The 72089-nt window shown below is 43.9% G+C and overlaps 1 protein-coding gene across 1 annotated transcript; it reads left to right on the top strand.

Moving 5' to 3' along the window:
* Window positions 1-21306: 21306 nt before the first annotated feature.
* Window positions 21307-63238, top strand: STX6 (syntaxin 6). Its single transcript, XM_073593340.1, has 8 exons — window positions 21307-21471; window positions 35404-35573; window positions 39687-39781; window positions 44326-44388; window positions 47014-47136; window positions 55997-56103; window positions 56970-57064; window positions 61236-63238. Exons 1-8 carry the CDS (start codon window positions 21437-21439, stop codon window positions 61310-61312), a joined length of 765 nt encoding a protein of 254 aa, XP_073449441.1. The 5' UTR covers window positions 21307-21436; the 3' UTR covers window positions 61313-63238.
* The last annotated feature ends 8851 nt before the right edge of the window (window positions 63239-72089 follow it).

The following is a 72089-nucleotide window of genomic DNA, read 5'->3' as shown; positions in this document are numbered from 1 at the left end:
AAGGAAGCTAAACTGCAACCATCAGATATAAAGGTGCAGGTCTGGCTGCCCGATCATGCCCACTGATTTGGATAGGTCCAGTCCGCCCCTTGCCACTGTCAGTATTTGGGGACCTTCACTCATTATTTCTGTGTTTGTGGATCTATGCAATGGCCAATATGTAGGAACAATGGAATGTTGTACATCTACAAACCCCAAAGAAGTTGTTTTTCTTATGTGTGTAAATTAATCTATAGTGTTTTTTTAATATACTGTTTATGAAAATATGACAAGCCTAATGTTAAAGAGGAGCTCCAGACTCCCCCCAAATACTGTATTATTATTAATATTATTATACAGGATTTATATAGCGCCAACAGTTTACGCAGCGCTTTACAATATAAAAGGAGACAATACAGTTAAAATACAATAAAATACAAGAGGATTAAGAGGGCCCTGCTCAGAAGAGCTTACAATCTAATAGGGTAGGGTAGGTGGTACAAAAGGTTGTAACTGTGGGGAATGAGCTGATGGAAGTGGTAGGAGATTAGTTGGAGACATGATAGGCTTCCCTGAAGAGATGAGTTTTCAGGGGTCGCCTGAAGGTAGCAAGAGTAGGGGATAGCCGGACCAGTGGAGGTAGCGAGTTCCAGAGGATGGGAGAGGCTCTGGAGAAATCCTGGAGATGAGAATGGGAGGAGGAGAGGACAATTTGGGTGATATTTGGAGATATTTGGTGATATTTGGAGTTTTCAGGGGTCGCCTGAAGGTAGCAAGAGTAGGGGATTGGTGATGTAGGTCGGGGCAGAGTTGTGAATGACTTTGTATGTTATGGTTAGTATTTTGAATTTAATTTGCTGGGTGACTGGGAGCCAGTGTAGGGATTGGAGGAGAGGGTTGGCAGACACTGAGTGGTTGGTAAGGTGTATAAGTCTGGCAGCAGCATTCAAGATAGACTGAGGAGGGGATAGCCTATGGAGAGGCAGGCCAATGAGAAGGGAGTTGCAATAGTCAAGGCGAGAGATAACAAGGGAGTGAATGAGGAGCTTGGTGGTTTCATTTGTTAAAAAGGGGCAAATTTTAGAGATGTTACGGAGGTGAATTCTACAAACTTTTGACAACAATTGGACTTGGGGCTGAAATGACAAGTCAGAGTCTAGGATTACACCTAGTACCCTGGCGTGAGGGGAGGGACTGATGGTTGCATTGTTGATTTTGATGGAAAAGTCAGGGACAGGGGCACATGCAGTGGGGAATATTAATAGCTCAGTCGGAGAAATTGATTTAGTTTAAGGAAGTGGTGCGACATCGATGCTGATATGTCAGTTAGTAAGTTAGTAATGCGAGAGGAGACTGAAGGAGTGAGGTAAGGAGTAGACAGATAGATTTGGGTGTCATCAGCGTATAAGTGGTATTGGAAGCCGTGGGCGGTTATTAAGTGACCAAGAGAGGAGGTGTAGATAGAGAAGGGAAGGGGTCCAACAACAGAGCCTTGGGGGACCCCCACAGAAAGGGGCAATGGAGAGGAGGAGACAGAGTTGTAGGTGACACTGAAGAAGCGCTGTGATAAATAGGCAGAGAACCAGGATAGAGCAGAATCTCGGAGGCCAAGGGAATGTAGTTTATTGAGAAGGAGCGGGTGGTCAGTATCAAAGGCCACAGAGAGGTCAAGTAATAGGAGTATGGAGTATTGGCTGTTGGTTTTAGCAGTTAGTAAATTGTTAGTGAGTTTTAGTAAGGCAGTTTCCGTGGAGTGCTGCGAGCGAAAGCCAGACTGTAATGGGTCAAGAAGGTTATTTTCACTGAGGTAGGAGCTAAGACGGTTGTAGACTAAGCGTTCTAGAAGTTTAGAGGTGAATGGGAGCAATGAGATGGGTCTTAAGTTGTTTAGATTGGTGGGGTCCAGTGAAGGCTTTTTAAGTATGGGAGTGATCTGCGCATGTTTTAGAGTGGAGGGGAAGGTGCCACTAGAGATGGAGAAATTGAAGATGTGAGTGAGGGAGCATAGGATAGAAGAAGAGGGTGACCGTAGTAGTTGTGAGGGAACAGGATCCAAGGGACAATTGGTTAGGTGGGCATCTGAGAATGTTTTGTAACCTCTTCAGTAGTAGCCAGTTCAAAAGAGGAGAGTGTTGAATGTGCTGTTACGTAAGGTATGTTGGGTGGGGAAGATGTAGGCACAGTGGAGGTGTCCTCACGAATTACATCAATCTTGTCTTTGAAGTGACTGGCAATCTCTTGGGCAGTGAGTGAGTTAGTGGGTAGAGGGGGTGGGGGACGAAGCAGAGAGTTAAAGGTTGAGAAAAGCCGACGGGGACTGGATGACAAAGTATTAATAAGAGAAACAAAGTAGGCTTGTTTGGCAGCATGGAGGCAGGAATTGTATTTTAGAAGGGCAGATTTATATAGGGTGAAGTCTTGCAGGCATTTGGTTTTACGCCACAGTCGTTCAAGAGCATGACAATGTCTCTTGAGATTTCTGAGATTTCTAGTGTTGTCAGTTTGCCAGGGTTGTAACGGTCGGGGCCTGATTCTGCGTGTGGTTAGAGGAGCAATTGCATCTAGTGATGATGAGAGCGAACTGCTGTAGACAGAGGTGGCCAGGTCAGGTCAGGACAGGGCAGCGGAGAGATAGGTGGTCAGTAGCAGAATAGAGGAGAGAAGGGTTAAGGTGGCGAAGATTCCTACAAGTAATTGTTTGCTGCTTGGAGGGATGGGTGGTTGGAGGCAAGGATATAGTGAAACTAATGATGTTGTGATCAGAGAGGAAAGGGGGTGTTTGTGAGGTTTCCAGGGTTGCAGAGATGGGAGAATACAAGGTCAAGGTATTACCATTGGAGTGAGTGGAAGTATGTGTCCAATGTGTTAGGTCAAAAGAAGAGGTTAAGTCGAGAAGTTTAGCTGTAGTTGGGCTGTTAACATTGATAGGAATGTTGAAGTCACCAAGAATGATCATGGGTATTTAAGAGGAGAGAAAGTAGGTTAGCCAGGCAGCAAAGTCATCAAGAAAGCACGATACCGGTCCAGGAGGCCGATAAATTGCTGCAATCCCCAGAGAAATAGGAGAAAACAGATGAATACAGTGCATCTCGAAAGAAGAGAGGGATCGAGAGGGAGGGATAGGAAGGACTTGGAAGGTGCTTTGTGGGGATAGAAGGAATCCAACTCCACCTCCTTTCTGTCTGTTGGGTCTGGAGGAGTGAGTCCAATGGAGGCCACCATGGGAGAGGGCAGCAGGAAAAGCGGAGTCCAAATTTTGAAGCCAGGTTTCGGTTATGGCAAGTATGTTAAAGCCATGAGAGATGAAGAGGTCATGTACAGATGTTAGCTTGTTACAGATGGAGCAGGCGTTCCACAGGGCGCATGAGATAGGTGGGCTGCTTTGAGGAAGCAGGGGGATAGAAATTAAACTGAGTGTATTGTGGTGGTTGCCAGAGGAGGAGGGGTATTGGATATGTGGCTTGCAGTTGGAAAAAGGCGGACCAGAATTAGGAGAAATGTCACCTGAGACTAGAGAAGGAGGAGGGCAAGGAAGGCAAGATGGGGGTGGGATGCAGTGGCGTTGTTAGGTGGGTGCGGGGGGTGCGGGCCGCACCGGGTGACACCCGCCAGAGGGGTGACACCCGTAGGTAGCGGCACGCACCGCTTACACTGCCCGCTGCCCTGATCTGCTCCTCCGTCCGGACTTGCGCTGTGTCCCTCAGCGCAGCGGACTGAAGCCGCCTCCCCCTCCTCTCTGTTTACATTTCCACAAGAGGAGGGGGAGCCCGAGGGACACACACGGCTGTGTGTATCATCCGCGCTGTTCTGAGGTCTGTAAACTTTATGTATGTGTGGGTGCAGGGGGTGTCTATGCTAATAGGGGCTCTGCACTGAGGGGGGGTGTCTATGCTAATGGGGGGCTCTGCACTGAGGGGGGGTGTCTATGCTAATGGGGGCTCTGCACTGTGGGGGGGTGTCTATGCTAATGGGGGGGCTCTGCACTGAGGGGGGGTGTCTATGCTAATGGGGGCTCTGCACTGAGGGGGATTCTATACTAATGGGGGGCTCTGCACTGAGGGGGGGTGTCTATGCTAATGGGGGCTCTCTATACTAATGGGGGCTCTGCACTGAGGGGGGATGTCTATACTAATGGGGGCTCTGCATTGAGGGGGGTGTCTATACTAATGGGGGCTCTGCACTGAGGGGGGGTGTCTATACTAATGGGGGCTCTGCACTGAGGGGGGGTGTCTATACTAATGGGGGCTCTGCACTGGGGGGGGTGTCTATACTAATGGGGGCTCTGCACTGAGGGGGGGTGTCTATACTAATGGGGGCTCTGCCTTGAGGGGGGATTCTATACTAATGGGGGGCTCTGCACTGAGGGGGGGATTCTATACTAATGGGGGGCTCTGCACTGAGGGGGGGATTCTATACTAATGGGGGCTCTGCACTGAGGGTGGATTCTATACTAATGGGGGCTCTGCACTGAGGGGGGATTCTATACTAATGGGCAGGGGTCTACACTGAGAGGGGGATTCCATACTGATGGGGGTCAGCACTGAGGGGGGAGTATGTACTGATGGGGGGGTCTGCACTGAGGTGGGAGGTTGATACTGATGGAGGGGGGTCTGCAGACTCTGCACTGAGGGTGTCTGAACTGATGGGGGGTCTGCAATAAGGGAGGGGGTCAGTACTTAGTGGGGGGTCTATACTGAGGAAAGGGGGTCTGCACTGAGCGGGGGTCTATATTAATGGAAGGGGGTCTGTACTGAGGGAGGGGGGCTATATTGATGGAGTGGGGTCTGTAGTTAGTGGGGGGGTCTGTACTGAGGTAGTTGGTGGAGGAGGGGGTGACACCAATTTTTTCGGCACCGGGTGACACCAACCCTAGTGACGCCACTGGTGGGATGTGCATGAGCGCACATGTCTAGTGGCCCTGGTGTTTATGCCAGCATGTGGGTGCAGCAAATGCAGGAATGAGGGTGCACTAGTAGGGAGCTGCTGCTGACTTTTAATATAAGGACCCTTACCTGTCTAGGGATCCAGTGCTGTCCTCACCCGAACCAATTCTTGTCGTCATCTTTTCCCCACTGCACATGCGTGAGCCGCACTGTGCTTTGTGAATGGTCCTGCAGTCTTCTGGGACACGTGACAGGTTCCAGAAGACTGCGGGGGAAGGGGGGGGGGCTGAACTTACGCTCGGATTAATAAATGCAATGTAATAAATGCAGCCTGGACAGGGTTTTGAAACTCTACATATGTGGTCCTGGGGAGCCAGGGGAGGAGAAAGACCTACCTGTTTCTGGCCAGCTCAGCTCCGATCACCATATGCGCGCAGGCTCACACCAGTGCTGTAGCCTAGCACTCTAAAAACGGCTCCACTACGCGGTCCTACCCGAGGCCTCCAGTGTACAGGCAGCACGCATAGTGAGGGGCGGGGCCAGAGCGCCAGTGGAGTTCAAGGCCCCGCCCACCCGTTCTTTACTCAAGAATATGCAGCAGCACTGCACACTGATGCCGATGTTGGGGGTTCTCATTTGCTGGCAGCATGGGCTTAAGGGGCAGCTCTGCTTTGGGCACCAAAACAATGACAGGGCCCCGAGCAGCTGCCCCTTTTGCCTTGCGGTAAAGACTGCCCTGATAATAATATCTCGACGCAGGGATTGTAAGCTATTTTTGACGCCAATAAGGTGTTTATCAAAGTTCAGGCAGTTTTTGGACCTAAAATAGAACTAAAAGCAAAACTTTTTTTTTTTTTCATTTTGGATAGAATAAAGGAAGGTTATAACCCCATCAATTTTTTTGTCATCTGTGTCCTATTAGGGAGATTCCCCTTCACTTCCTGTAGCCATACCAAGACCCAGGAAGTGGGAGGAGATCCCCTCAAAGTAAGGGAATCTGTGGTTGTCACCAGTGTCACCAGAACTAGTGTCCCTATTGGAAGGTTTCCTTTCTATTCCTGTTTTGGTGACAATACAAAATGTGGGATTTTCCAAGCCAATCCTTTCCGCAATTAGGTCTTTAATGCAACAGTGTTCATCAGAGCAGGCAGTGGGACAGGTACGTTTTAGTTGCTTTTGATCAGTTTCACTGCCTTAGTAATTACCATAGCCGTTTCATCTGAGGGAAATCCTAAAAACATGACCTGTTGGGGCACCTTGAGGACTGGAATTGAGAAGCACTGAGGTGTCCAATTTGAAAGATCAGTTTGGCTAACATAAAGCAAATCAGAGTAGTGTACTTGTAGGTTTCAGTTGGTTTTAGCTGCAAAAAGTTTTTATGGTGCTTGGTATCGTTGTGTGTACAATGGTCACCTGCCAGCTGTACAAATGAAGCTTCAATGTCCAACCATTTGGCCTCCATCTTCAATTTTTGGACCGCAGCAGTTTTATGACACATATGGTTAGTGTGCATAAAATCTGGCCCATGCTCAATAATGCTGGCTCATGTTCAATTCCATGACCAATTCTTACATATTGTTCTGAAAACATTGTACATCAAAATCAGAAGGTATTCTATAGGAACCAAATTTCTTTTATGACCCCAACATTTAGGATCTTGCATTCTTATAAGACATTTTGTCAAATAAAGCATTCTTTTGTTCACAACACAGGTCCCTTAAACAAGACACTTTTCTCTGATATTATATACCATATATTATAGGTCTGTCTAAAGCCTAGTACACGCGGGCCAAAAGTCGGACGGCATCAGCCGGTTCAATAGAAACCAGCCAACATTCGGCCCATGTGTACTGCAGTCGGTCAATGACCGAAAAAGGTCTGCCGATTAGCTCCCTATCCATATTGAGCGCTCTCAAACAATGGCTGAAAGCGCTGACCAGAATGTTCTGGCAGGGGGGAATAGAACAGCGGGGGAGATCGCTGTACTAACGTTGAATAGTTAGTACAGTGGCTCCTCCAGAGCTGTCAGTTTTTTTTGTTCAGCCCTGCTGAACAACAACTACTAGTGTTTACTAGGCTTAAGATTTAGGCCTTTATGAGAATGTTTAAAGACCATGTCCTGCTTGGGCATAATCCGAAAAAAATGCTGACACCAGCAGCTGTCCCCTGCAGACTCGCCCAGTCACTGATCTAGCAACGAAGAAATAAAAAAAGAGCTGCACTGATAATAAGTGAAATATGTAAATGAGTGGGATCTGATAGGCAGGTAATGATATTAACTAGATAGACACATAAACCAAACAAGACCTGTAAAAATGGACTAATAAAAAGCGATCAAAGAACAAATAAAATTGAATAAAATCCAATGAAGTGACACACACACATACCTATTAAATGAAACAAGGCAATCAAAAAATGGGTGACATAAATTGTACAAAGAAGATGAGTGAACCAATGTAAATGGCATAAAGTAAGAACACGTAAAGCTTAAAATAAAATGTAAAAAATATAAATTATAAAAACTAAAAACAGTAAATAAATATGAAAGTCTCTTCCACAGTACTTCCCAACAGGGAGTGAATGTTGAAAACACCCTTTGAGGGATCTTCTATATTCAAAGAACACTGAAAAATTAGAAGCCAAATATTTCAGCCAAACACTAACCATGAGTGAATGAAAAGTTTTTGTGTTATCATTCATATTCTCTGAAAAATGGCCAAGAAATCATAAATTCTGCCAGGGTATGTAAACTTAAGAGCACAGCTGTATTTCCAGTACCTTTTTATTTCATAGGAGTCCTGACATTCAGTCCACACAGCAATTAAAGTGACACTAAACAATATCCTTATTCTTTAAAAATAAGCCATATACATCTACTACTTAAAGTAGATCTAATGCCGCGTACACACGATCGGACTTTGCGGCATACTTGGTCCGGCGTACCGGATTTCGTCGGACAATTCGATCGTGTGTGGGCTCCAGCGGACTTTGTTTTATCAAAAGTTTGACGGACTTAGATTTGAAACATGTTTCAAATCTATCCGGCGGACTCGAGTCCGGTTGAAAAGTCCGCTCGTCTGTATGCTAGTCCGACGGACAAAAACCGAGGCTAGGGCAGCTATTGGCTACTGGCTATGAACTTTCTTGTTTTAGTCTGGTCGTACGTCATCACGTACGAATCCGTCGGACTTTGGTTGATCGTGTGTAGGAAAGTCCGTTCATTCGGAAAGTCCGTCGTAAAGTCCGTCGAAAAGTCCGCCGGGCAAAGTCTGCCGTAAAGTCCGGTCGTGTGTACGCGGCATTAGGGATGAGGTTTTGTACCTTAATGCATTATGCATTAAGGTAAAAAAAAACTTCTGGGTGCAGCCCCCCCCTCCCACCGAGCCCCCCTTTTACTTACCTGAGCCAGATCTCGATCCAGTGATGTGAATGAGAGCAGCTTTTGTCTCGGGTCTCTCTCTCCTCATTGGTTCACACAGCAGCGGGAGCCATTGGCTTCCACTGCTGTCAATCACAGCCAGTGATCCAGTGAGGAGAGAGCGGGGACGGGGCTTAGCTGCACTCTGTGTGTGAATGGATGCACAGAGAACGGCTCGAGAGCGAGCCTGCTCGAGTGCCCCCATAGCAAGAGGCTATGAAGAAATAGAAAAGGATCGAGAAAACCAAAACATTGCACAGAGCAGGTAACTATAACATGTTTGTTATTTTGTTTTTGTTTTTTTACCTTTCCTTTAGAATCAATTTAAAGAGGAGGGCCAGTCAAAAAAAAAAATTAAAAGTCAGCAACTACAAATACTGCAGCTGCTGACTTTTAATTGGACACTTACCTGTCCCAGGGTCCAGCGATGCGAGGGATCGAAGCCTCGCTCGTCTCCCCCTCCGTTCAGCTGCGCCAGCATTGCAACTGTGGGCGCCGGGCTGTGGATTCACAGCCTGGCACCCACTGCACATGCACGAGCAGCGTCGTGCGCCGTGATTGGCCGCTCAGTCACCTGGGACCTGTAATGGGTCCCAGATGATTGACAGGAGGGAGGGAGCAGAGCTTAGCCCTTCTTGTGCCGAGGGGGAAGTGATGTCACCAGCCCAGGCACTGGAAGAGACAGACTACGAGGGACCCCCTAGCAAAAGGCATTTAGAGGTGAGTAAAAAAAAATATATATATCCAAATGTTTTTTTAGGATTTTTCATGCAATTTTTTTTTTTTTTGGGTGGAACCCCACTTTAATGGTTTAGAACACATTTCAGGTTTTTACTGCTATTTATGTCCCTGGGAGATAAACCCTCTCTATTTGTCATGTTTACCATTATCACCGAAAGTAAAAGAAAGTCACAAATTTTGGGAGTCTTCTAATGAGGACACTAGTTCTGGTCACCCTGATGACAACCATGGATTTCTCTTTCAATGTTTTTTTATTGAAATCAAGTTTTAACAGGAGAACAAGGGTTCACATTGATACAAGTTTTGTGTCAACAGTAATGTTACAATAGTGAATCTCAAATTAGCACGAATGGCTCATTGTATAACTGCACTCGAAGTAAGGTCCCCACCCTGTCCATTCCTATCCATAAACAAACTGATGGTTGATGAGACGCCTAACACATATGGAAGATAATACAGTGAAATTCCCTGTAGAGGGACTATCATGTGATGTAATTCAATTTCCCAACTTGGAGTTATAACAGAAAACCTAGGTATTGAGTATACGCTAGGCTTAATATACTGTAGAGCCCGCTGTCAAGCATGTGTGAACCCAACTATGGGGACAAAGTAAAAGTTTGTATGAAGAAATAAAAGAAAAGGAAAGGAGGAAAGAAAGGAAAGAAAGAAAAGGAAGAAAAGAAAAAGAGAGGGAGAATGTGCAAACGATCTCCACGCTCCAGGCCACTGACCCCCGCCCCTCACAGTGACTGAAGATATTTAATCCAAGGGTTCCAAACCCTTTCAAATCTATTTTGTTGGTCGCGAAGAATACTAGTTAATTTTTCATTTATCGTGATCCAAGAATTTTTGTTTTTAACTAATGCCAAATTTATCAGGGGGGGTTTTCCATGCTTGCGCTATGGTTATCTTACTTTGGAGGGATTTTCTTCCACTTCCCATTTTGGCTATGTGACTGGAAGTGAAAGGAAGTTTCCTCAGTGACACACAGATGGCAAAAATAAACCTGACAGGGTTAGAACACTCTCTTACTCAATCAAAAAAAGTTTGGGCTTCATTTCTTCTTTAACCACTTGGCCTTCGGAAGATTAACCCTCCCCTCGTCATGACCAGGCCATTTTTTGTGATATGGCACTGTGTTAATTTAACTGACAATTGCTTGTGCAACACTGTACCCAAATAAATTTTTTGTCCTTTTTTTCCCACCCTTTGTATTTGATCACCTCTGCGGTTTTTATTTTGTTGCACTAAAAAAACAAAGACTGACAATTTTGGAAAAAAAAAAAAAACAATGTTTCTTTTACTTTCTGCTAGAACATATACCCAATAAAAAAATGTAAAAAAATGAATTTCTTCATAAATTTAGGCCAATATGTATTCTGCTACATATTTTTGGTTAAAAAAAATCCCAATAGGGGTATATTGATTGGTTTGCGCAAAAGTTATAGTGTCTCTAAACTATGGACTATTTTTATTTATTTATTTATTTTTACTAGTAATGGCGGTAATCAGCCACTTATAGTGGGACTGCGATATTGCAGGGTTAACATCAGGGGCAATCAAAGGGTTAACAGTGTGTCTAGCCTGTGCTTTCTTATGCCCTGTACACACGGTCGGATTTTCCGACGGAAAATGTGTGATAGGACCTTGTTGTCGGAAATTCCGACCGTGTGTAGGCTCCATCACACATTTTCCATCGGAATTTCCGACACACAAAGTTTGAGAGCTTGCTATAAAATTTTCCGACAACAAAATCCGTTGTCGGAAATTCCGATCGTGTGTACACAAATCCAACGGACAAAGTGCCACGCATGCTCAGAATAAATAAAGAGATGAAAGCTATTGGCCACTGCCCCGTTTATAGTCCCGACGTACGCGTTTTACGTTACCGCGTTTAGAACGATCGGATTTTCCGACAACTTTGTGTGACCATGTGTATACAAGACAAGTTTGAGCCAACCTCCGTCGGAAAAAATCCTAGGATTTTCTTGTCGGAATGTCCGAACAAAGTCCGACCGTGTGTACGGGGCATTACTGTGTGGGAGGTACTTTGACTGGGGGAAAGCATTGATCCATGTTCCTGCTTTGCAGGAACACAGGATCAATACCTTCCCTTCTGACAGAACGACAATCTGCCTTGTTTACATAGGCAGATTGCCGTTCTGCCTCTGCGCTGTCTAATCGTCACGTGCCGGCAGACATCGAGTCCACAGTACCCCCCGCTGGGCTCCCACTGTGTGTGTTTACAGTGGGAGCGGGTCACCGGCAGTGCATGCGTGCGCCCCAGACCCGGAAGTGTTAGATCACATACTAGGCACATGATCTGGCACAGAGCGGCCGCCCTGCCACAGTATATGTACGGTGGGCAGTCTGCAAGTGGTTAAGTTGGCCATACACTGTGTAGCAGGTGCAGTCTGCTGTCTCCACTGCCTGTAGGTGGTGCTCAACCTCAGTGGCAACACAGAGGGAGAGGAGGTCACGGGCCCCTGGATTTGGCGTGCTTTATGGCGTGCTTATATGCGAGTGGGTAGAGTAGGGAAAAGTACCCCTTCTGTTAGGGACAGTGCTAGTAATAGGGAAAGGTTCCTGACAAGAAGGGAAAGCATAGGGTCGAATCTCTCTGGATACCTTCCTGATTGGGCATGAGACATCCAGGCCGCATTTTGTCCCCTCTCAATGAACGCTGACGGTTCGGCTATAACCTGCTTCTTCACATCATCGGCTGGGTAGCTGTCCCACCGGGTTTGTTGTCAACTGTTGCTGCATTACTTCAATACAAGTTTTATATTGCACCTGACTGTGAATTATTGGGGGTTATTTACTAAAGGCAAATCCACTTTGCACTTGTAGTGCAAAGTGCACTTGAAATTGCACTGAAAGTGCACTTGGAAGTGCAGTCGCTGTAAATCTGAAGCGTAGATCTGAAATGAGGGGAAGCTCTGCTGATTTTATTATCTAATCATGTGCAAGCTAAAATGCTGTTTTTTATTTTCCTTGCATGTCCCCCTCAGATCTACAGCGACTGCACTTCTAAGTGTACTTGGAGTGCAAAGTGGATTTGCCTTTAGTAAATAACCCCCATTGTCTCCCCACCACGCTGCACCCCACCTACAACTGTACAAAGTGTGGCTAGTACCTGATGGTGGACCTGTCAGCATCTTTCAGTCTGACATCCTTCAATCGTAGAATCAAATGCGTAGGTTGGAAAATGATTAGTATAACAGCAGCTTTATCCAATCTGATGCAGGTGATGTGTGAATATTCTGACAGCCGGCAATGCAATGCAAAAACCACAGCAGGATATTTTTCTATCTGTGCTGTATAGCATAGATTGAGTAATCTGTATTTTTTTTTCCGTTCAGTCTGTAGGCTGCAGGACAAAAAAAATAAATCTATGTCTAGTGGGTGGGGGCCCTGTCTGCCCCCACCCACCTGACATCCTTTGTTTAAAAAAAAATCAATCAGCTGGACAGAAACTTGTTTGACAAACAGCTGCTGCATCCAATCAGAAGCTGCTTGGGTACTCTGACAATCGCTAATGCCAGCTGTTTGAATACCAAAGTCATAGCTCACAACTCTTCCTGATTTCAAGGGACTGTCCCTTATTCAGAACAAAGTCCCTTGTTCCCTCTTTCCTCCTCATTTGTCCCTCATTTTGGTCTGATCTATATAGTTGTATATAACATGCACTTTTTATCTTTCAAAAAGTGTTTCCCAGTGCCAAACCTTTCATCCATTTTCTAAATTGCTGCCTTTGTAAATTTCAAAAGCCAATAAAGGAATAGTACTGGTGAAAAAAAAGAACTCGTGGGTTTAACCAATCTTTTTTTTTGCATATTTCTCCTTTAAGGGGTTGTGGCAGGGGTGTGTGCCCTATGCCTACATACTGCACTGGTAATAGGTGTCCCTTGTTCTAATCTCAAAAAGTTGGGAGGTATGCCAAGGTTCAGCCTTGGGGATTCGTCCATCTGCGTTGTTAGTATGGATGGAGGAATCTGTTAGACAGCCTATAGACGGTGTGAATTTCTTTCCTGCAACCACGATTTCTCCATCAACGCTGACAATTCTAACAGGGGCATCCCTCCTGCTGAGCAATTGTCTTCTCCCGGGTCGGGGGGAAGCCGTTCCTGCCAGGAGAAGACAGTGATTATCGCTAGTGGCTATAGCAGCTTCTTGCGATAATCGGAAGCAAATCCACCAGGCTGTTTGTACCCAAATTGATCGATCGATCAACATGGTACATTTAGCCTGCCCATTAATGGTCTGAATCTCGGCTGGTTCCTGCTGAACCTGCCAAGATTCAAACCATGTATGGTCGGCCTTAGTCTGAAAGAAAAAAAGCTAATAGCATATGACCAACTTTAAAGGGGTTGTAAAGGCTCTTGTTTTTTCACCTTAATGCATCCTATGCATTAAGGTGAAAAAACACCTTGCAGTCACCGGCCCCCTAGCCCCCCCGTTTTACTTACCTGAGCCCTGCCGCCCCTCTCTCCACGGGTTCCCGGCTCTTGATTGCATAGATTGATGGCAACGCAGCCATTGGCTCCCACTGCTCTCAATCAAATCCAATGACACGGGCACTGGGGGCGGGGCGGGCGCAAATGTTGGACTCGGGAGCGCGCCAAAAAGGTAACCCCCTCAGGAGAGCACTTTTCCAAGGGGGTTATCTAATGCGGGGAGGAGCCGCAAGAGCCACCGTGGGACCCCAGAAATGGATGTTCGGGGCCACTCTGTGCAAAACGAGCTACACAGTAGAGGTAAGTATGATATATTTATTATTTTAAAAAAATTAAAAACAATCCTTTAGTGTCACTTCATTTTACCTAAACACCATCAACAAATTGGAATGAAGGGTTACAAAATGTGTACTACCCTCAGTTTATGTTCCTAATGTTGATGACAGGAGTCATCTTTATTTTTATTTTTAGTGTGACACTTGCTGTTCCTGGTCAACATAGTGAAACAAGATAAGAGGAGATGTCGGGAAAGCCGTGTACACACATAAGTCAACTATAAAAAGAGTAGACCATGCCTAAAATGACCAGCATCTGTAGGTAGCTGTTATGTTCTGAATGCAAAACTTGTGTTATGTTCTGCATCATATCCATGGCTGTCTACAGGAATCCATCATTAGCTGAGAGACAAAGTACAGCCAAATCTAGCTGGGCCCCGGATTCTACAATCAGTGTCAATAAGCTTCAGCTCCCGAGGCCCCCCCCCTTCATTATCAGGTGTAAAATTGCGTGGTCGTGCGACACTGTACCCAAATAAAATATGTCCTTTTTTCACACGAATAGAGCTCTCTTTTGGTTATGTTTAATCACCTCTTTTTTATTTTTTGCGCTATAAACAATAAAAGACTGACAATTTTGAAAAAAATAAATACAAATTTTTTACTTTCTGCTATAAAACATATCCAATAAAAAAAAATTTAAAAATCTAATTTCTTCATCAATTTAGGCCAATAGGTATTCTGCCACATATTTTTTAGTAAAAAAAATCCCAATAAGTGTATATTGATTGGTTTGCGCAAAAGTTTTAGCGTCTACAAACTATGGGATATATTTATGGAATTTTTATTTATTTATTTATTTTTACAAGTAATGGTGGCGATCAGCAACTTATATCAGCACTGTGATATTTTCATGGACAAATCGGACAGTAACTGACAATTTTTTGGGAACCAGTGACACTAATACGGTCATCAGTGCTAAAAATATGCACTGTCACTGTACTAATGACACTGGCTGGGAAGGGGTTAATATCAGGGGCGGGCAAAGGGTTAACTGTGTGCCTAGCCAGTGTTTTTGTACAGTGTGGGACTGCCATTCTGCCTCTGTACCAAATGATCAGTGGGTGCCGGTGGACATCGAGTCCGCGTTACCCACTGATCAGCTTCCACTGTGTATATTCACAGCGGGAGCGAGCCGGCGGCAGCGTGCATTCGCGCCCGCTACCCGGAAGTCCGGGATCATGTATGTATACATGATCCTGCACACAGCGGCCGCCTGTAGCAGTATATCTGCTATAGAGCGGTCAGCAAGTGGTTGAAGAGACTGTCAGCAATTTACAACATTGCAGGTAAAAGCACAAAATGGAAAGAATGTTACATCTTTGCAGTATTTTTCCTTTCCATAAAATATTTTTTTTTTTTGCTTGCAATGTGCCTCTGAACTTGCCAGAGAACTGACACACTAGAAAGTACCACAGCCTCCTTCTTCCTTGCAAGTCATAGGCCTCTCCTCTTCTGGGAATGTCTAATTACCATCTGTACTGGCCCAGCTCCTCTACCCCACCCCCTGGCTTCATACATAACGGCACTGTCCTGTGCTTCTGCTGGCTCCTAGAGTGGATGTGGAGCTGCTGGGGTCCTTATGGCCAGCTCACCTGACAGCTTCTCAAATTGATGGACACTTGGCTCTAGCTTCCCTACTAGTACAAAGCAGCAGCTGGAGCGGGGAGCCTTGCAACTTTGCTCTTGTTTCCGAGGATCAGCCAGATCTTGGTGTCAAGGAGGACCTTGGCATAAATGCTGCTGATTATTTTCTGTGAAAGCCTGAGCTTGTGACACTGCAGTAGTCCCTTCTGGAGCTGGAGGGGGAACAAGGAGCTTTTTGATCAGCACAGAACTGTGCCGAAAATAAACAGAAGCCTTTGGTGGCTACTGGGTTCAGCTGAACTGCCAGCTGGAAGGTTGGCAGGGACGCATGCAATCTACTGAACGGCTGTCATGTGTGCAAATGCAGCTCTGGGAGTGACTAGCTTGGTGTGTGCCCTCACGTTCACATTCTCCTCCTGGGCTCTTAAGAGGAACTGCAGTCTCATAGTTGCCAACATTGTAAAAAAATTTATGGGGACACTTTTTTTGGCTGTAGGCGGGGTCTTGTTATAATTAGGGGGCGGGCCATGTGTTTGTAGATGTGACATAGCAAAAAAAAGAAAAAAGTGGTTTACATGAAACAGTGGGCATGGGATATATGGGCGTGGTTCAAATGAGGGTGTGGTTAGAGTCTGAGATGAATGAGAGATGGAGAAAGAAAGGGGAAAAGAGGGAGGGAGGGAGGGAGAGCGAAGGAAAGAAGGAGGGAAGGAGAGAGAAGGAAGGAAAGAGGGATGGAAGGACAGCAGGCCCAGATCCTACACCACAATAGAAATGTGTATTCCAGAGTTTAATAAATCAGCAGATAAAGATTCTCCAAACACCTGGTGTTAGCGCTTCAATCATCCCGACACCATGGTTGTGGTGTCAGGATGATTGAAACGCATTATTACTATTATTACATTGTAATATAGAATGAAATCATTCAACTCACCATAATGCAGAATCAGTGGGACCCCTGAGTGTGTCACCTGCCACACCGCCTGCCACCAGATGCCATCAGGTGCCCCCAGCAGAGTCTGTCCTTACATCAGGTGCCCCCAGCAGAGTCTGTCCTTACATCAAGTGCCCCCAGCAGAGTCCGTCCTTACATCAGGTGCCCCCAGCAGAGTCCGTCCTTACATCAGGTGCCCCTAACAGAGTCCTTTCTTACATCAGGTGCCCCCAGAAGCAGAGGCCCTCCTTACAGATCTGTGTCCCTGGCAGCGGAGCCCATCCTTACATCTGGTGTCCCCAGCGGAGCCCCTCCTTACATCGGGTGTCCCCAGCGGAGCCCCCTCCTTACATCAGGTGTCCCCAGCGGAGCCCGCTCCTTACATCAGGTGTCCCCAGCGGAGCCCCTACTTACATCGACTGTTCCCAAAGGAGCCCCTCCTTACATCTGCTGTCCCCAGCGGAGTCCCTCCATACATCAGGTGTCCCCAGTGGAGCCCCTCCTTACATCAGGTGTCCCCAGCGGAGCCCCTCCATAAATCTGGTGTCCCCAACGGAGCCCCTCCATACATCAGGTGTCCCCAGCGGAGCCCCTCCTTACATCTAGTGTCCCCAGTGGAGCCCCTCCTTACATCCAGTGTGCCTGCAGCGGAGTTTCCACCGCCATTACCGTACATTATTAGTAATAGGCCGAGGTAATCAAAATAGAGGCGGAGCCAGCCGAGTTGCTTCAATAGAAATTGAGCTGCGGTGCCGCCCACCCCCTGTCCCTTTCCACAACAGGTCATAAACAGACCGGCGGGGGGTGGGCGGTGCCGCAGCTCAATTTTTATTGTCAGCCAACCCGGCCGGCTCAGTGTCTTGTTCTTGGTCTTCGGTAAAATGCCGTGGACCTCTAGCGGAGGCAGCGGGGAGCCGCGAAAAATTGGGAAAGAAAGAATTTCCCGGGACATTCCCCAGGAAACGCTAAAATCAGGAGAAAGGTCCAAATGCCGGGAATGTCCGGGAAATTCGGGACAGTTGGTAAGTATGCAGTCTGCTTACATAATTTGTAATAAAAATATCTTTGCCCAGTCTGAAGCTTCCCTCCAGCCACTTTGCATATTATTTTATATATACTGTGATTCTGTACTTGCCAAATATGCTGCAAAAATCTCCCTCCACTGAGTCTGTCTGCAACCATTTTAACTGTGGGCAGCTGAAGCTGCTGCCTGTTCACTTCCTGGATTTCCACAGAGACACACCTCCAGCTCTGCAGTCCTGCAGCTCTCATTGGCCCTCTTATGACTCATCCCTCCACCCTTCCTGGCAAACTCTTATGAGAGTGAGAGAGAGAGCTGTGCATGATGCCATAAGCCTAGGCTAATGACCAGACAAGAAACAGGAATTAGGCTGTATAAGGTATTTAGTGGCAGAAAAAAATGTTTAACTATTCAAGGTTAAAACAACAAGGGCAGAAGATTTAATAGATGAAAAAATGACTGAAGGTCCGCCTTAATATCTGTTACTGGAGTCACACACCACCCTCAGCCTGAAAAATGTTCTATGCTGTCTGCCAGGTTCAGTGCTGTCATCATCTGGGACCTGTGATGTGTCCCAGATGATTGCCAAGAGGAAGGGGGATAGGTGATCTCCCTTCCGGCGAAGGGAGAGGGTTTCCACTTCCTCCCCCCAAAAAAAATAACATGCCAAATGTGGCATGTTAGGGGGTCACCTTGCCTTAAAGCGGAAGTTTCATTTTTGGGTGGAACTCTGCTTTAAAGCGGTAGTAAACAGCACTTAAAAAAAAAAAAAACCTGCCTGTAAGACAATAGCATAATGTGCTAGTATGCATTGCATACTAGCACATTATGAAATACTTACCTTAGAACAAAGCCCTCCAGTGGCATGCTATCACAGCTGACAAGGCTTCCATCTTCACCCAGTCATCCTTCTGGGTTTGCGTGCTCTGGCCGTCTGATTAGCCGAACCACGATGACGTCACTCCCGTGCATGCATAGAATGCATGAAGGTAAAAAGCCTACAGCCTTTAGAACCACTTTCATTTATCTATTTCTATATATGCTCCAGTATGGATATTCTCATTGGCGAGAGTCAGGATCACACTTTACAGAGGAGCCTTGATGAGACGGCTTCCACATATATTTGCAAATGTTCTGCAACTAAAACCTCTATTTTAATGCAAATTCTTGGACAGTGAAATTTGTTTGTTATATTTCTGCAAGCTTTCTAGTGGACTTGCATATGTGGGGTTCAGACTGGGATCTGAACCAAGTTGTTAACCTATGAGCTAAAGCCCAGATAGCAATGATAACTTGCCACAAATGTGTGGTAGTTTTGAATTGTAAGTCTTGTTAACTTGCTGCACATTTTTACTGGCAAGTTGTACACTTGCAGAGCACTTGAAGCACAAGTTCTAGTTGACACTTTTCCAATTTGAAGCAAATGTAGCAAGAGCAAAGTTGCAGTGGTGAGTCTACAGCAAGAGCCCTACAAGTCTACAGCATGCAAATTCAGCCACAGTGACCCCTGTGGTGGGATGACTATTACACAACATAACTGAACCAGAACTTGCAGCCAATTTGCAGAATGTTTGCAAAAAAAGTTGATCTGAAGTCATTCAATGTGGACTTGCTGCAATTGTGCAACAAACTTGTGCTTAGCAAGTCATTTTCAAACATGCAGCTTAATTGCTCGCTATCTTGGAGGGAGCCTCAAATGTGACCTCTGACCTCACCAATGGGGCACACATAATGTATATATGTAATGCTTGAGAGGACTGTCAGAAACTGCAGACCTACATTGTTGGCTGGGGATATGCTGGAGAAGACAATACGAAACTGGGAACACGTTACATGCGTTTAATACAGATTAAGACTATTATCTAAATCAGTGTTCCCACTACAGACTACTGAGGTTCGAGGGCCACATATCACATATATCACACATGCTGTAGACTGGGCACCACTGAACACACACAAGCTCATCTCTAATCAGGTCTCGTTCACACAGGGTGTACTAAAGCGTACGCCCATGGAGGGCCAGATATGTTCAAAACTGATCCGACAGGAAAGTGGTACGACTTCCGATCAGACTTTGCCCTGCGACTTCATGTCCAACTTCCATGCGACTTCAATGATCGGGATCCGACCATACCAGGCCCTTTGAGTCTGGTATGAATCTTGAGAAGGGAACCCAACACCCCCCCACCAAGACCATGCCAGACCCTTATCCGAGCATGCAGCCCGGCAGGTCAGGAAAGGGGGAGGATGAGTGAGCACCCCCCTCCATCCTGGACCATACCAGGCCACATGCCCTCAACATGGGGGGGGGTGCTTTGGGTCAAGGAAGGGCTCTACTCCCACCACCCCAAAGCACCTTGTGACCCAAAGCACCTTGAGAAGAGGCCCTTGTCCCACCTTGATGGGGACAAGGGCCTATTCCTGACAACTGTGGGTGGCGGTTGTGAGGGTCTGCAGGGGGGGGGGGCTCATTCGTCCTCCCCTTTTCTGACCTGGAAGGCTGCATGCTCCGGTAAGGGTCTGGTATGGATTTGTTTTTTTTGGGGGGGGGCGCTCCATTTAAAAAAAACATTTGGCGTGGGGTTTTCCCCTCGTAATCCATACCAGCTGGTATGGTCTTGGTGTGGAGTTCCCCCTGAAGATCCTCAGAGCACAAGTCGCATGCCACAAGTCGGATGATGATCCCGACTTCCATTCAAATCAATGGGCTGAAATTGAGCCCAACTCGGACCAAAGTAGTGCAGGAAGCATTTTTTTAAGTCGGGACCGACACAAGTCAGACCAGTTAAGGTGGCTCTCATAGGAAACCATTGATTTTGACATTTCATGTGACTTGAGTTCTGGAAGTCGGAGCACATGTCGGACAGGTGTGAACCTGCCCTATACCTGCGTGGGAATCCACAGGTGTTCTGTAAATCCCTGTGCAGGCAGTCCCATTAAAGCTGAGCTCCACCCAAAAATGGAACTTCCGCTTTAAGGCAAGGCGACCCCCTAACATGCCACATTTGGCGTGTCATTTTTTGGGGGGGGAGGGAGTGGAAACCCTCTTTTTAGAGGGTTCCAGCTCCCACTTCCTCCCGGGACACTGCGGCACTGGAAGGAAGTTCACCTCTCCCCCTTCCCTCTTGGCAATCATCTGGGACACGTCACAGGTCCCAGATGATTGCCTGGCCAGTTACAGCGCGCGGCTCGCGCATGCACAGTGCATGCCAGTGAAGCCACAACCGGGCACCCACAGTGACAATGCCGGCGCCTCAGAGAGGAGAGAGAGAGACGAGAGGGGCTTTGTTCCCCCGCATCACTGGACCCTGGGACAGGTAAGTGTCCGATTATTAAAAGTCATCAGCTGCAGTATTTGTAGCTGCTGACTTTTATTTTATTTTGGCGGAACTCCACTTTAATGTCAATTAGGATGCAGCCCGTGCTCCTGATTTGTCATCCATGTGGGTGTAGGTGCATGACCCCAAACGCACAAATTGCTTCCAAAATAGCTAACTTTTTGGTCAATTTTTTGATAAGGGGGGGCTGATGACGGGTTAGCCCCCCCAGCAAATAACTGTTAATATCGCTTCTTCTGTGTGAGATCTAACGCAAACAACGGTTGAACTAACCTGATCTAACAAACTGCGTTCGATTTTTTCAAAAATGGGGGGGCTAACCCGGCAGAGGTCCTTAGGAGAGTATTTCCGGAGGTGTGGGGAGATTTTCTCTCACTTCCTGTAACGGATGTGTTCTCAATGGGACAAAGATGCATTTTATTATATATATATATATAGATTCATTTTATTCTTCACTGGGTACAAGCTGGTTATAGTATATCACTTTTCCCCTCACATCCTTGTCCTGTGTGCCATGACACAACGTGTGGAGGGGAATGTATCAGTCACACAGGGACAGGCTGTATGAGGGGGAGCTCAGCACACAGGCCGGAGGGGGAGGCCGGATGCTCGGTGTCAGGCCGGCCTGGAAGTGACGTCAGTCCGAGGCGGCCCGAGCTGTGTGTTGTGTGCGGGTGTGGGACCTGCTCGGGGAATCCCATTGAAGAGGAGGACGCCCGGTACCCGAGAGGGGAGAGACAGCCATGTCTATGGAGGATCCGTTCTTCGTGGTGAAGGGGTGAGAAATGGCGGGGAATGGGGGTGGGCTATACAATGTATGGGGTGATCTATACAGGGGCCCTGATATCTTGTATGGTGCTGCTTATCTATAACAATGGTGTTATTACCAGGTATGCTCCGATTGGCTAGGCATACATAGAGGGGCTCATTCACACGGGCAGGAAAACGCTGCGTTTGAATGCGTCCATCAGATAGCGTTCTACTCATCAATTAGCCTGTACACACCGCTACGCTGCGCTTAGTCGCACACTAAAAAATAGGACACGGCTGCAGATTTTACACACAAGTACTTCAGGAACATATTTTCCGCAGGATCTTTTGTTCTCGCAGAAAATCCACTTCTAAACGCAGCGGGTTTTTTTCCTCCGTGTGAATGAGCCCTACGTTCACACCACTGACTATCTGCAGATTGCTGCGTTCGGTGTCGGCTAAACATCGCCTCTGGACGCAGAACTGCTCCGCGTTATAGACACATACAAACTGGCTGAGAGCCCACGGCCGAAACGCCAACGCTGAGCGCACACTGGCTGCATCCACGGACAGTACTTGTATGTTACGGCTCGGGTGATCGGTTACACCGAGTACAGGTCTGATAACCATCACCAGTTGTGCACATTGAGGGGGGGGGGGTTTAATTAAACTGCTGAACGGCTTTATAGGTCCGGTTTACGCCAGAATCGAACAAGAAGGCAATCCACATTCCCCTGTGCAGTGCAGTTTCATTTGAATGGGCTGCAAATCGCACCAGACTGCACAAAAAGTACTTTCGAAGAATGAGTCGCACCAAATCACGTGGTACTGCACTACCGTGCCATCCTGTGCCCACAAATGCGCTGCGTTTGCGATGCCGTTAACAATGTATTTGCAGCAGATGGCAAAGGCAGTGCGTTTTTGAGCGCTGTGCAGGAAAAGTGCATAGAACATGTCTTTTCAGGCACTGCATTCTAGTGTGGACCTGCCCTTAGGCTGGGTGCACATAGATGCAAATTGGATGCGTTTTTATCTGCATCCAATTCGTATAACGTGAGACAATGGATCCGGTTCACATATGTCCGGAGCAGCTGCGGTGCGCCTTTGAAAAGGGTCCTGGGCGTTTTTGGGTCCAGTTCATGTGCAAATTCAGGCAAAAATTTCCACCTGAACCGGTGAACAGAAACGCTCCGGACTGCAAACCGCAGCCAGACATATGTGAACCCGGCCTTACAGTGGTTCTAAAGCCTTGGTGTTTTGTACCTTTAAAGCAGAACTTTACCCGTAACAACTTAAAGCGGAGTTCCACCCAAAAACGGAACTTCCATTTTTTGGAATCCCCCCCCCCCCCCCCCCCCCTCTGGTGTCACATTTGGCACCTTTCGGGGGGAGGGGAGAGCAAATACCTGTATAATCCAGGTATTTGCTCCCACTTCCGGGCATAGATATCCGCAGATATCTACGCCAAGTCCGGCGCCTCCTCCACCCCCCCCCCTGCTGTCTTCTGGGAAACACACAGGTCCCAGAAGACAGCAGGGACCTGTGGGATCACGCAGCGCCACTCGCACATGTGCAGTAGGGAACCAGGCTGTGAAAGCCACAAGGCTTCACTTCCTGATTCCCTTTCCGAAGATGGCGGCGCCTCCACCCGAGAGCCGAGGGACAGATCAGCTTCGGGTGCCGACATCGTGGGCACCCTGGACAGATAAGTGTCCATATTTTTTAAGTCAGCAGCTGCAGTATTTTTGTAGCTGCTGACTTAAAAAAAAAAAAAAATTTGGCAAGACCACCGCTTTAATAAAAAATAATGTTCTTTAAAGGGTAAATTCACCTTTGCAGAAAGCTCTGTAAGGTGAACTTGCACAGGTCCCCCTTCTCACCACTGACCTGGACCGCCAATATCTCCAGTTCTAAGCCCCGGTATATCCACGCCAGGAGTCCAGGGCTTAGCAATTCTCTCAGCTAGAATGTCCAAAATGTCCCTCTCGGGAGGGACGTTTGGAGCATTCTAATTGGTCAGCGCTGTCACATGGGCGGTGCCATCCTGTCAGCTATGGAGACAAGATGAGGAAGGAGAGAGGATTTCTAAGCCCCGGGCTCCTGGCACGGATATACCGGTGCTTAGAACCAGAGAGAACGGCGGTCCAGGTTAGCGGGACTGGGGGGGGGGTGAGGAGGGGCGCCTGTGTAAATTCACCGTACAGATTTTTCTTTAAAGGTGAACTTACACTTTAACAAGAAACATACATCCCACATTAATAATTGTGCTACCAAAATTAGTGTGTGCTGTAAACTGCCTCCAGCATTGCTCCTGTTTCCTCCTGCTGGAGGCTGCTATTTTGCTGAAGCCCAGAGCCCCTGAACAGCAGTAAATCATAAAGCAGAACTAAACCCATAGGTTTAATGGTTTCAAAAAAGTTACATTCCCTTCAATGCTGGAATTGCTAACTGTCACATTTGCTTGTTTCTTTAACCAAACTGTCAAACGGCTGGTGTCATAACTGATCACATGTGCAGCACCATGGCAGTTGCAGATCAGACAGAAGCAGCTTCCTTGGCTGTAAAGGACAGGAGGGTTTAACTCTGCTTTGAGGCTGTGAGCAGATCAACCTCTTCAAACTCGGCAGTGCATAATAATTGAGAGCATCTGAGCATGTGCAGAGCAGGGTGAGACGTTGTATTGCTGGATTTTAAACAGTATAGGCACTTATTATTAATGTTTTTCATAGCTATACCTGCAAAAGGGGCCAGCCTGAAGTGAACTAGCAGGACTTAAATTTCTGACTGAAGTTCCACTTTAACTAATTGCTGACCGCCGCATGTACACATGCGTCGGCAGGATGGCACGGCTGTGCAAATGAGCGTACCTGTACGTGCCTTTGAATTTGCCCCCGTGTGGTCGCGTGTGCTGCCTAATGACAGGACACTGATCACCGCTCCCTGTAATCGGGAGCGGTGATCAGTGTCGTGTCACACGTAGCCCCCCCCCTACAGTTAGAATCACTCCCTAGGACACACTCAACCCCTGCAGCGCCCCCTCCTGGTCACATTTACACAGTAATCAGTGCATTTTTAATCACACTGATCGCTGTATGAATGTGAATGGTCCCAAAATAGCCCCCAAAGTGTCCGATCTGTCCGCCATAATGTCACAGTCATGATAAAAATCGCTGGTCGCCACCATTACTAGTAAAAAAAATTATTAATAAAAATGCCATAAAACTATCCCCTATTTTGTAGATGCTATAACTATTGCCCAAACCGATCAATAAACGCTTATAGCGATTTTATTTTTTTACCAAAAATATGTAGAAGAATACGTATAGGCCTAAACTGAGGGGAAAAAAATTCTTTATATATTTTTTGGGGATATTTATTATAGCAAAAAGTAAAAAATATTGCTTTTTTTTTTTTTCAAAATTGTCGCTCTTTTTTTGTTTATGGCGCAAAAAATAAAAACCACAGAGGTGATCAAATACCAGCAATAGAAAGCTCTATTTGTGGGGAAAAAAGGACTCAATTTTGGGAGCAACGTCGCACGTCCGCGCAATTGTCAGTTAAAGCAATGCAGTGCCGAATCGCAAAAAGTGCTCGGGTCTTTGGCCAGCCAAATCGTCCGGGGCTTAAGTGGTTAAAGAGGTTATAAACCCTAGAAAAAAAAACAAACTGTGAGACAAAGGCATAATGAGCTAGTATGCATCGTAGACTAGCTCATCGTGAAATACTTGCCTTAGAACGAAGCCCTGCAGCGGCACCCGCACACCGCTGACATCCTTCCTGGTGTTTCTTCCTTGTTCGCGGCCGCTGTGAGTGGCCGGAGCCGCGATTACGTCACTCCCGCGAATGTGCATGGGAGCCACCAGTCACGGCACAGTGCTCTGAAGAAATGGCACGGACGGCCGTTCCTTTAGAACGCATGCGCCAATGACATAATCGGTGGTGTATATAGTAAATATCTCCTAAACGGTGCAAGAGGAGATTCTAAGGCCCCTTTCACACGGGCGGATAGAATTCAGCTTTTAGGTGCAGATAAATCAAGTTCTCTACCGCAGCTAAATTCACACAATGCTTTCCTATGGCTCCGTTCACACACTGCATTTAGCGACGGTTTTGTTACATGGGGTTTGGTGCAGTTAGAAAAAATCAATTTGACTGCGTCCAGGACCAATTTATTGCAGCTATCTGCACATAACTGCAGGTAATCGCAGTGAACTATTTCACCTTCGGATAGCAGCGGCAACAAGGAAAGACAAACAGGAAGCGCAGTAGAAATGGCAAGGCTGTTCCAACGCAGCTAAACGCAATGTACAAATGCAAGTGATCGTTGTACCTGGAGTCTTGGAATTTCAAATAACAAAAAATGCTTTTAACAGCGGCAGAACAGTCGCCCGTGTGAAAGGGGCCTTACAGTACCTACAGGTAAGCTTTATTATAGGCTTACCTGTCTGTACAATTAAAAAGGAAGACTTTACTTGCTCTTTAACCACTTCCCGCCTGGCCTATAGCAGAATGGCGACCGGGCGGTGGTTCCGTTATCCTTTCTGGACGTCATATGACGTCTTTCAGGATAACAGCCTGCGTGCCTGTGGGGACGTGCAGCACGGCATGTTACTCTGACACTCCGCAACACCGATCTCGGTAAAGAGTCTCTGATGGAGACTCTTCACCACATGATCAGCCATGTCCAATCACAGCTGATCACAGTGTAAGCAGGAAGAGCCGTTTATCGGCTTTTCCTCACTCGTGTCTGAAAGACGCGAGTAGAGAAGAGCCTATTGGCGGCTCTCCTGACACGGGGTATGTGCTGATTATCAGCGCAGCCCCCCCACGGATGCCCACACTGGACCACCGGGTATGCTCACAATGGATGGCCACCATGTATGCCTATCTAGACCACCAGGGATGCCAATCAGTGCCCATCAGCAATACCTGCCAGTGCCATCAGTGCTGCCTATTGGTGCCACCTCATTAGTGCTGCCTTATCAGTGCCCTTCAGTGAAGGAGAAAAAAAAAACGTACTCGTTTTCAAAATTTTATAACAGAAACAAAGAAAGACTTTTATTTTTTTTCAACGTTTTCCGTCTTTTTTTATTTGTTTAGCAAAAAAACAAAAACACAGAGGTGATCAAATACCACCAAAAGAAATCTCTATTTGTGGTAGCAAAAAGGTAAAAATTTAGTTTGGGTACAGTGTAGCATGACCGCGCATTTAAAAAGTGACAGTGCTGAAAATTGGCTTGGGGGGGGGGGGAGTGCCCGGTATTGAAGTGTTTAAAGTGATTCTAAAGCCTTGGTGTGTTTGTTTTTTTTTTTTACCTTAATTAAGGCAGAACTAAACCCATTGATTTACGGTTTCAAAAAACAGTTACATTCCAGTCATTCCGGGAATGTTATCATCGCATGCTTTCAACCAAACTGTCAAACCATCAAATGGCTGGAGGTAAACTGATCACATGTGCAGCACCATGGCAACAGCAGATTAAACAGAGGCTAAGATGGGAGCTTCTATGGCTGAAAAGCATAGGAGGGTTTAGTTTTTGCTTTAATGCTTTCCCTGCACTAACCACTTCCATCCCATTGTATGCATATATATGACCTCATATTGAAGTGGTTATACTGGGATCGTGGTTGAGGCTTCAACCATGATCCTGGTATCATTCTTTACTTTGGGCTATTCCCTACATGATAAAGGCAATCCTAGCGGCTATACAGCCGCTGGATTACTTGTACAGCGCCCAATCCGGGGAGCCTGGTAATGATGCGACCGACAACATTGGCTTCCCCAGAAACAGTGAGAGGAACTGATGATGTCCCGCCCACTGTTTTGAAGTCAGAGACTGGAAGCAACAAGGATTTTAAGCCATTGCTGGCTTGTGAAGCAGCAGATCCAATCTTGGTGGGATCTGCTACTTTGGAGGTCAGAGGAACAATTAGGGGTCTAATAGACCTGTATTTTTCTGTTTGTTTTTTTTCTGTCTTTTTATTTTTTTTTTTTCAGGCCTTCCCTTATGGCAATATCTCAGTATGTTTTTTTTTTTTATTCTCTGCTTTAAAAACAATATATAATGTTTGGGGGCTCTAAGTAATTTTCTAGCAAAAAAATTATAGATGTTTACATGAATGTGAGAAGTGTCAGAATTGGCCGGGGGGGGGGGGGGGATGAAATGGTTCTGGTACCGTTCACATGTGAGAGACCCAGTGAGGTTCCCAGCGATTAGCTGCAGAGAGCAACTCCACTGAAAGCAATAGAAGGCTGATGGCCCCCACAACTAGTCATGGCTGCTCATCTGAGCAATTATATGTGAATAGAGCCTCCAGTCGATCCTGGATACAGTTCTGGCCGAACACAATCTAGTCACAGCTAATCGGCTAGGATGTATATAGCATAGCATAGTATACAGCCTTAGCACAGAGTGTTACTGCATCCAGGGGTGGCATTTAGTAGAACAGAGCAAACTATCCACTGGTCTTTGGCCATCTGAATGTAGCCTGAAAGCAGAATTTCAACCACAGACCTCTATATAAGTTCTTGTAATGGGATGTAAAGTACTCACATTGCCTTTGTTTTCTGTATAATTCATTCATTAGTGTAGCAGATACCACATCCAGCACCAGACTTATAAATTAAAATTAGGCCAGACATACGCGGTTCGTGCTGAACCAGCTGAGATTCGAACCATTAATGGGCAGGCTGAATGTACCAATTTGATTGATCAGCTTGGGTACAACCAGCCTGCCAGATTCGCTTGCGATTATCACAAACATCTGCTATAGCTGCTAGTGATAATCACTGTCTTCCCCCGCTGGGAGAAGACAATTGCTCGACAGGAGGGATTTCCTTGCTGTCAACACTGTCTGTGTTGATGGGGGAATCGTGCAAATTTCTTTCCTGCAGCAAAGAAATTTGCACCTTCTATGGCCTGCCGAACTGCACTGTGGCTAAGAGAACTGCGGCTTTCATATAGAGTGGTGATCCTGCCATTTACCATCCCTTTCCTCTCCTCTTGTCCATTCACTGAACACATTGTATTGGGCATTCAGGCTCAGAGAGCTAACTGGAAATGATTTACTTCCAAACAAAGATGCTGCCAGAAAGGCCTTCTGATTGTTAGCTTTTGTGGCACTACGGGGTAAAGATGTCTTCAGTCGTGACTGGAAAGACTACCCTGCAGTAGAGCGATCTGAAAGTGAGGCTTGAAGCGCTCGTGGAGCGCAACGTGGAAGGGACGACATCAGTGGCGGTGGGGAGGATGGTCTTTGTGGACATCTTTACCCCGGATGCCTGCATACTTAGATGTGTCCGATTTAATCATCATCCATGTGAGTTTCTAAATGTTGTACCTTCATTAAATGTAACCGTATTGCTACACTTAGAGGCGCCTCTCTTCTCTTTTATACGCAGTTGTGACATGACGCTACTTGTATATCAAGACATCACTTGTATATGAAGTCCAAGTTAATTAAAAAATTTAGCTTGTCTTGCAAAACGCTCTCTAATCAAGTTACTCTCAAACCAAGGTTTTACTGTATGTTTTATTAAAAACGCACTACCCTGTTGTTAGAATTCAGTAGTATGGTATAACTATCTATTTCTAAATAGCAATCAATAAATGTTTGTATTTTATTCTTTGGTTGTGTCAATTGCAAAACTCTAAACTTCCCAAAGAGAGCAGTTGGAAAGATCTCCGGTGGCAATGCTCAGCTTTAGAATAATAACCACATCCATCCAGGAGAGACGCTCTCCTATGTAGCTTGCCCCATAGTCTCCCAACTGCCGGGTACATGCACGCTGGCCGCACGGAAAGTGACGCCACCTTGCTACACGGCCACTACCGCTGGGCATGCAGAACCACAAAGCCCAGGCATCCTCACTGCCCAGCCGCACCTCCAATCCCTGTAGCAGGAGGCAGCATGACCCACAGATAAAAAGGTGCCAACAATGGCTATTGGCAAAATGCCGATAACACAGTTTTTGGCTGCCAAACTTTAAAATACGCTGCTGATATCATAGCTAAAATGGTATAATTCAGGTAATATCAGTGAGGACAGCATATTGAGAGCTGTCTCTGATGGTTCTTGGTTATAGGTGCAGACCTCAGTGCTGTCATTGCCACTCAGTACCTGGAACAGGCATGCAACCAATGACGTATGAAAGCACGGTTTAAGAATAAAAAACAAAAGAAACAAAACCAGTTTTAGGGAGTGTTGTGATAGACATTTATGGAGGCTTTGGAGATGTAGTGAAGCGCCAAGAAAGTGTCATGGGGTATGATTTCTAATGCAAAGCAGAGCAAACTTAATAGTGTGTACAGGACTGTAAGGTTACTATTTTATTTAGTGATAAACGCGGGTCAAATGCCACAATTTGAAGGAAGTGTAAACAAGGCCTTAGACCAGTGATGGTGAACCTTGGCACCCCAGATGTTTTGGAACTACATTTCCCATGATGTTCAAATACACTGCAGAGTGCATGAGCATCATGGGAAATGTAGTTCCAAAACATCTGGCGTGCCAAGATTCTCCTTCACTGCTTTAGACACTTTCATACACAATACTCCGTGCAAATCATATTTAGATTATAGTTGGAGGGCTTACATTAATGAGAACAAGGTTTTGGGGATCGTTCACACCAGCCTGGTGTCCATTGGTTAGGGGCAGTAGGGTTTGCTGCAACGCAAGGCACTATTTACTTTTTTTTTTCCTTTATTGAAGTGTCAAAAGGAGGTACCTTCTTCAAGTCTATGTGTTGCATTGCAGTGACGTTTTATAATGATTTGTGCTGCATAAAGTCAGATTGATGATGGTGCGCTGCGGTTAGGCCGCTCTGTGGGTGTATGCGCAGCTTACCATGTGTTTTTAGGCACAGTCCCATTGACTTCTATTAGGTTGCGTTTTTTTTGCCACATTTTCTGAAAGTGCAACAAAAGTCCTGCAACTGTTGCTTCTTGAGAGCGTTTTCAGAGAACAAGGCAAAAATGCACTACCCAAAAGAAGTCAATAGAACCGTGGCTAAAAATGTGTGTAAAACGCACATGAACTGCGCATTAGGGATGCACCGATATATCAGCCACCAAAAATTATCGCCCAAAAATAGGGTTATCGGCGTGGTGCCGATAATGGCCGCCGAAACCATGCGTTTTCAATGTGTTTTTCTTGGGTTTTCAATGCATTTCAATGGAGAGTATTTTCTTTTTAACTGACCAAAAATGCGACAAGCGGTATTTTTAACAATGGAATGGAAACGGACCAGTGTGAAGACATAGAATTTAAAGGGATGCATTTTTTTTGCACTTTTTTTTTTTTTTTTTTTTTTTTAATGCAAAAGCACTTCAAAAACCGCTCAGTGTGAAAGCGGCCTATCGACCGAAAAGGTGCCAATAATGGCAGAAGATAAATTAATAGTCCTTTAAATTTATGATATTAATTAAAAGTTGAATATAATACAATTATACTGTATATAAAAAATATATTTTTTTTTAATAGAAGTGCACAGAATGGAAATTTTGGTGCTGGAAACCGAAAATGACAGTTTTTAAAAAATGTATATATTTGTATTAGAGCTGTATAATTAATCGTTAAGGACTCGAGATTGCGATTCTACCCCCTCCCGATCTCAAAGAAGCATTTCCTCTGCTTACAAGTTAAAACCAGTATTTTTTGCTAGAAAATTACATATATATATATATTATTGTAAATTTTTTTTAAGAGAATAAAATGGTGGTTGTTGTAATATTTTATGTCATACTGTATTTGCGCAGTCTTTCAAACGCAATTTTTTTGTATAATGTGAAAGATGATGTTACGCCACCAGAATCGTGATCTTAATTGTAAGCAAAAAAAATGTGATTCTCATTTTAGCCAGAATCGCACAGCTCTAATTTGTATATATAATTGTATTCAACTTTTTCATTCATGATCATGAATTTGTCGGCCATTATCGGCACCTTTTAGTCCAAGAAAAGCTCAAGAGAAATGCATCCCTTTAAATTCTATGTATGTCTTCACACTGGTCCGTTACGCTTTCGTTGTGGTGTTAATCTTGCTTGCTGCAATTTTGGTCAGGTAAAAAAAAAAAAACGCACCAAAAACTCAACTCCCTGTCGAAATGCATTGAAAACGCAACATAACGCACCTGTTTTAAATTTGTGATGTCGTTTTTGAGTCGCATGACCTATGAAAAACACACCATAAGCACAGTAAAATTGTGGCAAAATTGTGTCCATTTTTATCTGCGCCATTTTCTTTATTGGCAAAATGCTGAAAACACAATTTTCGGCCGCCAAAATTTCGGTGCATCTCTATTTTTAAAAACTGTTGTTTTTGTTCTTGGTTTGAGTCCAGAATTTTTATTTCGGTACACCACTACTACGCATACATCTGCGCTGCTGCCAAAACGCAGCATACTAGCGAATATAGATAAAAGTGATTTAGTGTTCTGGGGTTGTACTCCTAAGACAGGGATGTTCTTGTGATCCAGAGTTTTGTCTGGAAGACCAGGACTACAGTTGTTTGTTTCATATGTTCCTCAACGCTGGAACAAACAGCAATGCCTAAAAGTAAACCAGTTCCCTATGATGACCCCATGTGAGGCGATATGACCGATTGAATGCCTGTTGCTGGTTAGCCTCTCCTACAGAGATATAGGTTCCTTTTGTTTGCTTCCCTGTGTGAAGTGTACCCCCTGTGATTTTATGGTGTACAGTACATTGTATCGGGAATTTGTGCTAATTTGCCAAGTGGGGGCCGGAGTCATTCTATAGCACTACAATGCTATGGAATGTGTGTGGAAATGATGCTGTAAATCTAAATTGGGAGATGTGAGCTGGTGAAATAGCTTAATTTTATTTTAAGACCCCTTTCACACCGGAGGCGTTTTTCAGGCGCTTTAACGCTAAAAACAGCGCCTGAAAAAAGCCTCATCTGCAATCCCAGTGTGAAAGCGCGAGTGCTTCACACCGGGGCGCTGCGCTGGCAGGACGTAAAAAAAAGTCCTGCAAGCAGCTTCTTTGAGGCGCTTTAGGAGCGGTGTTGAAATCAATGGGAAGCGCAGCGGCGCTTTGCGTGTGCTTTAAACCCTTTATTCGGCCGCTAGCGGGGGTTAACCGACGCAAAAACGACGGTAAATCGATTTACCGCTGATGCCCAGGAGCTGGCAGCATGAAAGGGCTCTTGGTGCAGAGGAAGGTTGTGTCTGTTTAGGAAAATATTTCTATTTAAGTGTTTGCAAATCTTTGTAGTATTGGATAGAGTAGAGGGGTTTTTATGTTGCTGTCTGTGCATCCATTAGGGAGATTCACCCTCTCCATTTGTCATGTTAACTATTATCATTGAAAGTGAAAGTAAAAGAAAATCCCAAATTTTGGGTTGTCCCCAGAAAAGTAATAGATGGGAAATCTTCCAATGGGAACAGTAGATTTCTTTAATTTGCAAGGATTTCCTCTCACTTCCTGTTTGGATATGGGACAGGAAGTTAAGGGAAATCTCCACAATGGAACACAGAACCCAAAAAGAAGAAATCTGACAGGTTATAACCCTCCCTTGCTTTATCCAAAGTGAAAAAAAAAATTGCATATAGTTCTACTTTAAGGGTTTAATTGCATAGCAGTGTTGCTATAACCACCATGTAGTCTAGGTTATGGTCAGAATTCCCTGTTATCGGTGTATTGTGGGGCTGCCATTTTTTCAACACTTCAGACAAATAAAGAAAAAACTCAGCTTTGAGCCACCAGGGGTACACAAACATTAGTCTACAGCAGGGGTCTCAAACTGGTGGCCCTCCTGCTGTTGCGAAACTACAAGTCCCATAATGCCTCTGCCTGTGGCAGTCATGCTTGTAACTGACAGCCTTGCAATGCCTCATGGGACTTGTAGTTTCGCAACAGCTGGAGGGCCGCCAGTTTGAGACCCCTGGTCTACAGCCAACGATGGGAAGGAAGGAGATGGTCAACATATCACATCATATGACCAGTTTACCAGGACCTTAGCAGGATTTTTTTCTTGGTAGTGCAAATATGAATTGCAGGAGGTAGTTGGTTGGACTGGGCTCTCCACCAGAAATCTAAAACAAGTAAAAGATGACCTACTGCATATTGTTTGTTATACAGGGCCTATAAGAATTCTTTATATTGCCATTCCGTAGAGCTGCACGATCAATCGTTAAGAATCGAGATCACGATTCTTTCCCCCTCGCGATCTTAAACAGGAACTGCAGTCTGCTTACATAATTTGCAATAAAAACATCTTTGCCATTCTGAAGCTTCCCTCCAACCACTTTGCATATTATTTTATATATACTGTGATTCTGTACTTGCCAAATATGCTGCAGAAATCTCCCTCCACTAAGTCTGGCTGCAGCCATTTTAACTGTGGGCAGCTGAAGTTGCTGCCTTTTCACTTCCTGGATTTATACACACATACACACACTGCAGCTCTCATTGCCCCTCTTATGACTCATCCCCCTCCCTTCCTGGCAAACTCTTAGAGTGGGAGAGAGAGAGCTGTACATGATGTTATAAGCCTAGGCTTTTTACCAGACAAGTAACAGGAAGTGAGTTGTATAAGGTATTAAATTTACTGGCAGAAAAAAATGATTCATTATCCAAAGGGCAGAAGATTTAATAGATGGAAAGTTGAAAAAAATGACTTTTAACAAAGCATTTTCCAGATTCTATTCAGAGTTCACTGCTCAAGCCTACAGCTGTCAAAAAAACCCCCAAAAAACAGTCAGTCTGCCAAATTTCACAACATTCCTCAGCTACTGAGCTAACTATAAACATTGTAATGTTTGTTCTTTAGATCAAAGGAATGAACTTCAGTCTGTAAATGAGGGAAGTTTAACCAATTAAAGACTCAGCCTGGGTTCACACATGTGCGGTGCGAATTGAAGCTCAGGTTTCACTGGGAAGATAAAAATCAGTTGTTCAGAGATTCCTCTGTGTTCTAGCTGCGTATCAGTAAACAGGGGGGGGGTGTAGTGAGGAGAAGGAGAAAATCCATGTACAGAACGCAATGCATCTGTGAATCAGATGCATTCCTATAGAAGATAATAGGCTTCTAATTCGCACCACAATGCCCAGAAAACGCACACATTTTTTGTACAATGCGCAGTGCAAATGCAACGCACATATGTGAACCAGATGCATTCATATGAATGTATTTTAAAATGTCCTGTGAATTGGATGCTCATCTAATTTGCATAGGTGTGAACGGGGGCTAAGCCTTTTTCTGACACTTGGTTTCAAGTTAAAATCATTATTTTTTGCTAGAAAATTACCTAGAACCCCGAAACATTCTATATATTTTTTTTTTTAGCAGAGACCCTAGAGAATAAAATGGTGGTTGCTGCAATATTTTAGGTCACACAGTATTTGCGCAGCGGTCTTTCAAATGCAATTTTTTGGGGAAAAAAATACACTTATTAATTAAAAAAAAAAAAACAGTAAAGTTAGCCCAATTTTTTTTTGTATAATGTGAAAGATGATGTTATGCCGCGATAATCTTAAGAGAATCGTGATCTTTATTCTAAGCAAATAAAAAAAAATCTTGATTCTTATTTTTCCCAGAATCGTGCAGCTCTACTATTACGACACACTGGCTTCAATCCAGCCTCAAGTCAGGCTTTCTATGTCATTTCTTCCAGATTGCATTATAAGTCCTTGTTCAATCCGTTGTTTGTTCCCCCAAAGTGCTTTGGCTATATCTAATGTTCTCCTAACCACATACCCTGATATGGTTCATCAGTTGAGCAATTTGACTTTTGTGGTCAGAGAGGTAGGAGCTTAGGGCCAGAACCGGACCATAAACTAAACTCTGGCCAGGGAAATGTACTTCATTCCTTTTTACCCCTCTCAGACTTTCATATATTTTCAATAACACTGTGACGAATCTAACCATGTCAGGTGGCAAGATATTTTCCTACTGTGATCATGTGCTGGCACTTATGGATGATTTTATTTTTCAGGGAGGTCCAGAAAGCGGTGAACACAGCGCAGGGTCTGTTTCAGCGATGGACCGATCTTCTTCAGGATCCTTCTATTGCTACTCGGGAGGAGCTGGACTGGACTACTAATGAACTACGTAACAACCTGAGGAGCGTTGAGTGGGACCTTGAGGACCTCGATGAGACAATTAATATCCTTTTATAGGCCTTATGTAAAGTGTTGGCAGTGCAGCCATGGAATCCCAGTTCATTCTGATCAAAAAAAGCCCCATCATCGTCTTGGAATTTTTATGTTGGCCTGGTTTAATTCTGTCCTATGCTTATTCAGGCAACCCTTCATATTGATAGCCTACAGGACAAAAATCATTATCCCAATAAGATGGATCAGGCAAACATACTTGAATAATTAACAAGAAAAAAAAGAAATGCCGTTGTTGCCCACAGCAACTAGCCAAATTCCAAATACTTTTGTAGTTTCCCTTGAACAGGCTAGTGAAAACAGATGTCTGACATTTTACTTTGTCAGCTGAGTTGCCAGTACTTCATGTACTTTTTCCGGACACTGCACAGACCAAGCATAAATCAAGCTGCAATAATGTTCCATTCACTACATGGAAAATGTGTACAGAAAAAGTGCTGCGTTCAGTAAATCGTGCTTTAAGGCCACATAAATGGCATTCACTATCTGTCAAAACCATAGTGCAGAGCATTACAGAGAGGTGTAAAGTATCAAGTTGGCAAGATACCAGTGAATCCAGATATCGGCTTATCCATTAGGTGGTCCATTCCTTAAAGTCCACTTATCGTTTTAATTAACGTTCTATAAATAAAGTCAGGGTGCATCAAAAGGAGAAGTGTTTGTTTTATTGTTTTTGCGCGATATAAAACTCCCCTCAACCCCAGCAAAAAAAAGTCAGTGACCAGCCGTAAAGTTGTATAAGGGCCAGTTCACACCATAGAAACGCAGTCCGGATGCGGTCCAGTTTCTTTTTTGCATGCATGTTTTTGACGCGTTTCTGGTGCGTTTTTGATGCAGTCCAGTGCATTTTTTTCCTTAAATAAGGACATGTGCGTTCCAGTGCGTTTTTGCTGCATTTACAGCGTTCCAGTGCAGGAAAAATGCAACATGTTCTACTTTTTTTTTTTTTGCTGTAATTGGAACTGCAAGCACTGGTGTGAACTATGCCATTGAAAACAATATAACCTACTTTCCATGCGTTTTTGATGCAGAAAAAAAAACGCACTGGACTGCATGTGGTGTGAACTGGCTCTAAAACCCTGAAAAAAAAAATATATTTTTTTTAGCTTAACCTCCCTGGCGGTATTCCCGAGTGTGGCTCGGGGTTAAAATTCAGTACCATTAGCGGTAACCCCGAGCCACACTCGGGATCGCATTGCAGGATCCTGGGGCGGCTTTACTTACCTTGTCCCCGGGATCCTGCGATGTCCCCCGCAGTGTCCGAGGGCTCCGTCCTCCTCCGAAGCCTCTCCGTGCCAGGCTCCGTTCCCTGCGAGCGGCGCGACGCACGGGGGCGGAGCCTGGCGGCAAATTCAAAAAAATGTCAAAATCATAACACATACAGTACTGTAATCTTACAGATTACAGTACTGTATGAAATGATTTCACATCCCTTTTGTCCCCAGTGCTTTGGCCCATGCCCTGCATGCAGTTTTACATGATATACACTGTTCTTTCTGCCTGGAAACTGGAGATTGTCCATAGCAACCAAAAAGTGTCCCTTTACGTCAAAAGTGGCTTTAGACCAGCTAGAAAACAGCGATAGTAAATTAGAACACTTGCAGAATTGAGCGATAGTGAATTGTGGGGAAATTTATTTTATTACTATTTTTTTAAATTTTTTTAAATTATTTATTTTTATTTATTATATTATAATTTATGTTTTTGTGTTTCAAACTTTATCATACCCGGGATATCTACTAGACTATTGTTTGGACATATTTAAGTGTGTTATTGTTAAGATTTACAGACCTACAATATAAAACGCCAAATTTCCATGCAAAATAATTGTACCGCTTTCAGCACCTAAAATCCGAAAGAATCATACCGCCAGGGAGGTTAAAATGGATGTAAACCCTCACATATACCCAGTGAAGTGAACAGCCGCAGATGATACACAGAGATGAAACCTATATCCCTATAACAGTTTTACTTGTTTATCTGCAGTCTTTCCCTTTCTACATTCTTTGGAAAGTGCACATCTTGTTACAAATCTTTCTTCCTCTTCCAGCAGTGGGTAGGGAGTCTGGACATACGCTGTGTGAGAGCTGATTGGAGGAAAGGCACACAACCCCCCCTTCCACATAGGGAAAGGCATGAAGAAACTCGCAGAGCTGCAGTCTGAATAGACCAGCTTCATGCTTATTGCCTCCCCGACACAAATCTTCAGCTGCTTTTATCTGGTGTGTCGGAGAGCTTGTCAGAAGTTCTCATTATGGTAATAGAAGAAGGGAGCAGCAGAAAAACACGGGACTTAGGGCTTTGGAGGGGGATAAGTAAACACTACAGATATATGTGCCCAGGTCTGATTTTATGAATGGGGTTTACAACCACTTTAACGAGCTTAAGTACAACAAAATAAAAATTCCCCAGTAAAGCATGACATCATATTTCATATTATACAAAACAATTGGGTTATATATTATGTTTGTGTTTTTATTTTTAATTCATTAAAATTAATTTTTTCCCCAAAAATTGCTTTTGAAAAACTGCTGAGCAAATACCGTGCGACATAAAAATGTATTCCCTAGGGCCTCTGCTAAAATTATATGTAAAATATTTGGGGGCAGGGGCGTAACTACCACCATAGCGACCCATGCGGGCGCTATGGGGCCCGCAGTCGAGTGGGGCCCAGTGAGGATAAGAGCACCGCCGGCACAGTCTCCCAGCCAGGGGAAGAGAGAGGAAAGGAAGAGGCGAGCTGTCCGTATCAGCAGAGAGCTGAATTGCCCGATGTAAGAGCTTTCATTAGAACTTCCAGTGTTCCCGGGGCTCACGTCACATAGCTCCACCTTTTGGCCCGGTGCCTTTGATAGACAGAACGCCGATCCAATGCGGGACATGTGACGTCATCAAAGGCGTCGGGCCAAGAGGTGGGGCTATGTGACGATGAGCCCCGGGAAGACAGGAAATTTAAATGAAAGCTATTACAGCGGGCAATCCCCCTCTCTGCTGATCCGGGTGGCTTGCCTCTTCCTCTGTATAGGTGGGGCTGTATGGGGCACAGGCAGACCAGGCTGTATTGGGCACAGGTCACGCTGTATTGGGCACAGGTCACGCTGTATTGGGCACAGGTCACGCTGTATGTGGCACAGGTCACGCTGCATTGACACTAGAGCAGCGGTGGGGGGGGGGGCATGTTTGCAGGGGGGCCCCATACAACATTTTGCTATGGGGCCCTGCTATTTCTAGTTACGCCCCTGTTTGGGGGATTGTAAGTATTTTTTGCTAGAAAATTACTGTAAACAAAAAAGTGCCATAAAAGGATTGGTCTTCAAGAGGGCAGAGATATTTAGCTGCAAATTATAGCTAGACATACCAGGCTAGAATTGATGCAGTCAGTATTGCCAGGCAGGGAGTTCTGTGCTAGGGCTGGGGAGCTTTATTAACACAAACAATGGTAACACAATAAACACATCCTTTTCAAATCAGTGTTTAATGGTGCACACACTGGAAGAGATTCTTTTTTTGCAGGGACAGTTTTTATCCTCTTATTGATTTTTTTGTTGTTGTTGTTGTTGCTGTATTTATAACTACAATTAGGATTTAACAAAAGTGATGAAGGTCATGAGTATCTGCCTCTTCCCACTCATGATCACCCTATCCGATGCAGTCACTGTTTAGCGTGAATGGAGAAATCAGTTGTTTAGAGAAATCTAGCCATGTATGACTAGCCTTAGGCTTGTTAATGATTGGTTGGCAGGGATGAGCAGGGTTCATGCAAAACTGAAGAGATTCAAGGATTGCCTTCTTTTATAAGAACAGGTAACTTTTTCCTCTGTCTTCACCCTATTATTGGCACGTTCTTTTCATACTTGCTTCCTGACACCTTACTGAAGGTACTGGGTATATAGAAAGGATGATTAAGGCTAGTTGCATTGAATATCATGCTTTTTATGAGCAACATAACCTGGAATCATTTTATTTTAGGTTTTATGACAGGACAGTCCTGCTGTCCTTGCAGCTTCAGTCAGTTCTTGTGGTACAATAGAGCTGAAGCCAAACGGGAGAGTCAATTGTTGCCACTATTTACTACGACTACGGTGTTTTCCTTTATTCTGCTCACGTATTGTTGAATCCAATCCTCGTAAGTTCAGTCTGGATCCAGCAGAGATGAGGCAGAGAAAAGCTTTTATCAGCGAAACCCGGCAGTGTGTCAAGGTGAGAATCACAGCAGGGATCTGAGTGAATGTATAGCATTGGCTTGTGTGAAGGCTCAGGGAGAAGGTTACATGAAGTGTAGCCATTTCCCACAGGTATTTGGTGTCTGCTTAGATCCTTCCTGCAAGGTGAATTACAGCGGCCTTTCATGTTTGTGCCCGTATGTCCCTGAAAAAATAAGCAAGGGGGTTGATTTACTAAAACTGGAGGATGCAAAATCTGGTGAAGATCGGCATAGAAACCAATCGACTTCCAGTTTGTTTTTTTTGTTTTTTGGTTAAAATTTAAAGGATAAGTTTACCTTTTCACAAAAATTAATAAATGCATTTTTTTTGCAGGTACAAAAATGCATTTATTATTTTTTGTTGCAGGAGCCTGTAAAGCATTGCACCAACAATTAGCAGATCGCTAGTGCTATGCAGGTCTCCTGCAGATCTGTCAGTGTATCGGGCTTGCCGGTACCTCATACAGGTAAGCTGATACATTCTGACAGGAAGACTCAATGAACTACCACCGGGGTAGTTCATTGAAAACTACAAGCCGACAGCTGCAAAGGCTGCCGGACCTTGTTGTTTTCCATTCCTAGGACACTGTGAATGAGTGATGCGGGCGGAGCCCTGCACATCCACGTTTTTTTCTTTAAATTGTGACGGCTAGTGCCGGGAGGAGAAGACCCTCGCTAGCTGTCACAGCGGGGATCAGGGAGGTGTGGGGGGCGGTCTGTTTGTAACATGTTACATGTTATACCCTGATTATGGGTGTAACATGTTACGAAAGGTGAGTTTATTCTGAAACCACTTGCTAACAGAGTAATGTACATGTACTACGGCAAAGTGGCTCTATTGCGTGAAATCGCGTACCTGTACATCATTTCGTTCAATAGCCTCTAGGGGGCGCACGCGCGCGGCTAGAGACCCGATGGTGCACTGATTTGACAGAGGGGGAGCCAGTCAGCGGGACTGGCGGACCCGATGTCCGCCAGCCACCCACGATCGTTCCCGAGAGAGGCAGAACAGCGATCTAACACAAAGCAGATCGCCGTTCTGACAGGGGCGAAGATGGAGATCCTGTGTTTCTGCTAAGCAGAAACACTGATCTCTGTCTTCCCCCAGTCAGAGCATCTTCCACTCAGTTAGCAAGCACTCCAAGGGAACACATTGAACCCTTTCATCACCCCTGATGTTAATCCCTTCCCTGCCAGTGTCATTAGTACAGTGACAGTGCATTTTTTTTTAGCACTGATCACTGTAATAGTGTCACAGGTCCCCAGAAAGTGTCACTTAGACCCCTTTCACACTGGGGTGCTACAGTGCTAAAAATAGTGCCTGCAAAGTGCCCTGAAAGAGCTGCTGCTGTCTCTCCAATGTGAAAGCCCTGAGGGCTTTGACACTGGAGCGGTGCGCTGGGAGGACACTAAAAAACGTCCTGCAATTAGCATCTTTGCTATAACGCAGCGCTTTTAGGATGGTTTCAACCCTTTCTCGGCTGCTAGCGGGGGGGGGGGAGGTAAAAGTGCCCCGCTAGCAGCCGAATAGCGCCGCAAAATTGACGGCTAAAAAGAGCGGCGCATTACTGCCGACGCACCCACCGCCTCAGTGTGAAAGGGGCCTTAGTGTCAGATTTGTCCATCACAGTCCCACTAAAAGTCGCTGATCGCCACCATTACTAGAAAAAAATAAAAAAAAATATGACTAGCGTGATGAGTAAAATAAAGTATGTTCTCTTTTGAGTAAAAAAACGCTCATATAGAGCTTTTTTATTTTTTTTTTGTACAAAGTTTAGGAGAGTTTTAAGGTTTTTTTTTTTTTTTTTTTTTCTGCCAGTGAAATGCGAATGAGAAGGGTTTTTTTCTGCCTCCTAAACGTTGAGCTCAAAATATGCCTCTTAACGTCCTAATGTGTATTCTACAGGCAGAACACAAAACTCCTGTAGAAGCAATGTTTTTTTGAGCCAGTGTGCATGGAGCCTAACAATTTAACATGTATAAAAACTTGTCAACACACTTCAATGGAAGGCAATGCATATCCATTTTTTCCCCCTGGTCCAAAGACTTCAGGATCCACCATTGGTCTGCCACATAATGTAACTTCTGTGCATTGCACTGTAGTTACATCATCCTGGCACCCAGCTGCATTCTTGGCACGCCAGGAGTGTACACTGCATGGACCTGTACAAAAATGAACTGCTAGGAGCAAGAGGAAGACTTTTTTGGCAGCTGCGACTTTTCACAAAACTTTGCCTATTAGTAATTTTTTAATAAGGAATTTTTGTTTTTGCTTTAACAACTGATTAAAATGAAGTGAGGAATTACGTTTTTCAATCAGTCAGACCTGACTGGTAGACTTACAAACAAAACAGAAGAACATTTAATAACGTTGAAGGAGCCAGATGCGAGATTGTTGGTTGAACAGTGACTGCAGCCAATCAGCTGTTTGGGTATTCTGACAGCTGCCGTTGCTATCAGAATACAATATCCGGCTACAAGAGATTTGTCCATTCATGCTGTTTAGTATGGATTGGGCAATTGATGGCTTTCTCTTGTCCAGCTCACGTGGTGTATGGCCAGCTTTACTGTGCAGCAGTACTTAACCACTTGTGGACCGCCCACTGTACATATACTGCGGCAGGGCGGCCACTCTGCCAGATCACGTACCTAGTACGCAATGTTACACTTCCAAGTCTGGGGCACACATGCGTGCAATCGGCATCCTCCTGTGATCACACACAGAAGCCCAGCAGTGGCATCTCCAGCTTTCAGATTTAGGGGGGGCACATGGGGGACAGAGACAAAAGTAGGGGGGGGGGCAACTATAAAACGCAATTTTTATATATATATATATATATATATATATATATATATATATATATATATACCCCCCGATTCCTATGATACAGGTCACACTGATCCAATTTCCCAGCATTGGATCATTGCTCCGTCTATCACAGGACAGGAGCCGGTCAAGGCGGGACCACTGTTAGAGTGGCCGGGTTTAGGAGGATGGAGGGAAAGATGGGTGCGCCGGGATGACTCCCCTACCTGACACCTCCACCCCCCCCCAATGTGTGGCACCCAGGACGGACTGAACCCACCCACCCCCCCACCCCCACGTTGGCACGGACGCCCTTCCATGTGATGCCTCCGCTCTTCCCTCTCACTTGCTGGCTCTCCATCCACCCCCTCTGCAGGTCCCGCACACCCACAACAGAGCCGTTTCTGGGCGTCAGTGTGTGCTATAGAAACTTAAAGCGGCGCCAGGCCCAGGGAGACAGGGAGCGGGCAGTGCCACTTGAGCTGCGGCGCCCGCCCCTGCCTCAGCTTGCGGTACCTGGGTGCGGTGCACCTGCCCAGGATTGGTCCTGTTGTGGGGGCACCAATTTATTCAGTACACAGACAGAATGTAAAGAAGGCAGATTGCTGTTCTGTGAGGTGGGAAGGCATTGATCTTGTGTTCTTACAAAGCAGGGACACAGGTCTTTACCTTCCCTTAGTAAAAACACTTCCCTCACAGTACACAAGCATGGGGTAGAAACACATGTAGCCCTTTGATTTCCCCTGATGTTAACCTCTTCCCAGCCAGTGTCATTAGTACAGTGACAGTGCATATTTTTTTAGCACTGATCACTGTATTGGTGTCACTGGTCCCCAAAAAGTGTCAGTGTCCGATTTGTCTGCCGCGATATCGCAGTCCCGCTATAAGTCACTGATTGCCGCTATTACTATTAAAAAAAATAAATAATAACAAAATGAATAAAGATATCCCAGTTTGGACGCTATAACTTTTGCGCAAACTAATCAATATATGCTTATTGGGATTTTTTACCAAAAACATGTAGCAGAATACAAATTGGCCTAAATTTATGAAGAAATTTGATTTTTTTTTTTTTACATCTTTTTATTGGATGTTTTATAGCAGAAAGTAAAAAAATGTATGTTTTTTTTTTTTTTTTTCAAAATTATTAGTCTTTCTTTGTTTATCGCCCAAAAAATAAACAGCAGAGGTGATCAAATACCACCAAAAGAAAGCTCTGTGCTTATGTTTTCAAAGGAGTACAATTTTTGCCTAGAACTTCGCGTTAAAGAATAAGTTCACCTTTTGAACATTTTACGTTACACCTATATTCAGGGTTCACCGGCCCCCACTCCCCCGTTCTAACAGCTAGCGGGGGATCTTCCCCCCCCCCCCCGATTTAAAATGAACAAAGGTTTTGGTTGGAGTTGGCCTTCAAAGACTTTAGCCGGAAATTAGAAAGTAAAGCTTGTGCTTTTATGGCTGTCCAGTTACTTTGCATTGTCGTGTGAATGCCATGCAGAATGCCGACCTTTTCCTGTCTGATTTTATTACCTGAGGTGAAAATCTATGTGGAATACATTGTTAAAATTTGCAAAAAATTTTTTTTTATTTTTTTTTTAATACAAAAAAAATCAATGCCATTTATTGTCACAAGCAGAATTGGCTTTAGATTTTCAGTTCCCAGAAGCTGATGGGCTGTTGATTTAGATTTCAAACTGTAACTGATAACGGTATTTTTGTCTTCCCACACAGGAAATGAAGGATCAGATGACCAGTCCATCTGTTCAGGCCTTAGCTGAAAAGAAAAACCGGCAGGTGAGCGAGCTTGTGCAGCTGTTTGAGTCTGTGACGTGTGGTCTCCTTGGTGAACAGTACTAGGTCATACTGTGGAGGGAGTATGTGTGTGCATCACTTTCTCTGCTCTCAGGTTACTAGACTTATTGTCTGTGCTGTGCGGCCAAATGATATCCTGGATCTGCTTTGCTTTAGAACTCTTATAGATGTTAAGCTTTCTCCACATCTATAGGTCTTCACATACATCACCTCATTGTGAATAGGTCCAGCAAGAAGTAAGGGCGATTTAATGATGATTCTATCCAAGTATGAAAAACACCTTTTTCGGGTGGATTCACATTTGTGAATGCACCTTGTGTGCCATCAGCTGCGAGAACCCCAGTGGAGGTTCCTGTGATTAGCTGCAAGTAGGCAGCCCCATTGAAAGCAATAGAAGACTGCCGGCTCTAACAGCTACCGCACCCACTCACATGTAAGGCCAGCCATATATGGTTGAATCTCCTGCTGAACCAGCCGAGATTCGAAACGTTAATGGGCAGGTTGAATGTTCCAAGTTGATCGATCAACTTCAGTACAACCAGCCTGCCGGGTGTTCTCGCGATTATTGCTTCTATAGCTGCTAGCGACAATCACTGCCTTCTCCTGGCAGGGATGACTCCCCCCCCCCCCCCCGCCAGGAGAAGACAATGGCCTGGCAGGAGGGATTCCCGCATGAACACGTCTGTGTGATGGAGGGAATCGTGCAAATTTTCCACGGGTTGCAGGAAAAAAATCTGCATCCAGAGGCAGAAAAAAAGCTTGACTGTGTAAATGCATCTAAACTCACATTAAAGTGATTGTAAAGTCTTGTTTTTTTCCCTATAAAAATAACAAACATGTTATACTTGCCTGCTCTGTTGCAGTGGATTTGCACAGAGCAGCCCAGAACCTCCTCTTCTCAGGTCCCTCTTCTGTGATCATGGCCCCTCCTTCCCCTTCAGTGCCCCCACAGCAAGCAGCTTGCTATGGGGGCACCAGAGCCGAGCTCCCTGTGTTCATTCACACACAGAGCCCCACCCCCTCTCTCTCCTGCATTCGTTTCAATGGCTGGAATAAATTCTTATAATTCTGGTCAATAAATTAAAGCCCAAGCACTTGACGCTCCTAAACGCAATTACAAGCATCAAGAGTTTTTACTTACAAAACTCTGCTGCCAAGAGGAAAGGCGTGTAGGAGAGATGGTCAAACGTCCTGTGTGCATGAGGCCTAATTGCTCAGGCAGCGATCACATGTGAGTGATAGTCCCTGGACGCAGACTGCCTGCATTCATGGCTGATCACTCGAATGTGATCGCTACTGATTACATGCGAGTGGGCGTGATTAGGCTGCAAGAGCCAGCAGCCTCCCATTGCTTTCAGTGGGTCTGCCTAGTTGCAGCTAATCGTGGGAACTCCTACTGGGTTTCTCGCAGCTGCTTGTACACAGGGTGCATGGGCAAGTGTGAATGGATCCTTAGTCCAGTGACAAATTCAGTCTAAAATCATTCCCATACCGTGCGGATATCTTTGGGGCACTTCTTACCTTGGAACCTGAATTTATTTTTATTTTTTCTGTGGCCTAATTCGTGAAATGTATACTAGAGCAATAGCCATTCAATGTAGTGTTACCAGGGGATTTTTACACTCGCACCCATCCTTTCAGTGATATTGTGTGCACTGAATGAAGCTAGAAGGGACGAGCTTCCAGTTTCAGAGTTGTCATTTCCTGGCCCCTGTGGTCGAGAAAGAAACTGATCAAACACAGTATGTGCTTGACTAGCTTTAATGGGGTACAAGGATGACATTAGGGATCTAATAGACCCCTCAAGTCACCCTAAAGATGACCTGTTGTGTCCATTGTGCTATCACATAGGGGGCACACATGTCCCAGTCTCCAAAAAGATTTATCCATGCTTGTATTTAGCCTAATCTATCAGTTCTTTATATATGCTGGTGATAGTAAAAAGAGTTGTATACTTTTTAGTAAATAGGACCAGAAAAAAGTTCACGTGGATCAACCTATTCTAATAGCATTGTGATACTGATCATCCAGGAGAAGGCAAAGCTAACCAGCTGCCAATATATGTCCAAAGTAGGGGAACAAATTACTCCCTGAACTTGTTGATTTTTATTTTCATTTTATATCTTTCTCACTGATTTAACATACGGTCGGTCGTCTTATTTTTGTCAAAATGATGGATTAACCCATTACATTTTAAGACTAATTTTATATTCTAGATCAGGGTTCTCCAAACTATCTAAACAAAGGACCAGTTTACTGTCCTTCAGACTTTGAGGAGGCCGGACTGTAGCCAGTGAAAGCAGATAATGCCCTGGTGTCAATGGGAGTAAACAATGTCCCATCATTGGTATAAGTGTGAGGAATATTTCCCCTATGTTGGTATCTGTAGAAGGAATAGTGTCTCATCATTGATGTCAGTGGGAGGAACAGTGCCCCATTGTTGGGGTCATTGGTAGGAATTATGCCGGTTGTTGGTGGCAGTGGGAGGAATAGTGACTTGTATCGGTGGGAGTAATAGTGCCCCAAGGGCTGGATAAAAGCAAGCAAAGGGCCACAGTTTGGAGATCGCTGTTCTAGATGCTAACCATTTGTAATGTGATTTTGCAGGCACTTTTAGGTGAAGGGACAAGACGGGGCTGGACCAGTGAACCAGACAAGTACAAAGGGCTGGACCAGGAGATCCAGTCAGCGAACTCACAATTTCTAGATGGGCAGGCTTCACAGCAACAGGTAAGATGTTCGTAATACAGGGAGAGTGTGGCAGACATAGTGTCCAAGGGTGTCAAAGTGTATGACGGCAAAAAAAAAAAAACATGCAGTACGTCTCTGCAACATATGCACATTTTCCTAAGTCTTGTGCCTTTTAACCCTTTCACTGTCAGCTGTTTTTTGCACACAAATTTAAATTTGGTCCTCTCAGATTAGTGAAAACTCCAAACAGTGTATGATTTTTGCAGGCAGACATCCTAGTAATAAAATGGTGGTAGTTCCAATTTTTTATGTCACATGATATTTGTGCATTGGTTTATCAAGCACAAACTTTCAGTAAAATATACACTAAAGTTAATATTAGGACACACAAATGCAATATATTACTCAATTTGTTTGTAAAATGTAAATCATGAGGTTGTGCGAGTAAATGGATGTCCAACATGTCAAGCTTTAAAGTGGTTGTAAACCCTCTCATATACCCAGTGAAGTGAAAAGCCTCAGATGATACACAGAGATGAAACAAATCCTCTTACATAAGTTTTACTGGCTTATCTGTAGTCTTCTCTTCCCTACACCCCTTCAAAAGTGCAGAATTGTGATAAAATCCTTCGTCTGTCAGCATCACAGAGGAGGGGGTGGAGAGCTGCAGTTACAGTGTGTGAGGGCTGATTGGAGGAAAGGGACACGCCCCCACCTTCACACAAGGCTCAGGAGTGAAGACTGAGCTCCCTTCCACATCACAAATGTATCTCATGTGTCAGAAAAACTTCTCAGAAGTGACTCATGCTAATAACAGAAAAATGAAGCACCAGAGAGAAACGACACTCAGAGCTTTGGAGAGACAAGTAAACACTACAGGTATACAGTTAGGTCCATATATATTTGGACACAGGCACAATTTTCATACTTTTGGTTCTGTATGCCACCAGAATAAAATTAAAACGAAACAATGCAAATTCATTTGAAGTGAAGACTTTCAGCTTTAATTCAAGGGGTTGAACATAAATATCAAGTACAAATTTTAGTATCTGCAACCATTTATATACACAGTCACCCCATTTTCAGGGGCTTAAATGTAATTGGACAAATGAATATAATCATAAATAAAATGTTCATTTTTAATAGGAATGCCTGAAGTCTGGAACTCATGGACATTACAAAAGACTGGGTTATCTCCTTTCTGATGCTTTGCCAGGCTCTAACTGCAGCCGTCTTCAGTTGTTTGTGGGTCTTTCTGCCTTTAGTTTTGCCTTCAGCAAGTGAAATGAACGCTCAATTGGGTTAAGATCAAGTGATTGACTCGGCCATTGCAGAATATTCCACATCTTTTCCTTCAAAAGCTCTTGGGTTTCTTTTGCAGTATGTTTTGGATCATTGTCCATCTGTACTGTAAAGCGCCGCCCAATAAACATTGCTGCATTTAGCTGAATCTGGGCTGACAGTACATCTCATTAACACTGCAGAATTCATCCGGCTGCTTCTGTCACTTCATCAATAAAAACCAATGACCCCAGTGCCAGTGGAAACCATGCATGCCAATGCCATCACACTGCCTCCACCATGTTTTACAGATGACGTTGTGTGCTTTGGATCATGAACTGTTCCAAGCCTCCTCCACACTTTTTTCTTTCCGTCATTCTGGTACAGATTAATCTTAGTTTCATCCATCCAAAGAATGCTTTTCCAGAACTCGTTTGGCTTTTTTAGATGTTTTTTTGGCAAAGGCTTTTCTATTCTTCAGGCTTATGAATGGTTTGCACCTTGTGGTGTATTTGCTCTTGTGAAGGATTCTCTTGATTGTAGACTTTGACAATGACACGCCCACTTCCTGAAGAGTGTTCTTCACTTGTCTGGATGTTGTGAATGGGTTTTTCTTTACCATAAAGAGGATCCTGCGATCATCCATCACTGTTGTCTTCCGTGGACGTCCAGGACTTTTTATGTTGCTGAGCTCACCAGTGCATTCTTCTTTCCCCTGAAAGTACCAAACTGATGATTTGGCCACTCCTAATGTTGCTGCTATCTCTCTGATGGATTTGTTTAGTTTTTGAATCCTTTCAATGGCCTGTTTCGCTTGCTAAAGCTGCTGGCAATAATCGCATGAAAAATCTGACAGGCTGGTTGCACCCAAGTTAATCAATCAACTTGGGCACATTCCGTTTGCCCATACATGTTTTGAATCTTGTCAGGTCTTTGCCGAACCGGCCGAAATTCGAACAGTCTATTGCCAGCTTTACACAGATGGGTCACCACCTCTTGCAACCCCATTGTAAGCTGTATCTGTTACCTAAAGCTATATGTAGAAGAGCCACGTGCCTCCCCTGCTTACATATATAGGTAATTGTTATACAGTGGATATAAAAAGTCTACACACCCCTGTTAAAATGTCAGGTTTCTGTGATGTAAAAACACGAGACAAAGATAAATCATTTCAGAACTTTTTCCACCTTTTTAATGTGCCCTATAAACTGTGCAACTTAGTTGAACAACAAACAGAAATCTTTTAGGTGGAGGGAAGTAAAAATAAAAAACTAAAATAATATGGTTGCATAAGTGTGCACACCCTTACACTAATACTTTGTTGAAGCACCTTTTGATTTTATTACAGCATTAAGTCTTTTTGGGTATGAGTCCATCAGCATGGCACATCTTGACTTGGCAATATTTTGCCCACTCTTCTTTACAGAAACACTCTAAATCTGTCAGAATACGAGGGCATCTCCTGTGCACAGCCCTCTTCAAATCATCCCACAGAATTTCAATGGGATTCAGGTCTGGGCTCTGGCTGGGCCATTCCAAAACTTTAATCTTCTTCTGGTGAAGCCATTCCTTTGTTGATTTGGATGTATGCTTTGGCTCATGCTGAAAGATGAAGTTCCTCTTCATGTTCAGCTTTCTAGCCGAAGCCTGAAGGTTTTGTGCCAATATTGACTGGTATTTGGAACTATTCATAATTCCCTCTACCTTGACTGAGGCCCCTGTTCCACCTGAAGAAAAACAGCCCCAAAGTATGATGCTGCCACCGCCATGCCTCACTGTGGGTATGGTGTTCTTTTGGTGATGTGCAGTGTTGTTTTTGCGCCAAACATATTTTTTGGAATTATGGCCAAAAAGTTTAACCTTGGTTTCATCAGACCATAACACATTACTTCAGATGTGTTTTTGCAAAATTTAGCCAGGCTTGAATGTTTTTCTTTGTAAGAAATGGCTTCCGTCTTGCCACTCTACCCCATAGCCCAGACACATGAAGAATACGGGAGATTGTTGTCACATGTACCACACAGCCAGTACTTGCCAGATATTCCTGCAGCTCCTTTAATGTTTCTGTAGGCCTCTTGGCAGCCTCCCTGACCAGTTTTCTTCTTGTCTTTTCATCAATTTTGGAGGGACGTCCACTTCTTGGTAATGTCACTGTTGTGCCATATTTTCTCCACTTGATGATGACTGTATTCACTGTGTTCCATGGTATATCTAATGTCTTGGAAATTGATTTGTACCCTTCTCCTGACTGATACCTTTGAACAATGAGATCCCTCTGATGCTTTGGAAGTTCTCTGCAGACCATGGCTTTTGCTGTAGGATGCGACTAAGAAAATGTCAGGAAAGACCTACTAGAACAGTTGAACTCTATTTGGGGTTAAGCAGAGGCATTTTTAAATGATGGCATGTGTGTACTGACTCCTATTTAACATGAGTTTAAAAGTCATTGCTTAATTCTGAACATAGCTACATCCCCAGTTATAAGAGGGTGTGCAACCTTATGCAACCACATTATTTTAGTTTTTTATTTTTACTCCCCACCCCCCTAAAAGATTTCACTTTGTCTTTCAGTTGAGTTGTACAGTTTATAGGTCACATTAAATGTGGAAAAAGTTGTGAAATGATTTATCTTTGTCATTTTTTTTTTACATCACAGAAACCTGACATTTTAACAGGGTGTGTAGACTTTTTATATCCAGTGTGTGTGTGTATGTATGTATGTATTTATATGTGTGTGTGTATGTGTGTGTATGTATGTATATGTGTGTGTGTGTGTGTGATAAATAAATATATATAATTTATACAAGCACACTTGTATGTATGTGTTTGTTTTTTTGTTTTTTTTTTGTTTTCTGTTGAATGGTTCTGTATACCTCTTTGCTCCAGTTATCATTTATATTGCTTATGCTGTGTTCTGTTAAAAAGCTTGGTGGAATATGCTGGGACTTAATAAGTTTAAAAAAAAGAGGGAGGTTGGATGAACAATGAGATATCAAATGTACACCTGTATGAAATTTAAAGGAGTTGTCAGCATTCTAGAAAATGGTAGCTTCTTATTCGGATTCCCCCCCACCCCACCCACAAACACACATCTGGCATCACATCAGTGGCAATATAAACAACACTTTAGAGACCACTCTGTCTTCCTAAATAATTGGATCCCAGAGAGACAAAGACCATGTAAACTTTACCTTGCTATGACAAGAAAAAGAGCCAAGGAGACAAGAGCTCACAGTTAAATACCTCGTTATCACTGGACATGTGGCTTCAAGTCTGTGCTGCCCAGCACCAGGACATCCTCTGTGCTTTTTCTATAGAAAGTGAGCGGGAGGGACATAAGTCTTTTGCACCGCTGGGTTAATGAATGCCTAAAAGAATGATGTTGGGAAGAGTGAATGGCTTTGTATCACGCAGTGTAAATCCACCTCTAGTCTGCAGATTACCTCTCCTGTGGAATACCTTTGATGAATGCATTGTGAAATGGGCACTGGGCTAAATACACAACTCCATCCAGATCATAATGATCATATTCGGATTGCCAGCCTGCGGCCTATAATTCCATAGTTCCAGATGTCTGTAGCGCTACAGTCAGGATTACATATTTTTTTCTCTTTTGTAATATTTCAAGCTCTGCAGATGAAGCCAAGCTGTGTATTTCAATACTTGAGCAGCCCATCGATGAGTCGTGTGTTTTTTTTTTTTTTTTTTTTTTTTCCCGTTTTAACCAGTGGGTTGAATGAAAAAGACGGACTCGATTCCCCCATCCACACACTGAGCTATTGTACTCTGACAGCAGGGAGACTTCCCCGCTGAGCTATTGTACTCTGACAGCAGGGAGACTTCCCCGCCGCCAGAATACACTGATCAGCGGGTAAAATTTGATAGGGCGGTTGTACAGAAGTCGATTGGTATATCAACTCCTTTACAACCACAGTGCCAATACATGGATTGAAATTCGGTTGGTCCATGCTGAACCGGCCAAATTTTGATCTATGTATGGCCAGCATATTTTTTTCCTTCTACAAACAACAAAGCAAATCATGCATGCCTGGAGTACCTGTTTTTCTTAAAGCGAACCGTCTGATCATAATTGCATAAATAGCAACATTGCATCCAAAATTAAATCATGTTTAGTAACCTAATTTTTCTGTGTGGCTAGCAAGCGCTGAGATAGAGTATATATAGAAACAACCAATCCCTCCATTCGTTAGACTAAAGTGACGCCGCTGCTAGCCAGACCTAGCCCTAGGGTGGATGGAGCTTAAAGGATCACTAAAGATATTTTTTTTATTTAAATAACAAATATGTTTTACTTACCTCCACTGTGCAGCTCGTTTTGCACAGAGTGGCCCCGAACCTGGTCTTCTGGGGTCTCTCGGCGGCTATCTCGGCTCCCCCCCGCAAGGACTCAACACCTTCATGCGAGCTCCCTCGCGCGGTGTTGAGTGCTTGAGGGCGCGCTCCCGTGATACAGCCGGCGGCCATAGCCGCTCACTGTATCACTCGGCCCCGCCCCCCGGCACGCCGCGTCATTGGATGTGATTGACAGCACCGCGAGCCAATGGCTGCGCTGCTTTCAATCCATCCACTGTAACCAATCAACGGCCAGGCTGAGTGGCGAAGAGGATGTTGGGGGCGAGCGCGGGACTTTCGAGGGGTCAAGTAAGTGAAACGGGGGGGTCGGTATTGTCAGATGTTTTTTCACGTTAATGCATTAAGGTGAAAAAACTTTTACCTTTACAACCCCTTTAAGTAAGTCCATGCAAATGTCAAGATTCTCTGTTTAGCATGCGTTTGGGAGCCAGGGGGTTACTTGGGTTTACAGAAAACCATGTAAGGATTTACTAACTGTACACTTTTATGAGCTGAAAGGTACCGTTTAAGGCTTGCCTAAACCAGCCTTTCTCAACTTTTGACCCCGAGGAACACTTGAAATCATGTTTGAGTCTTGAAGAACCCCTACTAAGCTCAGTATGGAAAAATACCTCTTACATTGATGGTCAGTGGGAAGATACCACACCCCCCTCCCCCTTCATCTTCAGCGTAACCACTTCAGCCCCAAAGAATTTACCCCCTTCCTAACCGGGGTAACCATTTTTTGCGATACAGCACTGCGTCGCTTTAACTGACAATTGCGCGGTCATGCGAAGTTGTACTCAAACAAAATTAATGTCCTTTTTTTTTCCCCACAAATAGAGCTTTCTTTTGGTGGTATTTGATCACCTCTGCGGTCTTTTTATTTTTTGCGCTATAAACAAAAAAAAGAGTGACAATTTTGTAAAAATCACAATATTTTTTACTTTTTGCTATAATAAATATCCCAATTTCTAAAAAACAAATTTTTTCCTCAGTTTAGGCCGATATATAATCTTCTACGAAAAAAATTGCAATAAGCGTATAGATTGTTTTGCGCAAAAGTTATAGCGCCTACAAAATAGGTTATTGATTTATGTCATATAATGTTTTTTTTGCGTTTTTTTTTTTTTTTTCTAGTAATGGCAGCGATCTGTGATTTTTATCAGGATTGCGGCAGGCAGATCGGACACTTTTGACACTTTTTTTTAAAAACCATTGACATTTTATACAGCGTAGAGCTGTACAATTAATCGTTAAAAAATCGTGGTCTCGATTCAACCCCCCTGACTATCTCTATTGCAGAGTTTGCCGTTCTTTCATATAACAAGTGGAGAGACTTATCTGCTCACTCAGCTGTCAAAAGAAAACATCTGGGCAGTCTGCCAAGTTTTCAACATGAAACATTGTAACTAACTCTTCCTTCTTAGATCAAAGGGATAAACTTTGTGTGAAAAAAAAAATCCAGGCAGTCTGCCAAGTTTTTAAACAACCTGTAAATGCAGGAAGTTTAACCACTTAAAGTCTAAATCTTTTTCTGACACTTGTTTCTTAAGTTAAAATCAATTTAATGTGAAAGATGATGTTACGCTGCGAGAATCGTGATCTATCTTCTAAGCAAAAAAAATCGTGATTCTCATTTTAGCCAGAATCGTGCAGCTCTAATACAGCGCTATAACTAGACACTGATTACTGTATAACTGTCACTGGCAGGGAAACACTAGGGGGCGATCAAGGGGTTAAATGTGTTCCTTCACTGTGTGTTCTAACTGTGGGGGGATGGGACTGACTTGGGGAGGAGACCGATCTTGTTTCTATATACTAGGAACACACGATCTATCTCCTACTCCCTGACAGGATGTGGATTTGTGTGTTTACACACACAGATCCAAGTTCCTGCTTTGTCATGAGCAATCGCGGGTGCCCAGCGGACATCGCGGCCGCCCGGCACGCGCATCGGGTCCTCAGTGACGCGGCGTGACCCCTTAAAGCGGCTGCTTGATGGCGGGCAGTTGGCATCTGGTTAAAGAGGAGGTGCAGCCTGGGTGAAAAAAATGAAGGGTCAGCAGAATCAAATACTGTAGCTGCTGACTTTTAATATTAGGGCACTTAGCTGTCTAGGGAGCCCATGATGTCGACACCCGGAAGTGGGAAAGGGGACCCCGGAGGAGGGGAGGAAGCATATAAGTGGAAGTTCCACTTTTGCGTGGAACTCCGCTTTAGTCCCCTTTCACACTTATACAACTTGTCCCACGATTTTGTACTGCAAAATCGTATGACAAGTCGTTCTCCATGATTTTCAATGACTACCATTCATATTGGCACAACTTTAAGTCGTGCCGACTTCAAAGTAGTCCCCGCACTACTTTGGTCCAACTTCCATGCTGCGAGTTGATGTCCATAGACCTCAATGTTAAAACCTCAAGTAGCATGCAAATCATACCTGAATAATATAGACACGATTTCAGTACGACTTTGTAAGCACAAGCTGAGAATGGTTAATGGCAAAGTTGTGGCAAAGTTGTACAAAGTAGTACTGCTTCCAAATCGCGGTAAAATCACGGCCGCAAAATTGCGGTAAAATCGCATGACTTTGAAGTCGCACAAGTGTGAAAGGGGCCTTAAGGGTTGTACACACGGGCTGAATATCAGACGGCATCGGCCGGTTCAATAGAAACCAGCCGACGTTCAGCCCGTGTGTACCGCAGCCAGTGTGACAAAAGCCGGCCAATCAGCTGGCTTCGGTCAAAGGGGTATGACCAAAAAAGGTTCGCCAATCAACATCTGATCAGCATCCTCAAAAAAAATGGCTGAGAGCGCAGACTGGTGTGTTCTGACGGGAGGGGGTTAGCCTCCCTGTCAGAACACAATAGCTCAGCAGGGGAGATCACTGTACTAACATTGCATAATTAGTACAGTGGCTCCTCCTGAGCGCTTCAGTTTTTTTCTTTCAGCCTGCTGGGTGCGTACCAGGCTTTAGGTCAGAATTCCACCTTTGCAGATGGCTAAAAAAATGATCTGTGTGACTGTGCAATTGGCCCCAAAACTTGTGTTTGTTATTCTGAGGTGTGTGTACAGTAAAAGGAATGATTTCTGAACTGCAAACATTTTCCACCAAGAAAAATCTAGGTTTATATTCGGACGCATTGTCAAGGCTTTCAAATGCTCTTTTTGGATGTTTTGGGGTTTTTTTTTATTGCCCTGGTTGTTTCTAAGTATATGTGGTATGACACTGCTGATTTTGTCATCTCTTCATTCACCTTAGATGATCATGGAGCAGCAGGACGAGGAATTGGGGCTGGTATCTCAGAGCATCGGAGTGCTGAAGAATATGTCACAACGCATTGGAAATGAGCTGGATGAACAAGCTGTGTGAGTGTCTAAATAACTAGAAGCTTAAGTTAGGGTAGAGGGAGTGAAAAAAAATAGAAATCATTTTCATTGCTATATAAAAAATGAAAATTTAGGTGCCGAAACCGAAATTGACGTTTTTAAAAAAAAAAACGATATATCTTTATAAATAATTGTGTTATGTTTGACTTTTCAAATAATATCATGAGTTTAAATGAATATGAATTTATTATCTGCACTTTTTTGAAGCGATTTAAAAAAAAAACTTGCTGCATTTTTGGTGCATATTTGGCAAACCGCACCAAAAACACACCTCCCTATTGAAATGCATTGAAAATACAGCAGAAAAGCAACAAAAATGCACTGTGTTGAGTTTTTGATGCATTTTTTGAGTCACATGACCTATGAAAAACACACCATAATCAAGTTAAAAATGCGTCAAAATCGCTGGCGTTTTCAGCAGCCATAATCGGCACAACGCTGAAAACCTTATTTTCAGGCTATAATTTTCGACACATCAATAATCTATATTCTTTTTCAGGTCTTTTGACTAAACCTGCTATTTTCTCTTTAAAAGCACCATTGGAACCCGCCAAGTATTATACATAAACAGGCACTTAGTTACATTAATTTGCTTATAAACGTTCCCTTCTCTTTTTCACTTTGTAGTTAATGTACAGTGGAGGACAACATACAGTATTTCAGTTATCAGTCATTTTTAGGTTGAGAAAATTTTTAATAGAGTTGTATAGAAGTATGTTAGTTATAAATAGAAGTATGTTAGTTATACGTAGCAAAGTGCAGCACAATATTTAATTATTGAGTATAGTGCAATTTAAATATTAAAATCTTCAGATAAAAACCTTTGCCATTTTTCTTCACTTAAGGATGCTGGATGACTTTTCACATGAATTGGACACAACACAATCTCGGATGGACAATGTTTTAAAGAAGCTGGCAAAAGTGTCTCATATGACTAGTGGTGAGTTAGAAATGCATCAGGCAAACATGGTTATATTAATAGGAATGTTTCTACAAATGCAATTTTTAAATAGTACTTCTAAATGTAAAGCTGTGTAGCTTTATCAGAATATTGTCTTCTCGTGCCCCCTGCCGGCGCTCCTGGCTCCTTCGCCTTGACCAGTGCTCCCAATATGGAGCTTGCTATGGGGGCATAAGACACACAGAGCCACGGCTCAGTCCGCCCTCTGCTCTCTCCTCATTGGATCACTGGCTGTGATTGACAGCAGTGGTAGCCAATGGCTCTCACTGCTGTCTTAGCAAATGAGGGAAGAGAGACCTGGGACAGCCGAGGCTCTTGTGCACATCACTGGATCAAGAGGGGGCTCATGTAAGTATTGGGGGGGGGGGGGGGAGCAGCACACAGCTTTTTTTTATCTTAATGCATAGAATGCATGAAGGTAAAAAAACTTTCAGCCTCTACAAATACTTTAAATATGTTGCATATTTCTGGAGCCTGTGATGTCCTGGAGCTGCATACAGCCACCCACAGGCATGAATCGGTAAAGGTGGCTGTATGCAGCTAAACGCCGCTGTGAGGGTAAAGTAGCACATGAGCGTTTAGGTCTGTGCTCATGCTCTACTCTCTCTCTCGCGCTCTCTCTCTCTCGAATGTAACATAGAGACATTGCTATTTCATAATAATACCAATAAGCATTAGTACTGAATGAAGGTGAGTGGATATTTTTTTATCTGTTTGTGTTTCCTGTAAACCTTGGGTACATAAAACTATTAGTGATTTAAGGCATCCCTAAAGTAATCCATGAGTCGGAAAGTAAAGATTTACTATCTTAAAAGTAATATCTAGATGTTATTTTGCCTAAGCAGTACCCTGGAATATCTACCTATTAACCTAGATCGTGCCTAAAAAAAACAGCAGCGTACTTCCTGTGCCTTCAGCCTCATAGCAGTGTATCTGCTGTGTGACATCTTATGAGATTTGGTAATATTACTACTATTTTGCTTACTGTTGTCCTTGCTGTAGGAATGCCACCCGCAGTGCTATTGTGTTCTGCTGGAGGCGGGGGGGGCCTTCCTGGCCTGCAGAACACAATATATACTGCTAGCAGCTGTAGCTGCCGGCAGTAATTGCATGTGAAAAAAACTGACAGGCTGGTTCTATCCAAGGCGCTCCATCGATCGACTTGGGTACAATCGGTCTTGCCCCTATACATGGATCTAATCTGGACTGATCCTTGTTGAACGAAACAAATTTTCGATCCATGTATGGCTGGCATTACTGTTGCTCATTCAGACATTTCATGACATTCAAAGAGATGTATGGGAATGTTTTTGTGGAATCATAATTGCCTAGGTGGATGCAGCATTGGTCGGATGGGACATCTGTCCCCCGCCAACTCTATGACTGAGAACTGATCGATCAAACACGGGCGATTGCTCGGTTTAGAGAGCTCCCCAAGCAGATATCTGGTGACTGTCAGTCCCCGCTCTCTGCTGTGCCCCCCCCCCCCCCCCCCCCCATGCTCACTGGAGTTGGGTGCCGGTCCAGGCATGTGGGTGGATCCCAACGATTTGGTCACGATCTTTCCTGAGCCTGGACCAGCTCTGTGATGTCAGCCGACAGCCCGCTTCAGCCCCCTGTCTGCTGAAAACAGGTCACAGGTATGCAGAACGAACTGCACTCCTGTGATCCATAGGAGAAGTACAACCAAAGAAGCTTTGGCTGTACCTCTCCTTTTTAAGGAACCAATAAAAAGGTGTGAGTGGAAGGACAGAGCTGTGCCTTCAGACCTGGGTTCCCTTTTTGGATAAGTGAATGCCATAGCTGCCAAAAAATAGTAGGTACCTACTGTTAAGGTCTCTGAACAGTTTGAAAATCTAAATTTAAAAACAGGGAGAGAGCTTTAGTGTGGTTGAAGCCAAAGGTATTTAATGGGCTTATGCATCTATAGCCTTTGTATACAAGGCGTAAGGCTGTAATGTTCAGACCATTCAGTGGCCTGGTGGGTAAAGATATCAGCTCTTTTATGAACTATGTTGAGCACCTGTGACTGTTGAAAATGCTTGCTATTGAGATTTTTCATGTCTCTGTGGGAACCTACCAATCTTTCAATTTTCTCAGTAGGAAAAGGGAAAAAATAACTCTCCTACCCAGGTACTGTAGGCTAAATTGCAGGAGAATGTGTGATGGGTCCTGAGGCTTTTGAGGATGGCCAGATGTCTCCCCACCTGTTGTCAGGAAGACATCTGCCTGCCCATGGCAAGCCTAAGGCAAAAACTGGATAACACACAAAGTCAGCCATCTTTAGCAGCTCTATTTTGCATATATTTCATCTTATGTACCGCTAGTGAGTGTGTGTGTATATGTGTGGTATAGTTCAGTTCTTTTAGTCATTAAAGTGTATCTGTCATAACATAATGTAAGAGTTGAATACCGTGCAAAGTTAGCATCATTCTTACCGTTTATAATAAAAGGAGGTAAGAACTTCTCCTTTTCTTCAGTGTTGCTTGTGGTTAAATGTTCATGATAACATTTCGGTCAAGATAAAGGCAAGTTTAGGCACCTAGGGTGCCTAGAATCAGAGGTGCAGATCTGCCATTTAGTTAAGGGGATAATTTAACTTTTTTTTTTTTTGTTTTGGATAGAGTGGAAAGGGATTAGACTGATTTGCCAGGTTTTTGTTGTCCAGTTTACCATTATCTTTGAAAGTGAAAATAAAATAAAATCCCATATTTTGGGTTATTCCCAGAGAAGTAATAGTAGGGAAATCGTCCAGTGGGGACACTAGTTCTGCTGACTTGAGGGTCCCCAAGGAATTCCCTTAATTTGCAGTGATTTCCTCTTACTTTTTGCAGTGATTTCCTCTTACTTCCTGTTTGGCTATGGGACCGGAATTGAAGGGATATCTCTGTACAGGTAATAGGACACAGATGGCGAAAAAAAATCTGACCGGCATTATAACCCTCCCTTAAACCTTGTACACACGATTGGATTTTCTGCAGACAAAGCATCAGACTTTTGTCTGAAGGGCGTGTGCCGTGAACTTGTCTTGCATACAAACGGTACACAATTGTCAGCCAACAAACACGAACGTAGTGACGTACTACGTGGAATTTCAGCTCTTGAGCGCCACCCTTTGGGCGCCGTCTGCTAATGTCGTGTTTGGTGAGCATTGATTCCGAGCATGCGTGTTTGTACTTTGGACTTTCGTGTGACGGACTTGTGTACACAGGATAGGAAAATCTGACAACAGACTGTTGTCCAATGAAACTTTACTAGCCTGCCATCCAACATTTGTTGGCGGAAAGTTGGCCAACAATTGTCTGATGGAGCGTACTAATGGTCGGATTTTAGACAAACGGTCTCATCACACAATTCCCTGCCAAAAATCCGATCGTGTGTATGATGCTTTACTCTCCAAAATGGAAAACAAAAGTTTTGCCTATAGCCCTATTTTAAAGAATTGTGTCACTTTGCTAATTTAGGGAAAGTGGCAGGTTCTCTTGAAATAAGAACTGACACCCTTTGACTCTTAAGTTCACCATGCTCTGTCACTGCTTCATTGCTTTGCTGGAGCCCTCTGTAAATAGCAGCCAGTCTCCAGGCCCTAACATTACCATGACATGGAGCTTACACAGGTTGAGGGCTCCTGGCTCCAGGGTAGTGCAGAGAAGATGGGTATCACTGGGTCTGGGGTTCTTCTTGCTAGAGAACATTTGCTTTGGAAAGCGATCTGTCATTTCAGTTTTGTATGTTGCACCTTGGGAGTTTCCTCCCAAGACCTGCTCTCTAGTTCCCTTGTTCAACTCCAGAACTTTTTCCAAGCCTCTCCCATCCTATGGAACTCCTTACCCCAATCTGTCCGACTATCTCCTACTCTGCCCACTTTTAGGCGATCCCTGAAAACCCTTCTCTTCAGAGAAGCCTATTCTGCCTCCACCTAACAACCATACTTTTATTTTCTCCATCAGCTCATGCCCCACAGCTTTTACCTTTTTGTATCACTTGACCCTCCTTCCTAGATTGTAAGCTCTAATGAGCAGATTCCTCCTGTATTGTATTGTATCATAACTGTACTGTCTGCCCTCATGTTGTATAGCGCTGTGCAAAATGTTGGCACTATATAAATCCTATATAATAATAAATTAACACTGTTATTTTCTGTCTGCAGATCGCCGTCAGTGGTGCGCCATCGTTGTGCTCCTTGCCCTGCTGCTCGTGGTGCTGATCCTTTTCTTTGCGCTGTGACTTACAAACTTACTCCTTCCATGGAATTCCAACAATACATTTTACAGTATCACAACAAACTAAGCTATATTAATGTGTTAATTGGCATTGCCGTGACAAAAGGGCATTTGTGATTTTTGAAAATCAAGTGAATACAAGCTGCAGCACCACCTTCAGGTGGTGCAGGACTACGGCGTCCCCTCTTTTTCAGAAACTTGCTACAACACGCAGAGAGCCCGACACTTTTCTGCTTTTATCCTAAGCAGTTTACACACTGGATTACTGCTGTCTGTATTCTGTGTTCCTGCCTCATCTTCCTTCCCAAAGGAAACACGCCTGAGCTTGCCTGTCTGCCGGAACATCAGCAAAGGAGAAACCTTGGGCCTGTGGCTCCGGAGTGTACTGTTTTCAAAAGGGGAGATTTAAACCACATGTGACGTGACGGTACTGCAGAGCTGCTTGGCTAGGAACCATTAGCATCTGGAATAAATTACAGGCCTGCTTCAGCTTCCGGCAGAATCGAACCTGGACACGGCCACAAGATCTGTTTAACGCTAGTACCATTGCGGTTGACGGCTTTATTTTTGTAAGACCGTGTGCTACGTTATATAACAATGGCTGCATTCATTCTGCTATTACACATCTGTGACCAGAGGTCCTCATCTGCTCAACAAGATGCCGTTCTGAGAACGGGGGATGCAGAAACAAAGGCCCTGTCTACAGTACGGGAACATGGCTACCATAACATTTCGAAATCCAGGAGATTTGATAATGAAGATTGATGGGTTTTGTCTCATGATATTTGAATTACTATAAGAAGGATGCTTCACATCTGGAATGATTTAGCCGGATAGGGAGTGCCATTGAGTGAGATTATGGTTTATACTACTGTATTATTAAGATTTGATGATAGGACTGAATCTGTGTGCACTCTACTGATTTTATTTTTATATCTGTTCTATTGATAGGCAGGCTGTGTTGTCTTACAATTCCTGATGCCACTTTACACCCCCCCCCCCCTCCCCCAACTCAAGCTTTTGTCCGTTGCCTGCCTTGTAGCGTCTTTACTGAATGTGTTTTGTCCCTGTCTGTTTGTACCATATGTGTTGTAATTAACCACATTCTGTCGAACCAAACACTACATCTATTCCAAACTCTGGGAACTGTCATGGAAAGTTGGCAGCATCCGTTATGTAAATCTGTTTTTGAGCCGTTGGACATGGGAGGGACACGACCGGCTGTTGTGAATGAATCGTCACCTGAGACTTTATTGGCTGACATCCATCAAGCTATTTAACAAAATAGTGCTAGTTCTGACAAATCACCAGACTTCATGAGGAACTTGCTTGGTGCTAGATATGAAGGATATTTTGCCTACTTTGTGGATTGTTATTTAAGATAAAATTTAATGTCCTAAAGTATGGATGTTTGAGTTGTGGGAAAATTATCTGTCAGTTGAGAAAGGGTTCAAAAACTGACCTTTGTCACAATAATCACCACGGCTACAATTAGGCTTTACTTTGGAAGCGTCTCCATTACAGCCCCATTTGTTGTTTTTTTGTGTTTTTTTTTATTTTTTCCTTTTTTTTTTTTATATATGTCTTCTGTCCCATTGGGAATATTGACCCTTATTTCCCGTCCCAGAAACAAATAAGGCCTCCTGCTAGAGATGAGCGCTGTCTATCAGAACTCATTAAGTATTTGTCTACTCAGACAGCAGTGGGAGAGGTGGGGGGCGCTATCAATCATGTTAGATGCAACTACTGCATGGAACAGAACAGAACCAAATGCTCCATGCGCTTAGTCCCTTGTAGGATTCAATCAGGACTTTTTAAAATGTTTTGATGGTTCAAGCTAATCTCCATGCAAACAACATACACAGATTACATATGTGTGTGTGTATATATATATATATATATATATATATATATATATATATATATATATATATATATATAGAGAGAGAGCGCGCACACACGCTGTTTTACCTGCCAAATTATGTATCTCTGTCCATTTCTAAGCTTTACACAGCTCCATCGCCTAGAGACCTAACTACTGCACTTAAAGCGGTAGAAAATCCTCCTGCAATGAAATGCCATAAAATGCTAGTATGCATCACATATTAGCACATTATGAAAGACTTGCCTCCAAAATGAAGCCCTCCAGCAGCACGCTGACAGTTCTTCCATCTTCACCCAGTCTATTTAAATGGCCGAGCCGCGATTACGTCACTGGAGTCTGCACGCAGGAGTCACGGCCGTGGCACAGCCTACTCAATGTGTGGTGAGCCGTCCATAGAGAGCTCAGTGTGCATGCGCCTGTGACGTCACTCGCTGCTAGTCATTGAAATATCTCCTAAACGGTGCACATTTAGGAAATATTAATTTTACATTTTATTGTAAGCTTACCTGTAGGTAAAAGTGCCAGAATAGACTTTACTACCACTTTAAGTAAGGCCGGCCATACACTGTTCACATCTCGTCCAGTTTCTGCTGTACCAGCCGAGATTCGAAACATTAATGGGCAGGCTGAAAATACCAAGTTGATCATGCGATCAACTTGGGTACAACCAGCCTGCCGTATTCGCTTCCGATCATCGCAAGCAGCTGCTATAGCCGCTAGCGATAATCAGTGTCTTCTCCTGGCGGGGACGGCTTCCCCTACCGGGAGAAGACAATTGCATGGCAGGAGGGATTCTCCTGTCAACACTGTGTTAATGGGGGAATCGTGCAAGTTACTTTTCTGCAGCCCGTGGTTGCAGGAAAGAAATTTGCACCATCTATGGGCTGCCTTATACAGCTTGGTCTTGTCCTTGCCCACAGGCTGTGGACGGTGAAGGAGAAGCCACACACTGATGCCTTTATCTCTGTCACTCTGCTCTCTCCTCTTTTAACATGTCCCTTGTTAGCAAATGAGCATTTCCGTACACCTGATTAGCTCCTTGTGCTACTTATCCCACTCTGAGCCTGAGCTCTGCTGAAATTGGACTGCAAGAGGCCGATATCATGTCAGGTTCCAGTACTTACGCTAGCCGCTTTATAAAATACACTTAAAGTTCACCTTTTGAAAAAAAAATAATAAATGCACCTCCTTTTTGCAGGTAAAAAAGTGCATGTAATATTTTTTTTCTAAGGGGCCTGCAGAGCATGGAACCCGAGATTGGCTGTTTGCTTGTACCTCATATGGACAGGCAGTTACCTGAGAGCTGGAAGAATCAATGAACTACCAGAGCACTCACCAGCTCCCTCGTAGTTAATTGAAAGCTACAAGCGGCTGATGGTACTTGTAGTTTATCCATACACAGGAAGCTGTGAATGAATGATGTGGCAATGTCGGCGGAGCCCTGCAAAGCCGCTCTGTTTTTTTTTTTTTTTTTTTTAAATTGTGACAGTGGGTATAGGGAGAAGATCCCCAGCCCGCTGTCACAGAGAGGGGGAAACAGGCATGCGGGGTGCATGCTAAATATTCAAGTCTAGAAACAGATGGAACATGTTCCAAAGGTGAACTTATCCTTTAATAATTTCTAATGAACATATACCTGCACGAATTGGTGTTTTGTTTTTTGTTTTTTAACCCACCTGGAGTTCAGCTTTAGCACAAATAACATTCTGTTATTGCAAGCCGATACAGACTTGTATGCTGTAAGGCCCATTTCACACTAGCGGACTGATCGGGTGTGCCTGTCAGTTTTTTAGGTGGACTTGATCGGACCCTCCAGTCTCTTCTATGGCGTGGTGGGTGTCGATTGACATGTGTCCATTGACACCCGCCAATATCCTATCCTATCCACTAAAAAAAGACGGATGGGGATCCCCATCTGTCTGGCGGATTGGATGGCAGTCGGGTGTAAATGGTCAGGTGATCCGTTTACATTCGACTGCCCATAGGGGAGAGTGGGCTGTGTCTCCTCTGCATGAGCAGACACGGGCCAACCATCCACCCGCTCAGCAGGGATCAGTGGACAGATTCCCCACTGAGCAGGCAGACTCCAAAGGAGCCCACCCCATGTGGAAGGGGCCTTAAGCTTACTTCAGACAGATCTGCATGGATGAATTGTAATTGCTCAAGATTAGTTGGACTTTTTTATTTTTTTTTTTTTTTTTCAACATGTGGGTTCCTGTAATGATTGCCATATAAGCAGTGTATTTAATTGCATTGTGTAAATTTTCCACAATCAATCACCTTTCTCCCTTATATCTACATGATTGATCTTGTGTGATTTTATAGAGTTGTGCGTGGAGAAGAGTAAAATATAAAACTAAATATGTAGTTTGCAAAGACATGTGCAAAGTAGGAGTGTCCTTTCAGATCTTCTTATTCTCCATCAGATAGAGAATTGAGTAAATGATCTCTGGTGCACATACAGTGAATCTGGAAAGTATTCACGGCGCTTCACTTTTTCCACATTTTGTTATGTTATAGCCTTATTCCAAAATGGATTAAATTCATTATTTCCCTCAAAACTTTACAAGCAATACCCCATAATAACAACATGAAAGAAGTTTGTTTGAAATATTTGCAAATTTATTAAAAATGAAAAAATCCCATGTACATGAGTATTCACAGCCTTTGCTCAATACTTTGTTGAAGCACTTTTGGCACCAATTACAGCCTCAAGTCTTTTTGAGTATGATGCTACAAGCTTGGCACACCTATTTTTGGTCAGTTTCTCCCATTTTTCTTTGCAGGACCTCTAAAGCTCCATCAGGTTGGATGGGAAGCGTCGGTGCGCAGCCATTTTCAGATCTCCCCAGAGATGTTCAATCGGGTTCAAGTCTGGGATCTGGCTGGGTCACTCAAGGACATTCACAGAGTTGTCCCGTAGCCACTCCTTTGTTATCTTGGCTGTGTGCTTAGGATCGTTGTCCTGTTAGAATATGAACCTTTGCCTCAGTCTGAGGTCCAGAGCACTCTGGAGCAGGTTTTCATCAAGAAAGTCTCTGTACATTGCTGGATTAATCTTTCCCTTGATCCGGACTTGTCTCCCGCTTCCTGCTACTGATAAAACATTCCAACAGCATGATGCTGCCACCACCATGCTTCACTGTAGAGATGGTATTGACCAGGTGATGCGTGGTGCCTGGTTTCCTCCAGACATGACACTTGCCATTCAGGCCAAAGAGTTCAATCTTTGTTTCATCAAACCAGAGAATTTTGTTTCTCATGGTCTGAGAGTCCTTCAGGTGCCTTTTGGCAAACTCCAGGCAGGCTGTCATGTGTCTTTTACTAAGGAGTGGCTTCCTTCTGGGCACTCTACCATACAGATCTGATTGGTGGAGTGCTGCAGAGATGGTTGTTCTTCTGGAAGGTTCTTTCTCCACACAGAAATTCTGGAGCGCTCTCAGAGTGACCATTGGGTTCTTGGTCACCTCCCTGACTAAGGCCCTTCTCCCCGATTGCTCATTTTGGCCAGGCGGCCCGCTCTAGGAAGAGTGCTGGTGATTCCAAACTTCTTCCATTTATGGATGATGGAGGCCACTGTGCTCATTGGGACCTTTAATGCTGTAGAAATGTTTCTGTACCCTTCCTCAGATCTCTTCCCCAATATAATCCTGTCTCGAAGGTCTACAGACAATTCCTTGGAGTTCATGGAATGGTTTTTGCACTGTTATCTGTGGGACCTTATATAGACAGGTGTGTGCCTTTCCAAATCATGTTCAATCAACTGAATTTACCACAGGTGGACTCCAATCAAGTTTTAGAAACATCTCAGGATGATCAGTGAAAACAGGGTGCACCTGAGCTATATTTTGAGTTTCATGGCAAAGGCTGTGAATAGTTAGGCTACTTTTACACCAGGGCGGGGGTGCAGGCATCAGCGGTAAAGCGGCGCTATTTTTAGCGCCGCTTTACCGTCGTCTTAGCGGTGCTATTCGGGCGCTAGTGGGCGGTTTTAACCCCCGCCAGAGGCCGTAAAAGGGTTAAAACCGCCTGCAGTTGCGCTTGGGCGGTGCTGCCCCATTGTTTTCAATGGGCAAGGGTGCTTTAGGAGTGGTGTATACACCGCTCTTACAGCGCTGCAAAGATGCGGTTGTCAGGACTTTTTTTTTTTTTACCGTCCTGCAAGCGCACCGCTCCAGCGTGAAAGCACTCGGACTTTCACACTGGAGAGACAGGAGAGGCTCTTTACAGGCGATAAGCAGATGCTATTTTTAGCGCTGCAGCGCCTGTAAAGCACCTCAGTGTGAAAGTAGCCTTATGTACATGTGATTTTTTTTAATCCATTTTGGAATAAGGCTGTAACATAACAAAATGTGGAAAAGTGAAGCGCTGTGAATACTTTCCGGATTGACTGTACATGTGATTGCTGTACACAATTACTGTTAATCCTGTGGTTTTGAGTCCATTAAATGTGCCTTCTTGCAGAGGGACAATACTATAAAAGCACAATACTGACCATTCTATATAGTATAGCGTTGGCATTGTATGCCTTGGGTCCATGATCAATTAAAGAAAAAAATAGAACCAGGGTATAGGAAAGTATTTCTTATTGCCTGCAAGATAGCACTGTACACACTACTAATATTCCCACTACAGGTTTAGTCTTTTTTTTGATTGAGTTACTGTTCCATTTTTTTGTGTGTCTTTGTTTTTATACCTATGGACTGTTGTTGGAAAATATTGAAGTAGAAGTGTGTCTTTGAGAAAATCTTGAGGGAGCGATTGGGTTCCTATCTCAGCACTGCTATTTTGTGGATGTATACTGCTGCTTAGATCATGAAACTGGTAATGTTTGGGATTTGATCTCTACAGTTGGGAGTGGCAGGGGATGAATCCTGCTATTCTGTAGTACATTTCAGACCCTTGTACAAACTTTCATTTCATGAACATATTTTTAAGATTTGAATCTGTGAATTTCCATTTAGATGCAAGTGGTGAAATAAAGTGTATTTCTTTTATATAATTGTTTTTTTTTTTTTCTTTTCTCTTTCACTAGCAGTTCACAAAGCATCTCTGACCTAACCAACTATATTATATTCCTAAACAGTAGCTTCACCCCTTTGTGGTTTTTTTTTTTTTTTTTCTATCTCTGGTTAGCAAGATTATTCTCAATTCATATTTACATATCCAGCTTTGTTCTGCTGCTGCAAGCTGGGTCCAGCGCTACCATCTATCTCTCTGACGTGTGCACCTAGAACTGGTGTCTTAATGGCAGAGCAGTTTTCCTGGATGGGGTTACAGTACTTTGCCCACTTTTGTCACTGTATCATCACGTCTAAGGCCAGGCATAGATGGAGCAAATTTCTTTCCTGCAACAACAGGTTGCAGGAAAGAAATTTGCTCGATTCCCCTATCAGCACAGGCAATGTTGACAGGGGAATCCCTCCCATGGAGCCACTGTGTTCTCCCAGCAGGGGTCCTGGCCGAGAGAACACCATGATTATTGCTAGCGGCTACAACAGCTGCTAGCAATAATCACATGTAAAATCCAGCAGGCTGGTTGTACCTGTGCTATCAACTTGAGTACATTCAGCCTGCCCATATGTGATTTGAATCTCGGACTGTTCAGCAGGAGAATTTCAACAGTCTATGTCTGGCTTAACACATAAAAGAAGGAAAGCTCTTATAGGTTCATTGGATATGTTTTTTTGTTCCTGATGCTGACCCGATTAGCTATAACTGATGTTTTTGTACCTCAGTTGCAGCAGAATATTTTTTAGTGTGTTGCAACCAAGATGACCAGCAACAACAACATAAATTCCTCAGTAGCATGCAATTAAGATACTCTAATTTACCACAAACATAATTCGATTTTTGGTGGAAAAAAATCTGGAATGGTTTTGCAGAAGGTATATTAGTCTTTTCACAGGTGGCCTTCTTGATTGACTTCCCTTAATAAAGCCTCAAGAAGCGGTTTGCCAGAAAATGAGAGGGAACCTAAGGACTTCTTGGAATCAACATCTGCAGCCCTTGTCTTGAGCCAAAGAATTCTGCAGGCAGCCATCACATCAGCAGATTTGGTCATAACTTAACATGTTTCCTTTTACTCTGCATCTATCTGCAAGCAGCAAACACCAAGTTCAAACAGGAGCTGATACTACCTAGAATAAAGTGCATCAACTACCAATTCCTAGGCAAAGGAATCCAACAATGAAAATAAAGATTCTTAAGAAAAGTCTCCAGGTGTTTATCACTTCTGGAAGTAGAATATTGTTCTTGGAGAGCCAGAAACCCAGAGAAGGCTCCCTTCACAGGTCTGACTTGGCTTGGGAGAAACATGGGCCAGATATTTCCTTAGTGGAAAAACTTTACTCCAATAGTTCCAACTCCTCTGTCACCATCATAACAATGAGTTCATCAGGAAATCTTACTAATCCTCACTTGTGAACTAATGACTTGGATACTGTGGTCAGCAGGATAAATTTACTAATCCTCATTTGTGGACTAATGACTTGGACAGTGTGTCCTCAAATTCCTCAATGGTTCAAAGGATTCCTCTGATAAGGCAATAAACCTAAATGACCCTTTCCTGTGTCAGAGGATCTGAACAAATATTTCACACACACTCAGAGTAGATCTGTTATGAGAGAAATAAAAGGGCTTCCATTCCTGACAATGCTGCCTAGAAAGGCAGCATTGTCATGAATGACAGCCCCTTTATTAAGCATCAAACTGATCTAATTGTTTCAGTGCTTTGGCTAAGAACAGGTTTGCTGTAAATGAAGTCAGAACTCACAACATGCATACTTCCAGAGTAATGGAGCCAGTATGACAACGAGGGAACCTGAATTTTCACAAAGAGAAGTCCACAGTGCCAGTCTGCTGATATGTCATGACAAGTTTTCTTATTTGTTATGTTAATCCACTTGCAGTTTACCTGCAGAGAGAAGGTTTATTTAAGCCCAGGAATAGGCTAATGATAACCTTCATGGCCAACCTTTACAGATACTGAAAGGGTGCAATAAAAGATACAGTTCAAGTTTTACATTGAGCCATGTATGCTACTGTCATAGAGCACTTTGCTCTTCTGCTGAATGATATTCAAAATCAACTTCTGCCCTGATCACTCATATTTAATCGGACTATGGATGGACACATTTTCTGCAGATCTGGCAGTTTTTAAAGAAAAATGCTCACAAGCAGATTTTTCAACTAGATGGAAGATCTCTTTGTACAATGAGAGCCCTTTCACACCCGTGCATTATCACAGTGCATGGAATTGAACCATAAATGGATTAGTGAGTTATTGTAATTTTCCTTGTCAAAAGAAGTTTATTGAGTATACAATATTATAAAGATACATAAAGTAAGTTTACAAGGATCTATAAAGTAAGCTCATTGTTTTACAGTAGGGTTTATATAGGTAAATATCATGAAATTTCAAATATTAAACATTGGGTTCACGTAAACCTAAATTAAAGATATATATCATTTCCTTAGTTACTTTTGTAGGTATTTAAATGATTTATACCTACTATACATATTGTTTACAGGTAGAGTGTATATAGGTCAAATAAAGTCTGATAATGAGCTTTAATCGTAAGGTGGAGAAAAGGAAAGAGAAAGAAGAAAAAGGGTAGAAAGGTAGAGGTATGGTCCACAAGGTTGTCCCGCTCGTCAGTTTATTATTCTTTTTAGTTCTCTTTGAAGCCTTAGAATGGGTGTCTCTGTAAGTCATTTAATCTGTTACCATGGCAACAGGACAGAGTCATTGAAGTTTGACAGGAACTGTTGTTTTATCCAAGGATGCCAAAGTTTTTCAAATTTTGGAATTTGATTTTGATCGATGGCTACCATCTTAGCATGGGACATTGTATTATTCATTCTGTGAATTGTTTCTGCTAGTACCAATGTAGGAGATTTCCATGCCTTGGCCACTGTTTGTTTTGCAGCCGTTATTAGTTGGATCATAAGTTTGAATTGAGAGAGTGTTAACCATTCCGGTTTTAGATTAAGTAAAGTTATATATGGATCTGGTTGTATTATTTTTTAAAATATTTTAGATGCAATCACGAAGACTTCCTTCCAGAAGGTTTGGATTACTGGGCACGTCCACCATATGTGTAAATATGTGCCTATTTCTGGGCATCCTCGAAAACAAAGAGTTGAGGTATTAGGTGAATATTTTGCCACTCTAGCGGGTACAAGGTACCAGCGAGTTAGGACTTTATAATTTGTCTCCAGTGCTAAGATGTAGTTATTGTAATTTTCAATGGCACGCCAATGTACTGAGGGGCACACTACGCTGAAAAGCATCGTAACTGCAGGTCCAATTTTCAAACTGTTGGCAGCCCTTTCAGCTGAATGGACTGTGAGATGAGGCATATGATGTAGATCACTTAATTATATGAACACCATGGGGGTTATTTACTAAAGGAAAATCCACTTTGCACTGCAAGTGCACTGGAAATTGCACTGAAAGTGCACTTGGAAGTGCAGTCGCTGTAGATCAGAGGGGGACATGCAAGGAAAATAAAATACAGCATTTTAGCTTGCACATGATTGGATGATAAAATCAGCAGAGCTTCCCCTCATTTCAGATCTACCCCTTAGATTTAAAGCGACTGCACTTCCAAGTGCACTTTCGCTGCACTTGCAGTGCAAAGTGGATTTGCCTTTCGTAAATAACCCCCCATGAGTTGTTAACGAGATATCCTTGAAAGCACTGGTGACATTGCCATCCTAGAGGGCATCGGTGAGGTCAGGGATACATCACCAGTACCCACAAAAAGGTAAGTGTAGATAAAGAAAGTAGTGTTATATAATTTCACATCCGCATGGAGAGATGCATGGTGATGTGAATTTTGGTGAATGGTCTAATTTAACGCAAGACAATGATGTGCATGTATTAAAGGAA

The sequence above is a fragment of the Aquarana catesbeiana genome, linkage group LG07 (assembly GCF_042186555.1).
Source record: "Aquarana catesbeiana isolate 2022-GZ linkage group LG07, ASM4218655v1, whole genome shotgun sequence".
NCBI classification, from domain to species: Eukaryota; Metazoa; Chordata; class Amphibia; order Anura; family Ranidae; genus Aquarana; species Aquarana catesbeiana.
This window is presented reverse-complemented; position numbering and strand designations above follow the sequence as displayed.

What these genes read in the sequence shown, in the direction of transcription:
- STX6 (XM_073593340.1), top strand. Translation starts at nt 21,437, where the DNA reads ATGTCTATGGAGGATCCGTTCTTCGTGGTGAAGGG. An exon ending in CTGAAAAGAAAAACCGGCAG is followed by an intron (nt 44,389 to 47,013) that starts GTGAGCGAGCTT and finishes GTGATTTTGCAG; the next exon opens with GCACTTTTAGGTGAAGGGAC. An exon ending in GAGCTGGATGAACAAGCTGT is followed by an intron (nt 56,104 to 56,969) that starts GTGAGTGTCTAA and finishes TCTTCACTTAAG; the next exon opens with GATGCTGGATGACTTTTCAC.